The following is a 72,089-nucleotide window of genomic DNA, read 5'->3' on the forward strand; positions in this document are numbered from 1 at the left end:
ACACAAATGCTCGATTCATATTACGATCGCATACTTCTGATTCACAAAATATTTCGGCTGTTAATTTCGTGCGCCCGACTCGTATTCCGATGGTGTTCGAGGCTTTGCACGACAGCAGCCGCAGATTCCAGCTCCGAGTAGTTTGGCGAGCTGTTAGGATAAGACAGCATGGCCTTCGTTGCGTTCTGAGCAGTGGAAAGGCGGATATGCCTTGAGAAATGCTTGATTGATTGAAACTTCTCCTTTATTAAAAGCCCTCACGAGCAGATTCCTCGAGGATTCTGTGCGGGCATAGACGTATATGTTTAAACGATTGTCACTTACGGTAGCTGAGGCGAGTGCTGATTCTATTGTCATCGACTGTCGGACAGCTTGATGGTAGGGCCTTCTGTCATAATTGCTTAAAATATCTGAGATGTACCATACGCATGCATCGCCTCGTGTTTGGCTTATTAAAGAGGTAAAGAAAAAGAATTTCCCAGCTTGAATCATCATGCAAGCACACGCGGTACGTGAGGCGCCGACACGCAATGCCGGATTGTAGCGCCTTTTATTCAAGTGCCAGCCCTCTAAGGCAATCATGCAGCATTACAGATACAATACGTAGCTAAATTTGGACAGCACACCCGCTTGCTTTAGACGAATGCTCAACCAGCTGATATGCGCGCATTCCCTGCCGGCTGCAAAATCCGGCGGCCGGCAGATTACAGTAGAACGGAACGTATCCCGATTCTTTTCTGATTATAGCCACAGGGAGCAGTGCACGAACGTAGAAGTCTGAACGAGCAGCGGGCTGGTTTTGGTGGCCGCCAGCCCATGTGACCATGATGCGCTTTCTTGTCAGGGGCGAGCTTACTGGCAGCCAGCGGGCTGCCCGAGCGCGGTAAACCGAAGATACCCTAGAATTGATGCAGTGTTGCCCATGATGAGTGGGATGTTTTTTGAGTGGTATGAAGAGCTTTTTCAATGCCAGCTAAAATCTTTGTTCTTCATTAACTCTTTAACCACCAACATCGAGCTGTACTCGTCGTGCAAGGTTGTACCAATATCGCCAATGAAGTGCCGCACTCCCCGACGTTACTCCGGTGCGACTCCGTGCTCCGTAACTAGTCTTTTCTGGTATACAAGCAAAGACTAGTTACGGCTGGCAATTGCGTACCCTGTAATTTTCGGCAGTAGAGGCCGGTAGGTGTCCATAAAGAAAACGAATTTCGTGCCTTTAGCGCGTGTTTTAAGCGTGGCAACAGTCAATGGCGTCATACGAGTAATGCGCGGGGACGGCGATGTCACGAGAAACAGAGCTACCTCTTGGAGCAGTGCTGACAGCACAGTTGCGGACGATCTGTAATTTGTTTCCAACAATGAATGATTTCGTTCGCAAGCTGAAGGCGGCTTTAGATGACAAAAACAACGGCGATGACGACGGTAATGACGCGTTTGGTAGTACACCTTAACTATTCATGATGAAATATTGTTTGTAATACGACCAAGCAACGTCTATTGACTTCGCAGTGTGTTACAGCGTGTCAGATGAAACAAATGGAGCACATTTTAGTACCTTGTAACCCATTACTATAGCATGCGCTGAAGAAAATCCGCCCTCAAGAGGGGCTCTTTCTTTTTAATTTTTTTTCCGTTAATTGCCAGGAACCAATGAAGTAACATATTTTCACAATCAGAATTACATGGAAAAACTATGACCACACTTAAAAATTGGGCGATCTTGGTACGCGTTAGGAAATCAATTTCGCGGTTAAAGGGTTAATGAACCTTTCTTTTTCGTAGCGTTGCCTCTTGTGATTGGTCCCATTGCCCGGAGCGTGCTTGGCACGCTCCCGTGCTCGGACCTTAGTGGTTTACGGGATGCGAACAATGCTGAGAGATGAGAGGAAGCTTCAGAAACAAAAATTATTGCATGGTTATTCAGGACCATTTAGGATCATATTACTAAAACGGCAGGCGGGAAACGCTGTTAGGTGTGGTAATTACCGAGCCCAAGCTTTGTAGTTGAATGTAAGGGATAGAAGCAAAAACATTAGCCGCAGAGGGTCTTACTCAGGTTGCAATCTGGTTGGTATACCCTTCTGAGACGTTTAGTATCAATTGTCAACCATATTTCTCAAAGGTCTACTTTATTTTAATATGGAGAAAAGCAAAATTGTCATGTATTTTGCTGCGTTTTAAACTGATCGCTGTATGCTGAAAAACGTGTAATTTGGAGAAATCTGTGAGATTTTTTATTGACATTGACATAAAAGAAGAATCTAGTGCCTGATTATGGCGCTGGCTACTCCTTTGCGCATAATTGAAGAAAAATACTGAACTGGCGACATAGGGCTTAAAGATTCCCGAAGGAGTGAGCAAAGGTGCAGCTTTGGGTTCTCAAATTTTGGCTTATTAGTGATTTGTTAAACGGGCTTTTTTTCGCCCGTTTAAATACACATGAATCCGCTTGCCATTTGTAACCTATACCGTAAAATGCACTCGATCTGACTCCTAGCTTTTTGAAAGCTCCTGAAGAGGAAACAAATGTTGCTATTCTGATCCCACCCAATTACAGAGGTCCGCAGGATCTGCAATTAGCTAACGGCTGCCGCGCCTGCAGTTTCATTATGAAATGCATTGGATCAATTTATCATTGCTGGATATCCGGACAGTAAGATATTAATTCTCAAACCGATTTCATTCTATATGTGCATTTGCCGAACTTCCACATTCGCTGCAGTGATGCCACGCGCCCACTTTCGCTTCGCTTGAGCCAAATTCAAGAAACGGACGCAGATGTGCTGTCGCTTGACGAAGCTAAGAAGGGCGGGAAGCACAAAAGTTGAATCGCTTTCAGGATCCTTACATAATGCCGGTACTGAACCGCGCCGTGAGGGAAGGTATGGTGGAAGTGGAAAAAGTGCAAGGAGATAGAATAACTGTAGAGCAGAACACGGCAGATTAACAGCAACGACATTGGAATTCTTTAGCACGCATTCACATTAACGTAGGAATGTGAACGTGTGCTCGGATTTCGTATTTCACTTGTCTTAACACTCACATACCTGTTGAAATGAAAATGTGAAGCCAAGTTAAATGGGTATTCCATCGAGTAACCCCCCGCCATTCCCTGGTTCCGCACATTCAGCAAGTACGCAAAGCGATGTGCTGGCGGCAGATGACACGCTGCACAATATCACTGCCTGCGGTTCGAGGCTGCTCCTTTCTTCCTAAAGCGACTGACAGCCTTTTCTGCTCATGCTCCATACGCCACATTTTCACAACGGCCTACGGTGCTCAAACGAACGGCGCCAGTGAGAGCCTCAACCATATGTTGACTGGCACGCCGTCCATACAGGTTTCCGACCACAGTGATGACTGGGACGTCAGTTTAATTTTCGACGTTCGCGTCGAATTCTTCACGCCAAGGTACCGCCGGATACACTGCCTTTGTCTACTCTATGGCCGCGATAATTTGCTGCCATTCGTTACCTTCGTGCCTCCTGACACTACAAAAGTAGTTACGCTTTGCTCGAGATCCACTCGTCATCTCTCAGCGCACCTAAAACGCCGTTACGACCTTCACCAAGGTGGCATCCACTACCCTTCTCCGGCTCCCAGCCCGCCTTGCGCGCCTGTGCGAGAAACTTCTGCGTCGTTACGTGGGTACTTAGCGCATCTTGAGGAGACTCAGCACCCTGGCGTACCTTCGAGTCGCAGTCCTCGAGAGCCAAACACACTGGCTTTCCGGATCGCGCCCCCTACACCCCAAGCCTCCTTCCGCAGGACCACTCGCAGAACCCGTGCGCGTCGCCGGTCTTCATTCTTAGCAGGCACCGCAACGGCACGATGCTAACAGAAGACAGGGTGAGACACAACGCTTGTCTGACGACGCCGGCTAAATTCCCTGTTTTTTCATTCAAGGGTTTCTCCCCCTCTTTTTCGTCACCAACTCGCCCACCAGTTCATCTTGTGCACCCGTTGTTAAGCCCTGCCATTAGAGCTCGCCAGTTCAGTACGTCCCTTGACCGTGCTACTCCCGCGGGAAGAGTGTTACAGTACGCAGCCGGGAGAAGACCAGGAATTTGTTCTGGCGCGCTGCTGGCGACGACGTTGCAGCTAGTTCTGGTGCGAGCTGATTTCTTGCGTGTTCCCCACGGAGGGTCGACGCAATTTCTCCTCAGATTTCTCGCCGTAATAATATAATGTTCCTCAACATTTTCGCCAACGGTAGACATGGCAAAGAGTCGCGGCACCAGTCGGTGGTGCGAACACACCAATGACTCTACATGTGTTGTTGGAAGTCAACTCTAACATTTCTCCAAAGCCACTAGCATTTTCATCCCTAAGAAGTAAGTTCAGCAATTAAAAATAATTAAAAGAAAAAAAGGACGAAACGGGGCTTCGCAAACTTGCTTCCATCGTGTTTATTGCCTCTTCAAGGTCTTCCCTTTTTTTAAACAAAAGAGACGCTTATATCGTCTGTATGGTTTGAAACCACCTCGGTGGCCTATAACCGAGCAGTTATGCAATATCCTTGCATTTATGAACTTTTCGAATTGAGCCACAATCACGGGACAGTGAAAAAACCAAATTGAAGTTTTTTTAAATATATTTTTACATCTTCCTAGGCATGAATTTCTTCCCTGTGTGCTTGTAGACGAATGGTTATTCGTCCCAGTTCTTACATTCGTGGCAACTTGGGCCGCTGAATCGTCCGATGCAGGCCGCGTAGGCCATGACATAGGGAATGTACGTCTGATCGTTGACACCGTCGAAGAGGTGCGACCATGGCCCTCGGGCGTAGACGGCCACGTCTTCGCCTCCGTGAGAGGATTTCCGCCGAGGAAAGGACGCTTGCTGTACAAAGTCGATATGCGCTGCAGAAAAGATCAAGTAAGAGTTGGTGATTAAGGATGTGGACACGTTTTCACGTGGGTGACAGACAATAAGGTGTCATGTTTAGTAAATCAGCGAACAATGAGCCAACGTTCTGTTTTTGCTATAAGGGTAAGCTTAAATTAGCTTTTTCCCGGTTGCTATCCGCAAGAAGAGAAACTGTCCGGTGGGCACGCGCTCATGTTTCGAAAGACGTGAATTGTAATGCGAACACTTTCACCACCCAGAGTTGAACAGTTCTGTCCTAGCCCAGCTTTTGCCCACGAACTGCTTATCCAACTAGTCATCGTGCCAGGGTAATCCAAACATAGAGGTATTCCTAGATGAAGACCACGAGATATGGTCGTAATATTAGAGGCACTCGGGTCTGGAAATATTTCTATAGAGTGAGAAAATGTGTTCCTAACTAGTGAGCAAACGTATGCATTCTTGCCAGTTGTAAGACCTCTAAAAGATATAACATAAACCGTCTCGCGCATTGGTGTCAAGAAATATGAAAACACGCCCGGCATACACTTCCATCAGGTAACCCTTCCAAACCATCAGCCAAAGCACTTTGCAGAACAGTAGCTGTAACACTGTAGCTTTCCTTCGAACTATTTAACTGCTTGTCATTTTTGAGCATTCCTAATCATTTGACATTTTAGCCGGAATGAGAAGTAAATATCAGCTATAAGAGGATACTTACAGGTATCTTCTTCAGTCATATTACTCAGTGGTCTCGCCCCTTCCGGTCCTTCGGCGTAGGAAAGTACAGTGTACTCAACTGGAGCGTCGTTTGTGGTATTCCCTGCAAAACCTTTGAAGGAACAAAAGAATAAACTCTGACGCTTGCATTGCAAATACAGCCGAGCGCACTTATAACGGCCACAGTTTAACGAACACTGGTTTATTACGAACAAGTGCTTCGTTACCGTCAAATGATGAATTAGGGTGATGAAATTGCATGTCAGATGCAACGAACAAACGTAGCCACAGAACTCGGTTATAGCGAACGAGGAGACGCTGTAAATTCGACCCCGAAGTGGAAAATACCTACTTCTTAGAGGAGCGGATAGGAAGGAGCTCCTCCAAGCCTCCATGACACCTCCTTCTCTCCATCCTAAGGCACGAATGCGATAAATGAAAGGCGAAACAAAATGATACCGGATGTATGAAATGCTAGCGAAGCGTCTTGCCAGATGTGACCACCAAAAACGCATTCCTTAAAATACGGCGCTAAGCTCTGATAAAAAGTGCAGTAAACTTCGCGTCGCTGTCCTTCCGTTTACGACCATGGACCGCAGCAACCGGTGGCCGCCGTGTGTCGTCGAGCAGACCCGCAAGACGAAGTGCTTCGAAAGCTACAGGCACAACACAAAGGCCTGCACGATGCGCGACTTCACTTTTTCGGCGAGTGCTCCACGAGGCATAACTTAGATGAGAGGTGACTTGCTCGTCCAGGGGCATCAAAAAAATAGGAAGATGCTATTCGTGCTGAATAACCATGCGGCGCACGATTCCTTCTCTGACTGCGGCGGCCACGATTTTCTGGCCGCAAACTCGACGAGCCATACCTGCCACTTGACATCTGCGCAATCCACGTGCTCGATGTGCCACATGTGTAAGCTGATAGCAATTGACTGACCAACTTGGAGTAACTTCCCCAACGTGGTTTGAAATGACTTCATTGTGCGTCAAGAATTGCTTCTGTAAGGCAGAATTTATGATCCCAGGAACAATAGTAGACACTTTCGAACGCCTAGGTTATCGGACGCAATCAAATTTGTTGCAACGAGTCGTCGATGCGCTACTAGCCCGACCTGATGTCGCCTGGGATAACTCCATTGTTGGGGATGATGACGCATACTTTGGAGAGTGATACACTGCAGAAAATATTAGTACGCGAAGTACGAACACGCTCCCATTGACTGGAACCTGACGAACACGATGGCGAGGAGGCCGACCTACCAGAGATGCTTTGGAGGCTTCTGTAGGCGCAGGTCAGCCCAATATTTTAGAAGCACTTTTTTGCTGTCTTTCTCACTTCCTGGATTGGTGCAGGTGCTAATGGATGTTCTTGTTGCTCTGAACCCCTGGGAGCCGCCAAAGCAGCCCGAGCAATCTCGAAGAGGTAGATTATGACAAAGCCGCAGAAGCCGTCCCAACCGAAGATGAAGTGCGAAGCAGCCGTCGTATCCAGAGGCCTTCAACTGAGTACGGACTACTAACGTACCCAACGCACGCGAGTAAAGAAGGGCTCCTCAACGCCAACGTCAACCGTGGCGACGACACCAGCCCCATTATTTTGCATCAGACCCGACTGGCGCTCACGTTCAACGGTTCATAGGGTGAGGATCCCGAAGAATGGCTGGAATAGTTTGACCGCATTGCGGTATTCATCAGTTAAGATGACCTGACTAAATGAGTCACGTTTTCTTCGCCCTGGAAGGGACACCCAGGAATTCGTTCTTAAACCGCGAAGCTTTTCTAGTGACGTGGGAACCATTCAAGCAAAAGTTCCTGAAGGCATTCACAAGCATCGTCAGGAAAGTAAGAGGTCAGCTTCTTCTCCTGTCCTGGATCCAGCACCCGAATAAAACAATGCCTGCATGCGTAGAAGCCATGAAGCGCGTTTTTGGACGTGTCGACCCTGGCATGACGGAATAGATTAAGATATAGCTTTTGATGCGTGGGGCTGAAGAGGCACTTTTCAGTGGTCTCACCTGCAATCCACCGCAGAGCGTCGCTGAATTCAGCGGCACCATTGAGAAAGCCTTGCAAGCACGAGCCCGCCATTTCCCTCTACAGCTCCAAGTGACCACAACCACCCTCTGGGATGGGACAGCATTCGAAGGCAACCTGCGGGATTTAATCCGCGAAATTGTACGGAAAGATTTGCGTCGCTTGTTACCATTTTCCAACCAGCCTCCCGTAGCGACCCTTGACGAAATCGTCCGCGCAGAAGTGTAGCATGCTCTTGGCTCCCCGTCATCGACGCCACCAGCCGAAGCTCCAGCCTTGACCTAAGCCGCTGCAGTACGCAGTCCTCAGCCCCAGCGAGCCTAAGTCCGCCTATGTCCGCCTCTTCCACAGCCACAGCCAGACCTAAGCCGCTGCAGTACGCAGTCCTCATCCCCAGCGAGCCTAAGTCCGCCTAAGTCCTAAGTCCGCCTAAGTCCGCCTCTTCCACGTCCACAGCTTAAGTCCGCCTCTTCGACGTGAACAAGCTGTTCCCGAACGCCACCCCACTTACCCCGCCCACCAAGCCTACGAACGACCCCCAAGCCCCAGGAAATACGACGCCTGGAGGACTTCAGAAAACCGCCCGCTGTGCTTCCATTGTGATGAAGCCGGCCATAATCTTCGTCGCTACAAGTACCGACGTAAGGGCTTCGTGGCTTTGTTGTTGACGCATCATGACCACGTGCACGGGCGTTGACCCTTTCGTCAACGCCCGCAAGAAATCGGCGAGTACCTGCGTCGAGAGGGGTATTCGCCGAACCACCATTCACGCTCACCATCGCCGTCAGCCTCGTGTTGTGCGTCACCACGCCGCAGCTACGCAGCCGAGGTTCGGGAAAGGCCTCCCAGCCCCGTATAGGGGAAACTGAAGGCAGCCGCTTCTGCAGGTGAGGTTGCTCACGAGCGAAACGCCGAAGGCCCTCCAACGACTACGCCGCAGGAAGACACCGACCCGGTAAGCTGAGGCCACATACAATGACATCCGCGAGCACGACACGAACCACCTACAAAGCGACGCCGCTACCCAGAAAAGCTTCGACGACACGCCATACACATGATTCACATACCCAAGGAAGCCGTGACCCGACACCGGGGACGACGTGCAACGCAAGAGCCAGAACATCCGACTTAGTATCAATGGCCGGAAAGTTGCCGCTGTAGTGAACGCAGGAGCCGATAATTTGGGGTGAATGGAACATTCGTTGCGTAGCTGAGGAAAGTCACGACCGCTTGGGACGGCCCATAGATTAGCACCGCTGGGGGCCACGCCATGACGCCATCGGGGCGATGCACCGCGCGAGTGATTATCAGGGACAAACCTATCCTGCGACCTTCGTAGTGTTACAGTAATAATCCCGCGACGTTATATTGGGCATATATTTTCTAAATGAACGTCAGGCAGCCATCAACCTTCGATCCAAGCTCACCAAGATTTCGACGGACGAAGTCATCTCTTCGGTGACAACCATGGAGCAGCATGTTGCCCTGAGTGTATTGGATGAGTAGTGAGCGTACCGCCCCGATCAAGCGTCATGGTACCGTGGGTACCACGGATGCCAAGAACCTTGAAGCTCTCATCAAGGGGAACACGGAGTTACTTCTAGAGCGAGGGATCGGCATTGAAAGATGGATCGGCACATTTCCGCAATGGCCAAGATGAATTGCTGCTAACGAACTTCAGAAAAGAATATCGGCATGTTGGCAAAGGAACGACGATTGCTTTCGACGACCAACTATCCGACGTTCGCGACTCATTCGCCTGCTCCATTCGAGTCCCAGAAGATTCACCGAAGGAAGATCACGAGGACACCTTCGACATAAACCGACCCCTGCCTCATAACAAACAAGACCAGACCCGCAATCTGCTTCGAAGCAACGGCGAGTGCTTCTCGTTATCGCCGAAGGTCCGACAAACGCCGATTGCCAAGCATCGCATTATAACCGACCAGCACGCCCGACGTCTCCAGCAAAGCCCATACCGTGTGTCGCCTCGAGATCAACAAGCCATCGTGGATCAAGTAGAAGAAACGCTTCGCGACGACGTCATATTATGAAGAAGGTTTCCCAAAGCAGAAAGCTGGATTGCAGTCCGCTTTTTTTCCACCGTAATGACGCCTGTCGTCTGTTCTCTACTCCTCTTCTTGAAGCGTTGCGAGAACAGTCATGTCAGACGGCTTGTCATCTTTAAAACTCCTGAGGGGTTAAATTAAACCGGAGCCTTTGACAGCGGTTGTGTACAGTGTTCGTTTATGTGAAAATTCATTATCATAGTCTCATATTTTATGTTACCACGTGCTTGTGATGGCAGGCACGATAATAGAGAGATAGAGAAAGAGTTTCTTTATTTCTACCACAGCCAAAAAGTTACATCATAGAAACATACGAGAAAAAAACGCTGTACAGCAAACTGTGATAAGGAAGGCGAGAAAAAAGCGACGGTTTTGTGCCTTGACAGGCCCCAACTCCCATAGAAACAAAACATCTCCGTCGACAGCGGTATCAAGGAAAAGAGTATCAACAGCAAAACATCACCAAGCAAAAAACACCAACAGAAAATTATGTAGTGGCAGAAAATAAATGCAAAATAAATAAACAGGACATATGATTACAAAATGATACACTGAAAGAAAAACATCATTCGCAGTTGCCTGAAGCCATGACAGCGAACAAATCTTTTTTTTTTTGTAATGTACGTAGTTTTTCTGCAGTGTGGTGCAGTTTATTTAGTGCTTATGGAAGACTGAAACAAATGCCCTGCATGCCGTAATTTGTGCGAGGTGTCGGTAAGGACCAAATTTCTGGATATCGAGTAGGGCGAGACGAAGTGTTTTCTCTTAATTTTGCTCTTTTATGCAGGGTTTTGCACCTTTTATGCATCTCTGATTTGAGAGTTACCAGAACCTTGTACACATAGAGCATACTGACTTGAATTACCTGATATTTTGCGAAAAGTGAATGAGTGTGGGCATGATCAGGCTGATTCGAAACTGCGCGTAGGGCATTCTTCTCCAAATTGACCAGCTTTTGAAGAGCTATTTTTGTGTTGTTTCCCCAGACGCAGCTGTGAGTCAAAAAGTGCGTTATATAGTAAGCGCATGAGATGTGGTGGAAGGAAATGTCGACATTTTCTAAGCATACCTAAAACCCGAGAAAGTTTAGTACGCAGGAAATCAGTATGATGGTCCCACAGCATGAACTCGAGGAAAAAAATTCCAAGTGATTTCACAGTGGAAGAAAATTCGATCACAGAGTCATTTATACGCAGGGCAGTGGAGGTATTACATGATGTGGATTTCGCACGGAAAAGGATCGCTTTGGTTTTTGGCATTGCTGATTAGTAATGAATTTTGAAGCGACCATAACATAAATATAATTTATTGAGTGTCTGACTTGCTCCTTTCACAAGGTCGTCTGCATCGGTTCCAGTTAAAAAAAAAGGCTAGTGTCATCTGCGTACATTACGTATTTGGCTGAGTCATCAATGTTTACAATGTCGTTAATGTAAATAATAAATAGCAGAGGCCCTAAAAAACGGCCTTAGGCACACCACATTTAAGCATCTCTGAGCTCGATAGTTCTTGATTTACACAGAGTAGAATCGATCCCTCAAATAGCTACTTATTAATTCGGCGGCAACGCCGCGAACACCGTAAAAGAAAAGCTTTTCTCGGAGTGTATTATGGTTCAGCATGTCAAACGCCTTCGAAAAATCAAGACAAGAGATAATCAGACAAGAAATAGAAAAAGAGATAATCAGGCTGGTGCACAACTCACTGTTTATTCGGAAAATTTGTGCCAACAAACGCAAAAAAAATTCAACAGCAGCGAGAGCAGTTAGTGCGCTGGGCGGTCGTTCAGATTACTGGTCGCAGTTGGTGAGGCTCAGTTTAACGACAGCATCAGAATTTCGACAAAAGAAGCAGCAACAATTATCTCGAATATCGCTTAAACATCCACGCGTGATCATTATTTTGTTGTGAAAGCAACACTACGCGAGTCGCCGAGCCATTTCGCGGAGCCGAGGAAAGGCCATACTGCGCATGCGCTAGGAGCAGTGGCTGGCGCGCCGCCGCCTTCGCTGCGCCGGTGACTCAGAGGTGCCGCCGCCGCGCTAGCCACTTGCGCATGCGCAGTAGCGGCGCATAGTTAGCGTGCCGGTTCCGCCGCCGCTGCCGCGCGCTCTCCATCGCCTCTCTCTCTCTCCTCGTTGCTTTCGAAATCCTCCACGTTTAAGCAGAGCTAAACGATTGCCAATTTTTTTCCCTTAAAGCTCCGGTCATGTCTCGCTCATTTATTACAGTGATTCAATAAAAGTTAAGTCGCGTACCTCCGGTTATAAACAAAGCACATGTGGAATTTAAAACAAAGGAATAAAAAAATCTCGGTCGCAATATATCTGCGCCGTGGAACACATGTCAGCTCCACTCGTCTGCCTCCCACTTGCCGGCGTATTACTCTTTGCACCATTCGGGCAATCACAGATTTGACACTTATACGCGGTCAGCTTCATTTCGGAACCGCCCCTCTATTGTTTAGCCTTAAACAGTGGAATAGCAAGCGGATGGCTGCTGGGTGCACCAGACCGCGTAAGTTATGTATAGCAACATTTTCAGACAAGAGCGTCCTCAGAACATTTTCCAGGGGGGTGCACCCGATGGCCGGGTATGGGGAGGGGGTAGGTTAGCACCAAAAAGGAACTATTTGTGGTCTAAACTCCGCACATGAAACAAAAATTAGAAGCAGCAAATTAGTGCTAGGCTTGGAGAACAAACATTATAATTTGTTAATGAACAAAGAATTAAACTCAATAAGCGAAATCCGATAACTTGATATCACCTAAGCGTTGTAATCAAGCTGTGTAGTTGTTTTGTACTAGTGCATAAATAAAGTCCGCATTTCCAGAGGAGGCCAACTGCCCCCCCCCCCCCCCCCCCGTCCTTGCCTCCCCTTCCTCACGCCCATGTTTTCAGAGGGAATGTTCAAAGATCCGTAGCTCAGTGCGCAGAGAGGCAAGGGGTTGCCAATCACTTTCTTGGATACTCTTCGTAGCGAAAACGAAGGTGTAAATAAAGCGCTTTCAAGCATGAGCTACATCTGCTTGTTAGACAAAACATAACTCTCATTAACCTAAACAACTCCAATGTAAATCGAATTGACCATTGTCTATGGAAACACATTGTTTACTATGCTGCGATTTTTCACTTCTGTTCCTCACAGGGACCAAAGAAAACTTGGAACTTCGACTTCTTTGCTAAGAGACACTTGCTACTCTACTGCTGCTAGGTAGAAACCGTATAGTAGACGCTGTTTTCAAAAATGACATGTTGTTAGACGTATGAGATGCAATGACAGATAAGAGAGCGGCTTACCGAAGATGTTGGTTCCCCGCGGTGGGTACCCAGCAATAGTCATCGTGTGGGAGTGGTCGGCAGTTACCACGATCAGCGTCTCGTTTTGCGGTAAAATGCTGACGGTTTTGTTAATTGCTTCATCAAACTCGAGGGCCTCCTGTAAAGCAAGCTTGGCGCGGGTAATGTGGTGAGCGGCGTCAATTCGTGCGCCTGCGAGAAATAAATATTGCAAGTGCAGTTCATAAGAAATTTTTACAAAGCTTTTCTGTACAGCCAAAAAGAACAAAGAGGATGAAATTAACAGCGCATGAATTCGTAGGAAGTAGAGAGAAGAGTATGCCGCCGATTCTTTGTGTTAAGGGTGACACAAAAGTTGAAGCTGGAGGGCGGGTTAATATATTTTATTTTCAGTGATGTCCCAGGAGCGCCTTCTTTTTTTAAACGTATGCAGTAAGTGTGTGGATAAGCAAAGAGTGCAACTTCTACGCGAGCAGTACCTGCGCAATCAGAACTGGAAAATGGAAACAGTGCCTTCTGGCACAAAATATTCGTTGTGCGGTCAAGAACATGAAACGCCAGCTGTAAAAACATAGCTGTGAAAAGGCTTTCCGATAAGGGTCGGTGCAACAAAGGGACTTCAGAGAAAAGTATTTCAAGGAGCACAAGAATTGCTGCTGCCGCCCAAGCATTCAGTTGCCAGAAAATTAGGTCTTAAGTGGAACGACGCGATGGCTCTTCCACTCTTGATTTCTCCATACAATACTAATGCATGAGAAAATAGGCCATTTACCTGATCTCGTGACGTCCAAAAAAAGGAAACGTTAGCCTTCGCACTTTTTGACTGCGCGGCCTTTTGACATACTAATCTATCATGGTCGTCATCATCATCGCTATAACTTTTATTGATGTCCGTCAAAAGGACGTCCCTTGCTTCTGCATTCAATTGGAAATCTTTTGCACGCGTTCGACACCACATCGTGCAGATCATGTAGCCGTGTTGTGAAGTCGTACTACTGTTAAACACATCCTGAACGCTAAGGCGGACGGACAAAAAATATGCGAGCTCTAGGTCTAACAGCATAAAAACCATCCCAAGTAAATGCGTTAACTCTTGTGGTAATGTGACCAGTCCCGTGTTGATGCTTCCTGCGTATTCAATGTTAAAGTTTGCTGACGTGTGTTGAGCCGCTACAGCCAACACAGCTGGCACTTACTGACATCTTTTGAGCAATACTGTGGTTCCAGCATCAGCTCCTTTTGCGAAACTTTTCTACAAGACGAGAAGACAGGAGATAACCAGCATGGCCTTAAAATCATCAGGCAAATCTTCGCAACCATTTGAAATGGCCTGTCATTTTGTGATCGAAGCTTTCCTCTCTCGCCACCTTCAACATCTCAGAGCCTGTAGTAAAGTGGTGGCCATTTCATGGGAAGATCATCAATGCTGGAGAACCTTTGGCCACACTTTGTAACTGCAGAGAAGACATCGCAAAATCCCTGTATTTCAAATTATCCTTGCTGATAAAGGTAAAGCTTATTTGAGGCCTTCTGAATCGTCCGGCTTGTGTTTTAACTTTTTCTGCAGTCCCGCCCTTTTCTAACTATATTTATTTCACCACTCGCTGAATAAAAAGTGAGCTGGTACTCAGCATGTTGTCTAGTCTGTTATAGTGTATCCCAGTCCCTTGTGTTGTCCTGCGTTTCTATTTTAAACTCTACCTTGCTTCCAGGGTACATAAATGTGGCTGCTGCCTGTAATGTATAAACTGCCGAGCGGGCTAATTTAGTGGAATCAGTGCTTTTGTCCTTACTTGTCACCTCCCTAATTCTTGTCAGCTTGCTTTTATTTACAATCTCGAATGCTGTCTATTCATCCTTGTGGTGTTTGAAGCTCTAAGGCATTCTTTTTATTGTTATAGCATGTAGCCGAGAACGTGTCGGCAGGACTCATCTAGGCTGTGCGTCGCATAGCTGCGTGCAGTAGTTGGCGTCAGCGTGCTGAACACCGCGGGGAAATTTGCTTGGACAGGCTTTCCTTTTATCTACCCGCTCTCTTCGCTCTTTCTCTCTGTACTTTCTGATCTTTCAGGCGTCAGTTTTCTTCTCCAGATGCATATTTTGAAGGCGTTCTCTGCTGCTTCGGGACAGAAAGAGGGCACTATAAAAGTTGACATTTTAGTTGCTTGAATAAAGCTAAGGGGCAAGCGACGGAGGTATCCAAACGTCTACGCAGCGTAAAAAATTGAGCCCTTCAACGAGTCTCCTAGCTGCCAGGTGCCGGACATTGTTTTAGCCGAAACTAGAGGACATAAGGATTGCTGGTTTCTACGCTACTGCAAGTGCACGCAAGAAAGCAAGTGCGAAGACGTGCGCATAAAAAGGTTGTCCAATTACTTTTATTCGCACGTTTTCATTGCGTTGGAACTGCAATTTCCGTAGCTCGATTTTGCATCCCTATTTTCCTTCATTCTAATAACACATCTACACGTTAGCACATACAGACAGAGATAAACACGCAATTTATACCGCATGCCATTTTCTTTGCACGCCCAAGTCATGTTACCGGAGTCCAACGTTTGAAATCTTTTATGCAGTCTGTGGCATCTCGGAGACAATGGGAAGGTTTTAAGTGGGCCTGGTTGAACCCTGTGTTTCCCGCATCATAGTCTTAACTCGTGCTACGCCAGCACACCGAACATTACTCTTACCACACATCATGCCTATAATTCCTACTTGACACTTGTTTCGGATCTCGCAAGCGGTCTTCAAGGTTATTTGATTTCAACATGTCATTCCTGACCTATACCGCGTTATGGGTGTGGGCGGTAGTAAAGAAAGATACTCTGATCTCGACAACTGCATTCTGCAACGTAAGCTTCGATTGAAGGCGCATTTGCAGTGCTAACCGGGGGAAAAGTTAAGTGTGCACTGCTTTTGCGCTAGAGAACCCAACAGTTAGTTTAAATGATCTGCAGAACTGCCACTAGACACTTCCTGACTGTCAACCGAAACGCCAACAAGCCAGACAGTTTTTTTGCTTCTGGGAATAAGGCAGGCTGTGAGTGCATGAGAGATTACGCTTCTGTTGAGAAACTCTGGATACGGAGACTTGCTCGATGGCGTGCGGTACGATACTGTGTCCTTGTTATAAACGATAAGGTAATACACCGAGAAAAATACACGCCAAAAACTAGCATACAGTGCTCGTCCGGACTTCAGTGAGTGTTTAAAAGCAACATTTTTGCTGCATTTAAGGAAGTATCAATCAGGTCACAAACTTAGACCTTCAGTTCCGTCGCTTACCTTCGGCGAACAAAACGAAGCCTGCAGGATTCCTCGAAAGGATTTCAATAGCAACTGTAACCATTTCTGTGAGATTGGGTTTCGTGGAGTCAGGCTCGCTTCGGTTGATCCAATAAGGCATATGATCATTGTCGAAGAGCCCTGAAAAATCGGCCAAATAAATGGAACTGCTCCGGGTGCGCGCTAAGAGAGCTCTTTTCTCACTCAGATAATACAGATGAGTACTAAGCTGCAGCCTCAACTAGCAGCACGATTATAACACTCGCTGCTTTTCATCAAGCAGCTTCACTATCATTGGTGCTTTCTGCTGCACAATTTCCTCTATTTTGTTTCTTTCAAATAAGACTCAGCCTCATTATCATGTTATAATGGTGACACTTAAGCTAGGGTGTGGTAACAAGCAACTAATGAACTACGAAGGCACTTTTCAAAACTGCAGCTCAGTGGTTAATTGGATCGGTCAGTACATGATATAAAAAGGCAAAGCGCCTGTAGATAGCGCGAGCAAAGAATGAGACACAAAAGCACCACGAACCAGATTCATTGCCGATGGTTGAAAAAATGTAAGGTACCCACGAAGAAGTACTCAAATATGCATGATTTTGGATAGGTGTTCGAAAGTAAGTAACTTTTATGGATGAACCTATTCCTTATCCAAAAGGTGAACCGATGGTAAGATGATGCATTTTTGCCTGTTTTCATCGTATTGAAGGGTTCGCGAATATTGCAGCTTTGCTTCGTTTTCTGTTACCTAATGATCTGACAGCTCTCGAAGCAGCACAGCGTGGCTAGAATTCCGGTAATGAGTGGCAAAGTTGTTATCGTGCTTGGCTTTAAAAGAATAAGGACACTCAATGGAACCTTTTTCTTTTTGTTTGAGAGGCGCTTTCAGCTGCTTCAAGCAAACATCTGCTGATTTGCCCAGATGCAAACCACACAAGTGAAACGGATATGGGGCACACCGCTTTTACGACGATTTACATTTTTTATCGCATGCTCCTAGGAGAATAGCTTTTTAGGTGTGATCTTCGTTCTCAATGTGCCAAAGACGGCCGCGTTTGTTAGGAGATGCAACTATACCACCTCTGTTTTACACTGCAATTGGGATGGTATGATATTTTGATTCTTTATGGGGGATTAACGTCCCAAAGCGACTCAGGCTATAACAGACGCCGTAGTGAAGGGCGCTGAAAATTTCGTTCACCTGGGGTTCTTTATCGAGCGTTCACATCGAACAGTACACGGGCCTCTAGAATTTTCGACTCCATCGGAACTGCCCCGCCGCGGCCGGCGTCGAACTCGCATTTTCGGGTCAGCAGCCGAGTGCCATAACTACTGTGAGCCCGCGCGGCGGCTGCGATTTGAAAGGCGCTGAAAGTACTCTACCACAGGGAGCTTTCTACATGGCATTTTAGTTGCTACTGAATGACCGTTCTGCACAAAGGGAGCCGTTGATCGGCTGCCCTGACGAGTACGAGTGCTCGGAAGCTAGCGCTGTCCAGTATTGCAGAATGAGAACTCAAACTGTGTTCAAATTCACGCTCACTTAAATTCATGCAAGCAGCTTCTGGAGGCATTTTTGCAATGCTGTATACGATACTGTGAAGGGTACCGTCCGCACACAAAGTAGAAAGAAACTGCTATTTTATAGATCAGAAGCATTAGTTCATTGCTCTCCAGACGCTCTGTGATCATGCCCGGTACTTTCATTTCATCGCTAAGCACGTCATGAATTTCTGCTAACAACAACAACAGAAGTGAACAGGAAGTTTTCTCTGCCTGCCTGAATTCCTCGGAATGCTTACCCAAAGTTAAATCATTTGCTTGACAACCAAAGTCAATCCATTAGCTTGGCACCAATTTACCTTCTTCGGGCTCTCCTCACAGAACCCTGGCCAATATTCCGTCTTGGGTGTGTGCCATGCCACCAAGGCAACAACAAGAACAACACCTGCCCTGCGGCCTCGAGGATCTCTGCGGCGTCATTATCAGCTGCGGCCGGCGGTCCCGGTTGTTCCTGCTGCCACCGCTGCCGGTTCCTGCGGCAGGTCGGCAGTTTTTCGGCCGTTTCTTCAGCTTGGTATTGCCCACCCATTGCCCTTCTGTGGTTGGCCACGGCGCCTGCCGTCACCGGGAAAATACTCGGTTTTTCCGGCGTGCGGCGCTGGGAGACTCTGGTGGGCCGTTTCATCGCCCTCCCGCGCGTGGTCGCGGTCCTCACCGGCTCCCTTTTCCGGGGCGATGGCCTTTTTTGGCCGCGTTTTTCACGACGCTGTGTCTCTCGAGTTTGGGCTGTGTCGTAGCCGTAGCAAGACGTAGGGCCGCACCCCCCCCCCCCCCCCCCTCCGTCCTTGGCCTCCGGTGTTCGAATTTTCCAGCGGGTTTTTTTAGAAAGGGGACGACACTCCGTGTGTCGATGGACCTGTACAACCAGGCCTGGGGTGGGGCCTGATATCGGTCACTAGAAACGACAACGCACATTCTCACCAGAGCAGGATTTGGCCACCCTGGTGTAGTACGGAGGGCAATACGCTTGCCTAGAACACGTTCTGGGCGTGTTTCAGGCTGAACACGTGATATCTAGCGATAACATTGGGTTAAAAATTGTCTGTATGTAGGCCTGTGCAGTTAAGCTCACAGAATTTCATCGTGATATTGACGGCAGCGCTCGTGCAGACGGAAGCGCCTCTAAAGAAGAAGAGGAAATGTGTGTGTGAAAGTGAAAGTGATCTGGAAGCGTACGTCTGTTGACCCGCTATTGACCCTCAGCCGCTGATTACCAACGTGACATCTGGTGGAGGTGCTGGGTAGGTCGTTAAAACACCGTACGCCCTTTTCAAGCCGCAATTCAAGCCCCGTGCAAATACTGAAGGTCGACACGCCAGTCCACCAGGGCAGTCGCCGATTACAGGGCTTACCTCCCGAATTTGGACTGCTCCCTGTTTCCCATTGTTCACGGAGGGCAGGTGCTACAACAATGAATCCTGCAGCTAGAGTGTCGCCGCTCCTGCGCCACCACCAGCGAGAGCCACCCCATTTCCACGGTCAACCACACGAGGACGACGAAGACTGGCTGGATCAGTATGACCGGGTGGCCATCTACAATGGTTGTGGCGCTGACTGCAAGATGCGGCATGTTTATTTCGCCCTTGAAGTCTACGCGAGGACCTGATTTCTGAACAATGAATCTGGCCTGGGAACGTGGGATACGTTCAAAACAGAGTTCCTGCAAACCTTCAAGTACAGCACGCTGCGCAGGGAGAAGGCCGACCTGCTTTTAAAATCCAGACATCAACTCCCCAGCGAGAGTGTGACGGTGTATGTTGAGGAAATGAAGAGGCTGTTCCGGCGTGCTGACCCAAACATGTCGGAGGAGAGGAAGGTGAGCTTCCTTATGAAAGGTGTCAAGGAGCAGCTGTTCGCGGGCCTGGTTCGAAGTCCTCCAGTCACTGTAGCGGACTTCGTAAAGGAAGTGAGCACCATCGAAATGTCTTTGGACATGAGGGCCCGGCAGTACGACCGTACAACAGCGTCGATGCTCACGGCCACTGTGGAGGGCGCCACGGTGAATTCGCCAGACTCCTTACGTGAGATGATTCGATGTATCGTGAGGGAGGAACTGGCGAAGCTCTTTCCGGACAAGGAAAAACCTCACCCTAACACACTTGCTGACGTTGTCCGTGAGGAGGTGCAGCAAGCGCTAGGTACTTGTACAGCACTACCTGTTCCCGGCCCTGTGCAGCCTCAGCCCCCGAATCTCAGCTACGCCGCCGTCACACGCCGTTTTATTCTATCCCAGCCGAACCGACGTTACTACACACCTGCCTTCGCCGCTACACGAACTCCACCTGCCCAGCCGAATTCTCCACAGCGGCTAGGACGCCGCAGAACGGATGTCCGGAGAGCGCCAGACAATCAGCCGCTGTGCTACCATTGCGGTGAGGCTGGACATGTTTATCGACGCTGCCCGTACAAGGAGATGGGCCTTCGAGGATTGCCCGTCGGTTGCCATCGTCCGATGTATGGAGAACGACCGCAGGAGATCGCGGACTACATCTCGCAAGCGGACTCCGTACAGCGCCGTTTCTCTCGATCTCCATCACCGCGTCGCTACAGTTCCCCAGGACGAGGTCAGTCTCAGAGTCCCCGTAGGGAAAACTAGATGCAGCAGCCTCTGGAGGTGCGGCTGCTCAACTACAAAGTATACAAGATCCTCAATCGCCACAAGACAGTTCTCAACCAAAGGCGAATTCCGTAGCCGTGCCGACGATTCTTGAGCCCACGTACCTCAAAACTAGCCGATGTCCTGACGCACCCCTCCAAGGCCACGACGCCTTTCCTCGATGCCGAACTCCTTCGACGCACCGCAGCCGAGATCGAATGCCTCGATATCCCCAAAGTAAAACACCATCAACTGCCAACTTGGAGATTTCGGTTGACGGCGCCGATGTAACCGCGCTGGTGGATACTGGTGCCGATTATTCAGTACTTAGTGGACAATTCGCTGCGGCACTAAAAAAAGGTCACAACCGCTTGGGATGGCCCACAGATGCATACTGCAGGGGGACATTTAATTACACCTACGGGAACGTGCACGTCGAGGGTAACCGTGCAAGGCCAAACATTCTTGGCAACGTTCGTAGTGTTATCCGAGTGCTCCCGGGACGTCATACTCGGTATGGACTTTCTGACCGAAAACGGTGCAGTTATTGACCTGCAATCGCAGTCCGTCAAGTTCTCGACCGAGAAGGCCATATCCGTGAATAATGTTCTCCCAGCGGCGCTGCACATTCTGGACGAACACGTGACCGTGCGCTTCCAGATCACTTTCACTTCTTCTTCTTCACCTCTTTATACTTTCAAACACACATTTCCTCTTCTTCTTGAGAGGCGCTTCCGTCTGCACGAGCGCTGGCGTCATGAAAATGTTCCGCCACTCCGACAGTCACCTTATCGAGTGTCTAGCAAAGAACGTGAGGCTATTAGCACAGAGGTGAAAGAAACGCTCGCGAACGACGTTATTCGCCCTTCTAGGAGCCCGTGGGTGGCACCTGCAGTGCTTGTGAAGAAGAAGGACGCCACCTTACGATTCTGCGTTGACTACCGTCGGTTAAACAACATCACTAAAAAGGATGTGTATCCGCTGCCCAGAATTGACGACGCCTTGGATCGCTTATGCAACACCAGATATTTTTCTTCCATGGATTTGAAGTCTGGATATTGGCAAATTGAGGTAGACGAAAGAGACCGCGAAAAGACGGCATTCATCACTCCAGACGGGTTGTACGAGTTTCAGGTGATGCCATTTGGCCTTTGCTCGGCACCAGCAACTTTCCAAAGGCTCATGGACACCGTCCTTGCGGATTTGAAGTGGCAAACTTGTCTGGTCTACCTGGACGACGTCATCGTTTTTGCCCCGTCTTTCGAGGAGCACCTTCGTCGCCTCGACGAGGTCTTGCAGGCCATAACGTCATCAGGCCTTACTCTCAAAGCCGAAAATGTTATTTTGCATATGAAGAGCTCAAGTTTTTAGGCCATGTCGTCAACCAAGAAGGGGTTCTTCCGGATCCTGAAAAAACATCCGCCATTGCCAATTTTCCACCGCCGCGTGACCAAAGGGAAGTTCGTCGCTTCCTCGGGCTATGCGCGTATTACCGTCGCTTCGTGGAGAATTTCTCTAAACTTGCTTCACCCCTTACTGATCTGACGCGCATGTACCGTTCAAGTGGGAACCTCCGCAGCAGAAGGCGTTTCAAGAGCTTCAACGCCGCCTGCAGTCACCCCCCGTGCTGGCGCACTTTGATGAGCTTGCTGACACACGGGTCCACACCGATGCGAGCAACGTTGGTTTGGGTGCTGTCCTTCTTAAAGTTCAGCGGGACCAAGAACGTGTCATCGCCTATGCCAGCCGCGCACTCTCCAAGACAGAGGCCAACTACTCTGCCTCTGAAAGAGAGTGCCTCGCCATCGTGTGGGCAGTTTCCAAGTTCAGACCATACCTTTATGGCCGATCCTTCAAAGTAGTGACCGATCATCACGCCCTATGCTGGCTGACCAATCTCAAGGATCCTTCCGGCCGCCTAGCTAGATGGGGCCTTCGACTTCAAGAGTTCGATATCACCGTCATTTACAAATCCGGTCACGCACATGCAGACGCCGACTGTTTATCTCGTGCTCCAGTGCAACCAACTCCGGGTGACGCTGCTGACGACGAAGAAATATTCCTGAGTGCCGTCCATACCAACGATTTCGCCGAGCATCAACGCGCCGACCCCCATCTTCGCGACGTCATTCGTTATCTTGAAGGAGCCAGCAGCACAGTTCCTAAAGCCTTCAGGCGCGCTTTGTCGTCTCTCTGCATACGTAACGGTGTTCTCTTTAAGAAGAACTTCGCTGCAAACACTAGGCCGTACTTGCTGGTCGTCCCCGTGTCCCTACACAATGCAATTCTTCACACCTGCCATGGCGAACCAGCTTCCGGCCACCTTGGAATTACTAGAACACAAGCCAGAATTCAAGAGAAGTACTACTGGCCGCGCCTGGGTCATGACGTTGCACACTACGTCCGCACTTGCCGGGATTGCCAGCGCCGTAAGGTCCCGCCCGTGAAGCCAGCCGGATTCCTCAAGCCCATTGAGCCGCCTTCGCAAGCATTTCAACAAGTCGGCATGGACTTGCTGGGACCTTTCCCTACATCAGGCTCCGGGAAAAGGTGGATAATCGTAGCCACTTATTATATCACGCGTTATGCAGCGACAGCATCCCTTCCGAGTAGCACCGCCCTCGACGTAGCCCAGTTCTTTGTGCATCAAATCGTCTTACGTCACGGAGCTCCACAAGTTTTGATTACGGACAGAGGGGCTGCCTTCTCCTCTGAGCTCTTGCACCATATTCTAGTTTTTAGTCACACCAGTCACCGTAGGGCGACTTCATATCATCCTCAAACTAACGGACTGACGGAACGTCTAAACAAAACGCTTAGAGACATGCTTTCCATGTACGTGGACGTGGAACATAAAACCTGGGACGGCGTCCTGCCCTATGTCACGTTCGCGTATAATACAGCCGTACAAGAAACCACCAGCATGACGCCCTTTAGCCTCGTTTATGGCCGTCAGGTGACGACAACACTCGATGCCATGCTGCCCCATGACGACGACCACCCAATGACGACGTTGCATCCTTCTTACAACGCGCCGAAGCTGCCCGCCAACTCGCACGGCTTCGCATTCAAGACCAACAGGGCCAGGACGCGCAACGCTACAACCTACGGAGGCGGCTTGTTGAATACCTCCCGGGTGATCTTGTCTGGGTTTGGTCCCCAATCCGACGACGCGGCCTAAGTGAAAAGCTCTTGCGCCGCTATTTCCGTCCTTACCGAATTGTGCGACGCCTTGGAGCCCTGAATTATGAAGTCGTCCCTCACGAGCCTCAACAATCTCGCCGCCACCCCCGCCCCGAGGTGGTCCACGTCGTTCGCCTGAAGCCCTACTACGAAAGGGCGCACTAACTCTTCTCGAGACCACTCCTGCGTTCGTGGCGGCATCGGCTCGATGCCTTCGGAGGAGGGGGGCTAATGACGCCAGCGCTCGTGCAGACGGAAGCGCCTCTCAAGAAGAAGAGGAAATGTGTGTGTGAAAGTGAAAGTGATCTGGAAGCGCACGTCTGTTGACCCGCTATTGACCCTCAGCCGCTGATTACCAACGTGACAATATTTTGCCTTCCCCATTTCAGCGGCTTTAGGAGCTGCACAACACAATGTTCGGCCGTTCTAGACACGTGTTTTGCCCTCTGTACTTGGCCACAACCTTCTATGAACAACCCAATTAACCCTCGGCCCTTAGTCCCCACTGGCTGCGGAGCTACTAACAAGGCGGCGGTCAGACTTCCAACGCATCGAAGAGTGCTAAGAATCATTGACTCCGGACAGGCCGCCATTGGAAACTGAAGCTAGCAACGTTTTACGCAAGAACCTTATCGAGTGAGGCTAGTTTAGCAGTGCTGTTGGAGGAACTAGCGGGTATTAAATGGGATGTCATCGCGCTTAGTGAGGCTAGAAGGACAGATGAGGCGTATACAGTACTAAAGGGCGGGCACGTACTGTGCTATCATCATGGATTAGCAGACAGACGAGAACTAGGCGTGGGATTTCTCATCAGTCAGAATATAACTGGCAACATAGAGGAGTTTTACAGTATTAACGAGAAGGTGGCAGCTATCGTAGTTAGGCTTAATTTGAGGTACAAGCTGAAGGTGGTGTTCATGATTTTGTTCACAGCGCAACAAGAACGGGAAAGACGAAAGAGTGACACAAACAAGCGCTTGTTTGTGTCACTCTGTCGTCTTTCCCGTTCTTGTTGCGCTGCGAACAAAATCATGAATACTTACCAACTCACCCAAATTTCCGCCTTGCTGAAGGTGGTACACGCCTAAGCGTCTACATCTAGTCATGATGACCAGGTCGTAGAAACCTTCTATGAAGACGTGGAATCTGCGATGACCAAAGTAAAATAACAGTACACTGTACTGATGGGCGACTTCAATGCGAAGATAGGCAAGAAGCAAACTGTCTACCAGGCGGTAGGTGACTATGGCATACGTTCTAGGAATAGCAGACGAGAGCTATTAGTAATGTTCGCGGAGAGGAATAATTTACGGATCATGAATATCTTCTTCCGCAAACGAGCTAACAGGAAGTGGACGTGGAAGAGCCCCAATAGTGAGACTAAAAAAGAAGCAGACTTCATACTGTACGGTCACCCTGGCACCGTAGATGATGGGCAGGTCCTCGGCAAGGTCCGTTGTAGCGACCACAGAATGGTAAGGTTTCTTATTAGCTTAGCTTTGCAAAGGACGCGGAGGAAATTAGTGAAGCGGAAGTCTATTAACAAATTAGCATTGACGGGAAAAGTCGAAGAATTCAGGATTTTGCTGCAGAAATGATTTTTCCCTTTAAATGAAGATGACGGCCGTAATGTTCAAACAATGAATGATCGTCTCACAGATATCATTATGGAGTGCGCCGTAGAAGTAGGCGGTAGGATGGTTCGACAGGATGCCGGGAAGCTATCTCAGGAGACTAAGGATCTAATTAAGAAACGCCAACGCATGAGGACGTCTAACTCCACAGACAGAACAGAACTAGTAGAGCTTTGTGGGTTTTTTGCGCAAAAGACACGGCACAAGGAAACGAGGTAGACAGGAAAGCGCTTGTCCTGTCTACCTCGTTTCTTTGTGTCGTGTCTTTTGCGCAAAAAACCCACAATGCTTAGGCACCAACTAGCCTGCAAAAACATACTCGCTAGTATAGCTGTCGAAGTTAAGAAAGAAGCGCAAGGTAGCCGACAGCAGGAAGTTTAACATGGAGAAAATCGAGCATGCTCTGAAGACCGGAGGTAGCCGAAAAGCAGGGAAGAGAAAACTACGCATAGGTAGAAACGATATGTGTGCGATAAGAGACTAAGAGGTCAATGTCAGTAACAATATGGATAAGACTGTTAAAGTAGCCGAAGAGTTTTTCACAAATACATGGTCTGTTCTGAAAGTAGTAGGACTGGTTTTTTCCTGGGCGAACGGGCGGACGAGAGGTGGTCTGCGCGTGCAGGATCGTTGAAGGGGGATATTGGAAATGCTGTGGAAAATCGGCAGTCGGCTCTCGGCCGTTAAAAAGAGGAGGTCGCTTGTACTGTGAACCCCTGTCGAAACGTCTCGTCACGCAGAATCGTCGAGCATTTACTGGATCAGCGATACGCGATCAAATTTTGAGTAAATCTTGGTAAAACGGGCAAAGAGACTTACAACAAGATTAAGGACGCCTACGGTGACGCTTCCATGGGTAGATCAGGTGTTTTTGATAGGCACAAGCTTTTCCGAGAAGGTAAAGAAAGAGTGGAGGAAGACGACCGCTTCAGACGCCCTTCGACCAGCAAGACCAACGAAAATGTGTAGCGAGGAAAACATTTACTTAACAGTGATCTATCAGAATGATTGCTGATGACTTGAGCATTCCTCAAACCCAAGTTTTTGGGATCGTGACAGAAAACTTACCCATGAGGAAAGCGTGCTCAAAGTTGGTGCCGGGAGTGTTGTCAGAGGAGGAAAAGGCTAACCGGTAGGATCTTCTTCGTCATCTGAATGAGGACCCCGTTTTTTTGTCCCGCAGAAGGCGCGCAACGCTGTCTCAGACCCCTACAGCCTCGACTTGGCCCTGCCAGACTTTTTTCTATTCCCGAGAATAAAATCGACGTTCGAGGGGAAACATCACGGATCGGTAGAGGTGGTTCAACAGGCCGTGACGAGGGAGCTAAACAGCATTCCGGTCCAGGCGTTCCTGGAGGCGTACGAAAATTGTAAAACTCATTAGCAGCAGTGAGTAGGTGCGGAAGGGTGCTACCTTGAAAAATTGTAATCGTATGTACTATTCTCTTCAATAAATTGTGTTTTAAAAAATGAGTCCTACTACTTTCAGAACAGACCATGTATATACAGTAGCGATTGTAATCAGAACGTTACTGAGAGTGACACTGCAGCACAGCAGTGGGACATCCCGCCAGTAACGAAGTGGGAAGCATAAAAAGCCTTAGGAGCAATGCAAAGTCAGAAAGCAGCTGGTGAGGATCAGATAACAGCAGATTCGTCGAAGGGCGCAGGAAAGATTGTGCTGGAAAAACTAACCAGCCTCTATATGCAATGCCTTGTGACCTCGAGCTTACCTAGAGCTTGTAAAAACGCTAATATTCTCTTACTTCATAAGAAAGGAGACTTAATGACTTGAAGAATTACAGACTGATCAGCTTATTGTCTGTTGCCTACAAGACATTTACAATGATAGTCGGTAATAGGGTCAGCAAAACCTTAGTCTTCAATCAACCAAATGACCGGGCAGGCTTTTGTAAAGGATACTAGACAATAGACCCTATGCACGCAATCAGTCAGGTGATAGAGAAATACGCAGACTATAACCAGCCCCTCTATATAGCGTTCATTAATTACGAGAACGCATTCGACTCTGTAGAAACCTCAGCGGTCATGCGGGTATTGCGGAATCAGGGTTTAGAAGAGTGTTATGTGAAAATATTGGATGATATTTATAACTATTACACAGCTACCACAGTTCTGCATGAAGTCAGCAATAAAATTCTAATAAGGAAAGGTGCCAGGCAGGGAGGCACGATCTCGCCTATGCTACAGGAGGTATTCTGGGACCTGAAATCGGAACAGTTGGGGATAGCAGTTAATGGGGAATACCTAATTAATCTGCGATTCGCTGATGACATTGCCTTGCTAAGTCACTCAGCACATGAACTGCAAAGCATGATCTAAGAGACAGGCAGAGCAGAACGGTGGGGCTCAAAATTAACATACAGAAAGCCAAAGTAATATTCAACAGTCTAGCAAGAGAACAGCGAGGGGCTGGAAGTAGTAAAACAATGTCTGTTTAGGGCAGGTAGTGACCGCTGATCCGAATCATGAGAGGGAAATAACTAGAAGAATAAGAATGGGATGGAGCGCATATGGCAGGTTCTCTCAGACCATGAATGGCAGTTTACCAATCTCCCTCAACAGAAATGTATACAACAGCTGTATCATACCGGTGCTCACCTATGGGGCAGAAACGTGGAGGCTAAGAAAGAGGACTCAGCTTAACTTTAAAAAAAAATGCAGAGAGCTATGGAAAAAAATTATGGGTGTAATGTTAAGAGATCGGAAGCGGGCGGTTTGGGTGAGAACATATGCGGGTTAATGACACCCTAGTCGAAATCAAGACGAAGAAGTGGGCTTGGGCAGGGCATGTAATGGGAAGGCAAGATAACCGCTGGTCCTCTAGGGTAACGGAGTGGATTCCAAGAGAATGCAAGCGTAGCAGAGAGGGGCAGAACGTTAGGTGGGCGGGTGAGATTAAGAAATTTGCGGGAATACGGTGGGCGCAACCTTCCGAAGACAGGGTTAATTGAACTGACATGGGAGAGGCCTTTGCCCTACACTGGGCGTAGTCAGGCTGATGATGATGATGATGATGTATCTGGCGAAGCGTTCGGAATACAGCGCCGTCATGCTTCTTAATGGGAAGGTGAAATGGCTTTTTGAGAATTTGAGGTTATTCACCAATTCTAATTTATGGAGATTCTAGGTAAAGGAAGAAAAGTGGTTTTGCGCTAGCATTTCAAATGGTCCTGTAATCACCAATTAAAATCATGACGATGTTAGGCTTCTCCTTACTGCGCTGGAAGAGGGCGGGAAACACGTGGTGACGACATTCTTGCTGAAATTTCAGATGTCCACATCCTTCGTCTAAATGCAGCCATGCGCTTCCGATACCTCCAAACCATGGTTAGTTGGACGGCCTCACAGAAAACGGCACGTACACACCATGGGGGAGAGGCCAAGACACAGGCGATGACCTGCTGGAAAGAGGAGCCTTTATAGAGGAAGAAAAAGAGTAGCAATAGTGTATATGCTGACAGATTGGACGACACAGCGACAGGGTACCTGTTAACTGGGAGATAAAAGACGGGAAGATTGCTTTATCGAATGCACCATCATCATCTTCATCAGCCTGACTACGCCCAGTGCAGGGCAAAGGCCTCTCCCAAGTAACTCCAATTGTGTCCTTCGCCAGTGGCGGCCACTGTATTCACGCAAATTTCTTAATTTCATCCGACCACCCAACTTTCTGCCACCCCCTGCTACGCTTGCCTTCTTTTGGAATCCACTCCGCTACCCTTAAGTGTCAGCGGATATCTTGCCATCGCATTACATGCTCTGTACAAGACCACATCTTCCTCTTGATTTCGACTAGGATGTCATTGACCCGCGTCTGTTCTCTCACCAACTCCACCTGCTTCCTATTTATAACGCTATACCTATCATTTTTCTTTCCATAGCTCGCTGCGTTGACCTTAACTTATGTTCAGCACTCTTTGTTAGCCTCCACGTTTCCGTCCCATAGGTGAGTACCGGTAAGATACAGTTCTTGGCACTTTTCTCTTGCGGGATATTGATAAACTGCCATCCATGATCTGAGAGAACCTGCCATATGCGCTTTACTCCATTCTTATTCTTCTAGTTATTTCCATCTCTTGATCTGGATCAGCTGTCACTACCTGCCCTAAACAGACATATCCTCTTACTCCTTCAAGCACCTCGCCACCAAATGCGAACTGCTGTTCCGTGGGTAGTATGCTGAATATTACTTTTGTTTTCTGCATGTTAATTTTTCGCCCCACTAAAACCCCCAATTTTTGCTCTGCCTGCCTAACTCATTAATCAAGCTTTGCAGTTCACGTCCTGAGTGACTTAGCAAGGCAATGTCATCAGCGAATCGCAGATTACTTAGGTATTCTCCATGAACTGTTATACCGAAATGTTCCCATTTCAGGGCCTGAAATACCTCCTGTAAACAGGCCGTGAATAGCATAGGCGAGATCGTGTCTCCCTGCCGGACACCTTTCCTTATCGTAATTTTATTGCTGACTTTATGCAGAACTTGGTAGCTGTGCAATAGTTATAAATAGCTTCCAATATTTTCACATAACACTCTTCTACACACTGACTCTCCGCAATGCCTGTATGACTGCTGATGTTTTACAGAGTCGAATGCTTTCTCGTAATTAATGAACGCTTTATAAAGAGGCTGGTTATAGTCTGCGCATTTCTCTATCACCTGACTGATTGCGTGAATATTGCCTATTGCCTAGAATCCTTTACGAAAGCCTGCCCGATCATCTGGTTGATTGAAGTCTAAGGTTTTCCTGACCCTATTACCGAATACCATAGTAAATTCCTTGTAGGCAACAGACAATAAGCTGGTCATCTGTAATTCTTCATGTCCTTGACGCCTCCTTTCTTATGAAGTAAGATAATGTTAGCGTTTTTCCAAGCTCTAGGCACGCTCGAAGTGAAAAGGCATTGCGTATACAGGGTGGCTAGATTTTCGAGTACAGTCTCTCCTGCGTTCTTCGCCAAATCTGCTGTTATCTGATCCTCACGAGCTGCTTTCTGCCTTTGCATTGCTCCTATGGATTTTTTTACTTCCTCATTCGTTACTGGCATTCCTCCTTCATTACTCTGATTGCAATCGCTACTGTATAAATTTCTGTAAACCTCTTCGGCTACTTTAACTATCTTATCCACATTGTTAATGACTAGAGGCCGGATTTTTAGGCAATAAAAAGCACGTTTTAGGCGCCATAAACAGGCGGCTAAAATTGCATTGTAGGCACCTAACGGAGAAAAATAGGCGCTATAAACTTTATCAAAAGTGCTCACAGTTCCGAACTTCAGCGCGCAATATCTGCTGTAAAATAAAACGAAAACACAGCAGGAATGATTTGGGACCTTAAGCAAGGTGCGAACATTAGAAGCCGTTTTTTTAAGGCTGTCGCGCAACTTTTCGTACAATACACATGCTTCAGCAGAGTAAAAGGGACGGTAACCAACCCTTTCAATACACTTTGGTATACCTCGAAACAAGCAATTCATTTGTGTACAAAAGTAGAAACAATGAACACCTTAACAGGAGGCCATGTATTTAGAAATTGATAGAAACATTGTCAATTCAAAGCATTTGACAAATGAGTTCAGCCTTCGCTCACACAGGAATTCAACTTATTTATTGCAGGCATATACGATGCTTCAACTTCAATAAATATGTTGTCATTTGTGTAAACAGTGTTTTATCGTTTGGGGCTTCACGTGTCTGGAGCTACGCGGCTATCAAATGGTACTTGCCATTAGGAGGGTCTGGAAACCATAGATACGAGATGCTAGAAAATGTTACAGTGCTGCTTAATGCGGAATATGCCGAAAAGAATCATAGTTCTGCACGGGCCTACGTACGTACATCCACGAGGATGCATGGTAAAATAAACATCATCCATGTAGAAATCTCTGTTAAAGCTATGGAAGCAGTAGCAGACAAGCACCATCTCCAGATTGATGGACTCAAATTTATGCCTGTTATCAGCAAGAACAAGCTTCTATGCTGAAAAGGAACGCTAAACATCAACGGATGTTACAGGAGCGTGCTTGTACTTAGGAACATTTGATGGCTTTACACTGTTCGGTATCAGAGTGTTCACCGGTAAGTACTCCTAAAATTTGCTTGAAGACTGAGAACCCCTCGTTTTTGTGCAGGACGGACTGTAACTTTGCGCGGATTTTCTCAGCAACTCCTCCGTAAGGAAGAGCAGCGATTCGTTGCTGCACATTCTCAATTAGTCCAATGTTGGTAGTGAGCATTACACCTCACATTACGTATTTTTTGATAGTGCTCGCAAGAAAAGAGAAGTTAGCGCACAAGTACGCGAGGTCTCCTTGGAGGTTCTCCTGAGAGAGGGTAGCTTGAGCCCTCCTGACTAGAGCAGTCACATCACCTGAGAAACGGTTTAAGACGGTCTTCAGGTCAGAAAGGTGGTTGTTGCAGTGTTCAACGGCTTCCAGCCACGCTTCCCAACGTGTGACGATAGGCTCCGGCGGGAGAGGCACTTCCGGCCACTTCTCTTTAAACGAGCACACACGAGAAGCGCTTTCAAAAACACACCCTTGACTGAAGCAATAAGTTCATTAACGTCCTTGGAGTGCTTTCTGAGTTCTTCACAAATACGGTGCTGCCCATGCGCTAGACAGGTGACATGGACCATGTGCGGGTAGAACGGCTTCAGCAGAAATGCGGCCTTGTGCATATAGATTGCTGCATCCGGGTAAATAAGCAAAACCTTGCTGTCTTCCACATCATTTGGGTGGAGCACTTTTAAGGATTGGTTAACAAAATAAGCTATGGTTTCCCCATTGGTCCTTTCCAAAGGCTTAGAGCATACAAGGAATGGCCTTGTCACCTCATCGGATTCAAGCTTTCCTGCTAAGAAGTGACCAATAAACCGTCCCTTCACATCCGTTGTTTCATCTACGGAGATCCAAATACAGGAGTCGCCGATCTCATCTCGTATCTTTCCAAGGGTTTCTTCATACAGAGGTCTGTATGAAGAAACCCAGGCGTAATCAGTTAAACTGTTTCCAGCAGGTTTATGGAACGTTTTACAGTTGGTTTCAATTGGAACCAACTGGGAATTATTTGGAAGACCCTATAACTTCGTATACTTTCCAAAATGTGGGGCCATCTGGTCAACTAACACTTTAACAGCCAAAGTTATCAACAAGTTGCCACGATAAAATGGCAGAAAATAGGAAAAAGGTTGCTTCGATATTTTCTGCTGGCGTGGCTGGTATTGTGTATGCAGCCGGCGTAGGTGCAGTGTTCACCACAGCCAACTGACGAGGTCATCTAATGTTGCCACGTGTGTGTTCTACTCAAAACCGAAATGGATTCGAAAGCAAACAGAATCTGAAAGCAAAACCGCAGCGTAGTTCAGGCCCCTTTTCTGTAAAATTGAGCATTTTTAGGCACTGACGTCGGAAATAGGCATTTGTAGGCACTGACACCCAAAATAAGCATTTATAGGCACTATAAAAAGAGTATTAAACATATTGTCAACACCTAATTCGTGCTCATATGTAAAAATGGTGCGCCTACGAAGCGTTGAAAAAAATAGGCATTTGCCTAAAATCCGGTCTCTATTAATGACATTCACCTCTTTGTCTCTTATCGCACACACCTGGTTCGAACCTATGCCTATTTTTCTCTTCACTGCTTTTAGGCTACCACCGCTCTTAAGAGCATACTCGATTTTCTCCATGTTAAACGTCCTGATGTCGGTTACCTTCCGCTTATTTATTAACCTCGACTGCTCTACTAGTTCTACTCTGCCTATGGAGTTAGACGTCTGCATGCTTTGGCGGTTCTTAATCAGATCTTTAGTGTCCTAAGACTGTGTCGCGGTATCCTGTCGAACCATCCTACCGGTATCCTGTCGAACCATCCTACCGCCTACGTCTGCGGCCCACTTCGTAATGATATCTTTGAGATGATCGTTCATTGTTTCAACATTGCGGTCGTCATCTTACATTCGAGCAGAAAATCTGTTCAGCAGCAAAATCCTGAATTCCTCCAGTTTCCTTCTTAATGCTAACTCGTTATTAAAGGCATTCGTTTTCTCTCTTGAAAGAGCCGCTTCTTCGCTGGAAACTTAGCGCCACCGTATGTGACGTCATCCTTGAGCCTTGCGGCGTTTTGTCTGTTGCTGTGCGCCGCAGAGGAGCTTGAAAGGTAACGTCGCTTTAGTCAACAATTCCGCCACGATTTGAAACGCTAGCGCAAGCAGATTTAGCGCGCTTTACTCGAAAGTTTCGAGCATTTGGCTTGTTGAAACTCATCGTTTTCTGATCTATTTAAGTAAAAACAATAACAATAATACGTGCCCCTTCTATCTATTCACATTTCGAGTCATAAGTTGGCTGATTTATCATAGATTCTGAAGAATTTGTAACAGACAGAAAGGCGAGGAGGAACGAATAAACACACGCATGCAGCGCTGTTTTATGTTTTAGCCTACTTTTTTTATGTTACTCTAAACGCTCAACTTTCACCAACTTACCCAGTTTTGTGCCTAGAGCCTCATTTCTGAAGTCGAGTTCTCGAAAATCACGAATTCGCTTATTTGTGTGTCGTTCTCCACCGCTTTGTGAAGAAACACCCAAGTGCTGCATTGCACGTGCAATCCACCTCTGCGCATAACGTATGCGGCCAGGCGGATACAAAATCAGATGGCAATTGCCACCGCCAGGCAGCGAATTATCTAAAATATAAAAATGAATTCTTCAGCTGGTGCGCCTAGCGTGAACGTTTCTTTTGGAAATATAGAGATGGTCGCATTTCTAGACTGCTCCATTTGGTAGAATTCTTCTAGAGTACGCATGTATCGAAATATTCGCCCCTCATAGTTTATACCGATTTTGTGTAATTACGCGTCGTTGCCGACGCATAACTCCTCCCTAGTGTCATGCAGCTGCTGCATCGGGCGTTCTGCAATTTCGATGGCCAGATATCTAATACCCTCCCCGGAAAAAATTTAGGGCATTTGAATTAATGTGAATAAAAGTAGGAGAGAAACAGTTAACAGCCAACCGGTCGATCCACGCCGTTGGCGAAAGAAACGCCTCGTCACGCCGCGAGGATCATCGCGCTGATTGTCACCGCCTTGCTTGCGCGATGACGCTGATCGAGCTGAAAATTTGGACTCGAATATTTCGGAACTTACCCTAGCTAGGAATATTCTACCAAGTGGAATTCTGTAGGAATACATCTGCCTCTTGGGAACCCATGACTTTCGCACTTCCTTGCCCCCTGCTTCCTCACCTTCCTTTTACCCTTTATCCAGACCCTCCCCCCGTCGCAATCCTATTCTCGTTTTTTTTTGGTTTCCCGTATTTCGTTCTACCGTGCTTCTCAATTGCTGTCTCCTGGGTTTTTGCAAGTCAGCCGAACCAGTCACGCGATGCCACCTACCGCAGCTAGCCCTGCGTGGACACTCAGTCTTTGAAGCCCACGTTAGCCATTTCTGCAGTCCCCCATGGGATCCCTTTCTGTTGAGCTGGCCATTTCTCTATCGCAGTTTTGCAGGTCATGCAGTTAACTCACTTTAGCAGCCATCCTTCGTTGCCAAGATATCTACAAGTTCCCGCTCCCCTTACCATCACCCTTCAAACTTCGAACCCTCCTTCCTCTAAGCGGGGTTTCGCTCGTCGCAGCGAAGCTCTGTTTAAATCGCGCCAATGGTCAACAATTTGGCCAGGGAACGACAAGTCAAGTCTTCTTGTCGAAAGGATGACTAGCACCCTGAGGCTTCCCTCTCCTTTGTTCATTTTGTGTTGTCGAGTCACCTAACTACTTGTCCACTTTCCACCGTTCCTTAAAAATAGTCAACAATTCAAACAACCAACTGTACCCTTCTCAACTCTGGGATGGTCTCCTGAAATGCCGGCTGTGTTTACCGGCAAATCACACAATTACATAAAGGACGAATTTGTTAGGAAAATAGCGTAGGATTACCTAGTAAATACTCTGTGGAGGATGTGTTCACAGCAAGAAGCTCAGATCTGTTCCAAACATAATGAGCATTGGATCCATTCTTCAGTTCTTTCCACTTGTTGATTAAGTTCTGGCCGTCGCTTCTTTCACCGCTTTGGCATTCTTCATCAAGTTCAGTTTTGTTGAAGAAGTCTTTTCGTCCTCCTCCCAGAATCACCTGCAGGTAGAACAAGAATTAATCTCTAAAATGTCAAATTTTGGTCTGTACAGTATTATTAAGCATGAAATGCTTTTAGCTCCCGTTGTCGGCAGTGTGGTGACGTCACGCCGAGACCGAGAGCCATCATCCGGGCACTGAAATCCACTCATCCGGGCACTGAATTCCAGTCATCCTGGCACTGAAATCCACTCATCCGGGTACTGAATTCCAGTCATCCGGGCACTGAAATCCACTCATCCGGGCACTGAATTCCAGTCATCCGGGCACTGAATTCCAGTCATCCGGGCACTGAAATCCACTCATCCGGGCACTGAATTCCAGTCATCCGGGCTCTGAAACGAGAACATCCGGGCACCGTACGAGACTTAACGAGATTTAACGAGACTCTCTAAGCCCTCCTACGCGACCGGCATGCAAGCGCCGGTTGGTCTCCAAACGAGACAAAAAATAACTGCTGCCAGTGCCTTCTCAATGTTTATCAAGATATCAGTGGAGCTGTGGGTTTGATAACGCACGGAATTATAATTTCCGATTTCTAATAACGCGTGCAAAAAGCACATAAATGCCACGTTACACTTCGTTGTCATACGTGATCTCTTAGGGGCTTGGCGCATCGAAGCAAAGGCGCACAGGGGCCCGGGGGAGAAGCGCTGCGTTCAAAGGGCAAGGCATCGCGCCGAACGGGTGGTGGCGTTCATCCCTTCCTTTACGGTGCGGTTCGGGTGTCCACCGAGATGGCAGAGAATTACTGCGCCATTTCCTTTCCTCAAAAAACCTTGCGTTCAAATGGCAAGGCATCGCGCTGAACGGGTGGTGGCGTTCCTCCCTTCCTGTACGGTGCGGTTCGGGTGTCCACCGAGATGACATTAGGCCCGTAAACATTTCATGCTTACTCTACTCTCGTTTACGGGAGAGGCAGAATTTTTTCTTCTAAAAAAGCCCCAAGGAACATCGTTTTATCCATGCCCAACATTTTCGGACGAAAATTTGAAAAATTCAGATACACTATTTTGGAAATTTAGAATATAAAGGTCGAATCTTCCGATATGTACAAAATCTTTCTTTTAAGATGTTTCCATCGATCTCTTCGAACAGTTAACACTGCCATAGAAAACCAGTTGGGAGCTCTATTGACAAAAGCAAGAACGCTTGTAGAAAAGATACAAGACTGCCGTCGGGTGCTCTGCAGATATATTGATTGCTATAGTTAAATCTTACATTATACGAAAAAAATTGCGTTTAAAAATGCGTTTGTAACAGTATAGTTCTGTATGTGCGCATATTTTCCGAAGCAAAAGAGCCTTTTCTTGTGTCATACAGCGTCAATATAGAGATCCATATCCGTAGCAAGGTCCTAACACTTAAATGGGGCGTAAATCAAGAGCATTAACACATCATCATCATCACCAGCCTGACTACACCCAGTGCAGGTCAAAGGCCTCTCTCATGTCTCTCTAATTAACCCTGTCTTTTGCCAGCTGCGGCCACCGTATCCCCTCAAACATCTTAATCTCATCCGCCCACCTAACTTTCTGCCGCCCCCTGCTACGCTTGCCTTCTCTTGGAATCCACTGCATTACCCTAGAGGACAAGCAGTTTGCTTACATGCCCTGCCCAAGCCCATTTCTTCCTCTTGATTTCGACTAGGATGTCATCAATCCACGTTTGTTCCCTCACCCACTCTGCCCGCTTCCGGTCTCTTAACGTTAAGCCTATCATTTTTCTTTCCATAGCTCGCTGCGTCGTCCTTAGACTAAGCTTAGCTCCCATTGTTACCCTCCACGTTTTTGCCCCATAGGTGAGTACCGGTAAGATAAAGCTATTGTATTCTCTTCTCTTGAAGGATATTGGTAAACTGCCATTCATGATCTGAGAGAACCTGTCATAGGCACTTCAACCCATTCTTCTAGCAATTTCCCTCTCATGATGCGGATAAGCGGTCACTACCTGCCCTAAATAGACATATTCTCTTACTACTTCCAGCACCTCGCCACCAATTGCGAACTGTTGTTCTCTTGATAGACTGTTGAATATTACTGTGGTTTTCTGCATGTTAATTTTCAGCCCCACCGTCCTGCTCTGCCTGTCTGACTCATTGAGCATGTTTTCCAGTTCGTGTCCCGAGTGTCTTAGCAAGGCAATGTCATCAGCGAATTATCCCCAACTGTTACCATTCCAGGCCCCGGAATACCTCCTGTAAACAGGCAGTGAACAGCATTGGCGAGATCGTGTCTCCCTACCTAACATTTATTGCAATTTTACTGCTATCTATAGAGAGAACTATGGTAGCGGTGCAATCGTTATAAATACCTTGCTATACTTTCAAATAACACTCTTCTACACCCTGATTCCACAATGCCTGCATGACAGCTAAGGTTTCCACTGAGTCAAATGCTTTCTCGTAATCAATGAAGGCTATATATAGGGGTTGCTTAACTTCTGCGCATTTCTCTATCACCTGATTGTTAGTGTGAATATGGTTTATTGTCGAGTATCCCTTACGAAAGCCTGCCTGATGATTTGGTTGATTGAAGTCTAAGGTTTTCCTGACCCTATTAGCGATTACGTTAGTAAATACCTTGTAGGCAGCGTACAGTAAGCTGATCGGTCTGTGATTCTTGAAGTCCTTGACGTGTCCTTTCTTACGAATTAAGATATTGCTACCGTTTTTTCAAGCTATTGGTACGCTAGAGGTCAAAAGGCATTGCGTATTCAAGGTGGCTAATTTTTATATCCCAATCTCTCCTCCGTCCTTCAACAAATAGGTTGTTACTTGATCCTCACCAGCTGCTTTCCCCCTTTGCATTGTTCCTAAGGATTTCTTTACTTCCTCCTTCGTTACTGGTAGGGTGTCCTATAGCTGTGATCTACTGCCTTTCTAAATAACGTTCTGAGTGCATTCGGTACTGTATAGATTTGTGAAGAACTCTTTGGCTACTTTAACTATCTCATCCATATTGCTAAGACATTGCCCTCTTTCTCTTACCTATGCCTAGTCTTCTCTTTACTGCTTTTTGTCTAACTCCGCTCATTAGAGCAAGCTGGATTTTCTCCGTGTTAAACTTTGTGATGTCGGCTACCTTGCGTTTATTTATTAACTTCGACAGCTCTGCGAGTTCCCGTCTGTCTGTGGAGTTAGACGTTTTCATGGTTTATCGCTTTTTGATCAGATCTTTAGTCTCCTCAGATAGCTTGCCGATATCCTATGAAACCGTCCTACCGCCTACTTCTATGGCGCACTCCGTAACGATAGCTGTGAGATTATCGTTTATTGTTTCAAGATCTGTGTGGTCTTCTTCAGCTAAAACGTAAAATCTGTTCTGCAGCGACATTCTGAATTCCTCTACCTTCCCTCTTAATGTTAACTCGTTAATAGCCTTCCGCTTCACTAGTTTCCTCTGTTCCCTCTTCAAATCTGAGCTAAGACCGTACCATTCTGTGGTCTCTACAACGGACCTTTCCGAGGACCTCCACATCCTCTACGAGCCAGAGTGAGCGCATACTGTGAAGTCTATTTCATCTTTACTCTCCGCATTAACATTACCACAATGAAATAATATTTAAATGAATAGTAATGTGTAAAATACGCTGATGTTCCCGGTAGTGACTGGAATGGCAGGAGGACAAAATCCGGGGAACATTAACGGCTCTCAAGCCAGAGAGGCGAAATAAACAGCAGCTTAGTTTCATGCTAAATCTTAAGTGAACTAACTGCATATGGTCACCGCGGTAGCTTGCTTTCTGATTGCATTAAGGCATATTCGATGTGGGACAGTAGTACTAGAGTACTTGAGCGTGCTGAGCACGGCGACGCGTGTACTATTTGGATACCTCTACTTTTCAGATTGAAGGCAGAAAGTGAACATAGCTTTTTTAGCACAATGGTAACATGTGTAATGCCTTTAAGCTTTTTAAATATACTCTTTTTAACATTAAAGAGGCGTTTTGGTGTAAATGAAGAGGCAGTTTAGGTGAGGTGCCTTTCTTAGCGATCTCCATTATAAATGCTGACTCCGGTTGGTGTCATGGGATGTCTCTTCTGAGGAACGCCGCCTCATCCAATGCTTCTCTTGTCTTACTTGCTTGTGTCTTTGCCTGCACCGGTGGTTCACTGGCTCTGGTGTTCAGCTGATGATCGCATGGTCGTGGGATGGAATCCCGGCCACAGCGTCCGCATTAACATGGAGGCGAAGTGCAAAAACTTTCCTGTGCTGTTTGATGTCAGTGCACTTAAAAAGTTTCTGCTTGCTCTTAATTAATTCGGAGCCATTCACTATGGCGTTCTTCATAGCCCATGCGTCGCTTCGAGACGTTAAGCCCGATATTCCAGCATTCTTGTGCCCTTCAACTGTTCACGCGTAGCTGCTGTTTTTATGACAGGTAATTGTGAAAGCAATGCAGCAATAATGAATGCCAGTAGCATGTTTTATCAATTTCCTGCACTATCAGAGATCCAGACAGAGGGCGTCTGGATTTGTGTACGTACCACATGAAATATTAACTATTTCATGTGGTACGTACACAAATGTGTAAATAGCAAACCCGCAGTTTCTTCTGAGAATTTGCTAAAACTTGAAACGATTTCTTTGTTTTTAGTACTTCGGCGCACAAAATTACTGCAAACAGAGTGATTTCTTTTTTTTTTGTCGGCTAGCAGACGCACAAAATGACATCTCTGAAAACAGGGAGCTAGTAGCCCGTCCATGATCATTTCAGTGCGTGCAAGTTTTGCCAAAAGAAACGCCATTTTTCTCTCTGGGTTCCAAGCGTAATGTGCTCCTTCCACACACATTTAATTCCAGGGTGCCTCTGGTGTGTATTTGAGAAGTCTTGCTGTTTCGATGAGGAAGCTTCGAGCCAGCGCCAGGCTTTGGATAAGACCCTCTTCTTGGAGGCAACAAACAGTTGGTGCTTCGCATTGCAATACTAATTTGCTATTTTCAGTTCCGGACATAAAACAAATGTTTCGAATAAGAATAACGAACAGCACCTGAAAAGGTTCACCTGTCATGGTTTGACAGATTGTGACCATTAAATTAGATCCTACCACCGACTTATAATCTGCACCCACTCCTGATTCGGGGCTGCCCACGCGTAAATTCCCAGAAGAGTGTTTGTGAATTTCATGAAAGGTGCCGACCTTTTGCTTGTTAAAAATTGGTTTGTCTGGCTTATGGGCTTTAACGTCCCAAAGCATCTCAGGCTATGAGAAACGCCGCAGTGAAGGGCTCTGAAAATTCCGACCACCTCGAGTTCTTTAACGTGCACTACATCGCTGAGCACACGAGCCTCTAGAATTTCGCCTCCATCGAAATTCCACCGCCGCGGCCAGGACCGAACCCACGTCTTGCGGGTCTACAATCGAGCACCGCAACCACTGAGCCACCACGGCGGCAGTTAAAATGGGTCTCTCTGCTTCGTTTTACAGTACTATCAATGCAACAAGGCTACGATACTTGCTTTCCTGGGCTTGACAGGTTACTTTATACATCTCCACTTCAATGAACCGGATATTTTTACTTCAAGTTCTCCTTTTGTGCTAAAAGAATGTTTACTTGATGGAAGAAAAAATGAGCTGCTTCTACAAAAAAACCGAGTCCGCAATACGAGTCCACGAGGTAATAATGAGCACCTGGTAATGCATGATCAAACCACAAACTCACAAAGTCCTCTGGAGAGTTACTGATCCTGGGACAAAGTATTCGCAATTTTCCCTAATCCACGCCGCAAGCTGGCCCAAGAAAGACCGGCGCGGCAGAACCACGTCGTTTGCTCCATTGCGAGAGTGGTTTTCCGTCACATTCAGACGTTGTTGTGAGAGTTATGCTTTAACAGTGCATCTTAAAAGCGGTGGTGCATGCTTGTTTGCATGTGTGATAGCGTCAAGTGAATGACGCGCCACTTCTGCATCACGTGAATTGATGCGGCAGCAGTTGAGCAACCGCGTGCCACGAAAGCCTGTCGAAAGAATAAGCGCCGATTTCTTGTTCTGCACAACCTACGGCTGTTTCTTTGAGTAAGGTCGTTCGGCGGCCGCGGGCTGCTCTAGCATGTCGAGTACATAGAAGGGCCACAAACGAGTCTTTTCGTGAGTTATGCAGCGCCAGTACAGAGCTGGCGTGCAAACAGGAAGTTTGTACATTGTACCGGAACGCTTCCTGGACCATGGTACCGCAGTCATTATCGGTCACATATCAGAAATTCTGAACAGATAATTTACCTGTACTTTAAGAGACTATACATATACGATGCGCTATTGGCAACATACCTGACCACTCACAAGGGGCATATTTCAAGCGCGAACAGTTTGATGCATGCCGACCTTTGTAATGGCAGCTCTTATTGGGGCAGGTATAGCGATATGGTGCTTTTGTTATTAACGAAGGGATGCCGAGGGTAGTAAAATGATTTATTCCAAACACGGCTTCTTTTCGATTCCTTTTGCGCTTAGTTATTTTCCATGCACTCAACTACTGCAATCAGTCAGTTGAACAGGCAGATGGTAGGCATCGAATAGAATCACGTAAAGAGATTTTTAACACAGTGTACTTTAATTTATTACATGCTTTATACCCAGTGCTGCGAAGAAACGGAGGTGACAAGGCCTGGTTAATCGCTCTGAGAAAACAGTGCGCAGGAAAAGGCGACCGCATTGCTCCCTCTTTCCACTTTAAACGCGTTTATAAATCTGTGTTCATAATTAAAGTAGCAACTAATTCATGCAGGTCGAAAAAACACAGAAGATCGAACTTTAACGGTTAATACCGAAGAGGCCGTGAATGGCAAGCTTTCTGTTTTGCTCCACCAGCAGCATGACATTCACTAGGTTTTGATTCCATAGCGCCACGTGCAAAGAATGGCGCTTCCAATTTTTTCACTTCTCCGTTGTACGACGGCCTTTACCATGGATGTCGTTTCTTTCAAATCTTCTTCAGAGCACGCCTCGGCCTCTTATCGCTCCGCTTGCAATATGGACGTTTTCAAAAGCCAGGTAGCGATTTCTTCCTTCCAGAAACAAAAGACTGCTTCACTCACATAAGGCTGCCGACAACAACAAAGAAGCGTGAGTTTATGGCTCAATTTTAAAACAAGTGTGATGATTCCACCTCGGTTGACTCCAGAGGCAGTCCTCCGTAGCGCTGCCATACAGAACGAATTGAGGCGTCCGCTCTAGATCGCGAAAATCGCCAATAGCCTTTCCTGCGTATTCGGCGAAAGAGTTAGCTACCAGCCCTGCAGTTCATATTCCTCCTATTCAATTTATTCAGCGCAAAGCCTGTATCATCCAAAATAAGTTCTGGAATACCTATAATGCTGCGTCTATTTTGTTAATAATTGTATTTATCAAGGTACTGGCAATGCCCACAGCCGCATGTAGAAGCATTATATTGCTAGCTACTGGTTTCCCGAAAAAGAAAAATAAAGCCATGAGTAGAGTTACCCTCATTTCGGAGCCAGGGCGGTCGTAGATAAGCTGCTGCGCGATGTCCGAGGCATTGCACCCTTCGGGAACGGACGCCTGCCACCTGCGATAGCCAGTGTGCGCGTAGGTCCCCGCTGGGGAGGCATCGGTGACCCTGGCAGTGGTCACAATGCCTGTCCACATGCCGGCATCCTGGGCCCACTTCATGATGCTGTCTACGTACGCTTTGGTATCGTTGTGGCATTGCTTCGCCTGTTACCATGGGAAATCGAAAAGCACAGGGCTTTTTTTAATACGTGATCAAAAATTTGTAAACATGATTTGCGCACATTGCGCACAAAGGAACGATGTCAAATGGAGGTGAGAGTTTTTTCGTGTTAGTTCTGTAGGAAACTACGCTAAGAAATCTTGTGTTAAAATGAGTTAATAAATAAATATTTATTATCAATACTAAATAAAAGTTAAGAAATGCTCAGTTTCCTCGGAGTAGATACTATCCCTTTTTTGCCGACTTCCCACCTCCCTCCGCATGAGGTCCTCTTGTTCTGAATAACGGCGCAGCTTAGTTGCCTGAATATGTGCTACCAACAAACTCGAAGGGACACTTAAGCTTCGCCTTAAGGGCATGATACGATAGTATTAGTGGGTCGCGTCAGCGGCCAGGGCAACTCTTTGCTCACCACTTCGCATACACGGACCCTGTTCTCTCATCACCACATAAAGCTTAGCCTACCCTTAGGAGTGCAGTCCAATTAGATTAGAGTTCTCTGCAGCGCTTGTAGTCCTTCTCTGTCGCCTAGACTCAGCCTCCATCACCCTACATGTGGAAGTGACCATTCTTACCGATACATTCATAGATCGCAGGGAGTCCTCATGCCACTCTTAGCGCCGTCGTGCGGCGATCAGGCGATGCGCCACTGTTCCGGCAGGTGGCGGTTTCAAACAAAGCCACCGCCCAAACAGCCCATGTAATTGTCCCAGAATTCAAAATGGCTGGTTTTACTCTGGTCCTCTATAGGACCGTCCGTTGCGAATACCTTTCCAGTATTGGGCCGATTAGTTGTGCTGGTGTGGTTCCGGAGCTTGTGAGAACCAGATTACTCTTCCCAAGCAAGCTCTCGCAACCAGTCATTAATTTAACTGCCACCTACCACGGTGGGCAGGTTGTGATCATGTCCCAAGGTCACGTGACCTAGGTGGCAGGTAGGACCCCTACTTTTCCGCTCATAACGTCAAAGATTGCAGAATTTCTGCGGAACGCGAGGGTTTACACTGGAGATAGCCTCTTCACTACTCTGTTTGTCCAAACGCGTAATCGCCAAACCTGGCCTGGCTTGACTTTCCCCCTGTCATCGATTAAGTTATAAACCAGCAGAATAGGGATTTTGATGCAAAACATTATTTATTCAATGTGTATGCAAATTTCCGTATCCTCCTGGCATGGCATTTTATGGCTACAGAGAACCAAAGCGTTGTCAAAGGCGCTTAGAATATTCATAACATCACTACGGCATCTATAGTTTATCGCAGTAATATTTATTCCGTGTTTCTGCACAGTATGGTGCAAAAAGATTACATACTGCTGAATGACGTTTGCCTGAAACATCCGTAATTCATTGCCTTTGCGATAAAAGGTTCCTCGTAATATAAGGCGCACTGTTGAGAAGGCATGTAGAAAAATACGAGAGGAATAGCAACAAGAACTCAATGTATGCACGTTATGGCAATGCAGCATCGATCTTAAACAAGTCATAGTACCTTACAAACGTTATTTCCTGCTCACTAAACACAAACAATAAGCCTTGCGCCTTCGTGAAAGGCATGACAGCGCAAAATGGCAACACGGGCGAGTCCTGTCCCCTTACTCGTCCGTGCTGCCGTTTTGCGCCCTCATATCTTTCACGAATACGCACCAACAAGCCCAGCTTCATGTACTTAATAAGCCTTGCCTTTGGATGATGATAGCCTTAGTTGGCTATGTGCCAGAAAACACAACACACAACATGTATCCTATGGCTACACAGTGGGTCTGTTTGAGCTAAGGGCTTGTGTTGTGACCAAGTCCGTAGGAGTTCGTTAATACAGGTAAAACAATGACGAGCCGCGACATTGATAACTCGTGTCGTTGCCGATTAGCATGCGCCGTTTGCCGGTTCCCACACTCTCCTGTGCTTGGAACGACGTGCACGCAACTGAAATACAAAAGAACATAACAGAAAGGAATGCTCCGCCCCTAGCGTTGTGGTATTTGCCAGTGTTGTCATTGCTACCTGTTGTGTTTGTCCGTATTAGTTCTGTTTCAGATTGCTTCCATATCAGCAGCCATCAAGCACAAATTAAGCATATCGTCGTTAGCACTATTAACGTCCTAAAATGAATGTAGTGCTCTGTAAACGCTGTTCGTTGTCCCTCTGGCAAAGGAAGAAGTTCTGCCACCTGTGTGGAATCTTTGTCCCCGCACTGTTCGCTCACCTCGCTCAATCGACGGCTGGTCCGTTACCTCTTTTACCGTGGCAGTAGTCCGCGGTGACATGTTGCCTTTGCAGGGCCACATGATATTCTTCCGGAATCGCTTGTAGTGTTCCATGGTGCAGCTCTCCCCAAACCCTGCCCGTGAGCCAGACTTTTTTTTCGCTTGTCGAAATCGCGTGTCCAAGATAAGCCAGACTCTGTGATTTTCATAATAAGAAAGTCCATAGCGTAGCCTAGAAGTGCGAAACGACGTATTTCTAGCGACAGAAATAGTGACCGCCATCACAAGCCAACGAATAAAGGCACCATGCGCGGCTTTTATTTATTATTACGCATGTTGTGTTATTTCTGAAACGTACCTTCACACTTGAGTCAACGCCGATCGTTCTAAAGTTGGCCTTGACACCACACAGGTAGGCTGTAGCTGAGTTGGCTGAGTCGGAGGTCTGCGCATCGAGGCCGTATGTCTTCGACAATGAAACGTGCGGGAACCTCTCCCAGGACAGCACCGACTCCTCACCACTGACATTCTTCTTGAACTGCCCTTTGAAGATCCTTGCAGCCGTCACTGTGCTGATGCCCATGCCGTCTCCGAGGAAGAGCACAACTCCCTTAGCGCGATTGGTGTTCGGCCTTACTCTTAGCTTCTCCTCAATCTGTGATAGTCCTAGGTCGCTCCAGTACCCCCTTTCGGCTGCGTTAAAAAGTGCGATGACTTGTAACATCATATTCGCAAAAGGATTTTCTTGACGTAGTGTTGCACTCACGAATGGCAAAGCAAGGTTTCCAGCCTATTTTATTACGAATATCGCACCCACCCTCGCAGTATGCCAGGTTAATATACCGCCCTTTAATATTCCGAACATATCAATGGACACTACAGTCGCGCGGCAAGGCATCAAGAGCGCACTTGTGCAAGTCTGCTGCGAACAATACAAGAATCGCAAAATAAGCTGCAGAGCTTCACACAACGCCGATTCATTGTTTCTGCCGTTACAGAATCCGCTTAAGGGCTCCCTGAACAAAACAGGCCAAAAGGTAGCAAAGATTGCTCTTAGCCAGCAGTTTTAATGTCAAAATAGTTCGTACCATACTTCACGACACTATGGTCACGAGCAAGATAGTTCGTGCTCTTCCACGAACAATCTCTGCACTCTCTTCAGTTCTCCATTTGATGGGGAAGTCTTTCAAATTTTAAATAAACGAGGCACAAAGCTGCGACGTTTTAACCGCATGCGGCCCCTCTAAAATATGCATGTTTTGCTATCGGACACGCACGAATTTAGCCAGCTGCTCTCAAAACAGCGTAAGCGATATATTACATTCCTGACAAAAGACAGCATATGTTTAAGTTTGAACAATTTCGCCTTTTCCGTGAATGATGAAATAGCATTATTCAGAAACCCCGTTATCTAATGGGTTCTATCGTTCGATCAATGACACATTGCAATTTCTCTGTGAGTAATCACGAACAGTTTAGCATAAATTTGAAGGGAAGTTGAACAATCGCTTGCCGCATTTTCTACAATGTGTTTCCTGTTCAACACACAAAGTAACGTAGCTTGAACTGTCCCACGCTCCCTGTAGATATCACTTGTAAGAACGGAAAATTTTGTCGGAAACAATTTTTTTTCTTTCACTTTGCTTCTGCTTATGAAATATTATTTTCCTCGTTCTTTTTTCACAAAAAGCGCTCAGCATGATCTCACTGATACTTCGTTGCCTAGGCTACCGATTTCTTGTGGCTCTTCGCTCCCGCCCATCCAGTGGTTCTTCGTGCACCTCAATTTCTGTCTGGATGCAAAACTACTTGCCTTCTTTATCCTGGTCGGGCACGGGAAACACGGCGCAGGCGTTCCCTATAAGTGCAGCGAGGAGAAAGACGACGATGTACTCCATTGTGTGCCTTCAAAATACTTCTACTTCTGTCTGCAGGAGAAGTCCTACTGAGAATACAGTGGCAGTTCCACCGCCACAAGTTATAGCCCAGAGCCTAACAGCGTATCTGCTTGCAGCTATCACTAAAAACAGAACTGGGCATGTGAGAGAGTGAAATGCTCCCGCCTAACAATTGGTATTTTGTCTTCTGAGATATCCGCCTGCTCTTTTATGCTCGCCTGATGTGTCATATTTATTTATTTATTTTACATGCTGAACGCTACTTAAAATAATGTACAGTTGTCAGGATGTTTTCACTTTCGATGCGAATGCGGCATAAAGCCTGGAATTTCCAAACAGCTGCCTCTGCCACGTTTCTTTCAGCCCCCGATGGCGCTTAAGCATGTGAGCACTGTATGCGACGGTGATGACATTTTAGGTTTCAAGCCAGCTTTTCACAAAGGATCCGATGTCGCCTCGCTGGATTGCCAAAAAGGTGCACTATTTCAGCGGTGCCCTTTTTTAAACATCGTGTAAAGTCTAAGGTAAAACACCCTCTATAATTTTGAGCTTTATAGATGTTACAATCATATGTTGTTTGTAATTTGTGTTGCTTTGTTTCAGAGCCATGATTCAGATTAGTCATCGCATGTTTACACGAGCAGTAATGCTCTTTAATATGCTGGTATTCTTTTTCTGTGAAATGAACTGCGGCGGGTCTGCGTGTGAGGCACGGACCGCCGCGGCGAGGGAGGAGACATGGGAAGGGATGGGCCGTGAGGTGGGAAGGCGGATAAGAGGGGAGAGTTTAAGGGTGGATAGACGTGCGCGACCCGAACGGCCGCGGTAGAGACGGGGGAGCTGTGCTGTACGATGGGCCTCCGCCAATTCTGTAAGGGAGCTGTGGACGCCCATGGACTGCACCAGCCGTCGAGGTGGATATGAGAGGGGATAATGCCGACTTACACGCCTGGCGAATGACGGTGTCGACTTTGTTCTCCTCCATGCGAGAAAAGAAGAGATAAGGAAGTGAATAGATGAGGTTGCTTAAAACGAAGGCGTGGCCAAGCGGCGGAGGTCATGTTCGCGCATGCCGTGGTGGCGATTGGCAATGAGGCGTATGAGGCGGATGGTCTGGAGTACAGTGTTTGTGAGTCTAGGGATGAGGGTGGTGTGCTTGCCACTAGACTGAAGAAATAGTCCTAGGATGCGGGGGTAGAAACAACAGGAATGGGTGTACCGTCCAGGTAGACGTTGAAAGGAGAAGGCGGCATGGGGGCCACTCCCCGAAGTAGAAGGAGACAAAGCTGCGATTTGCACGGGGAGCAGCTCAACCCGATAGCCCGAGCATTAGTCACCACCGCGTCCACGCCCGCCTGAATTGTGGCCTTCACATCGCCAAGATTGCCAGTAGTCGTCCAGAGGGTGATGTCGTCTGCGTAGAAAGCGTGAGATAGAGCTTTCCGGTGCTCTGTGCACTATTGCAGCACATGGGCACCTTTTTGCATTTCGCCTCCATCGAAACGCTGCCGCCGCGGTCGGGTTCGAGCTTGCGTACACCGGCTCAGTAGATTAGCGCCTTAACCTCTGAGCCACCGCAGCGGGTTCGGTAGGTTTCCGGCAGTGTTTTTGGCGCCACTAATGCTGAGCGGTGAACGAGCGAGCAAGCTGGCGGCACCCTTCGGCGTACATATGGTCTGCGGAAAGGGGAGTAGTTTCAGAGTATTCAGGGCCATAGCGGAAAATGGTGTCCATATTAGGCTTAGGCTTGCGGCCATAAAGGGAAGGGCTTGGTCCCAGTTTGAGTCAGCAGGGTCAACTTACATGGCAAGCATGTCGCTGATAGTGCGATTGAAACACCCTGTAATGCCGTTAGTTGGAGCACTCGGTAATGCGCGTGAAACACTCGGCAATGCGCGCAACGTCTGCAATAAAACCTAGCACTTAGGGACATGTACAAGAGGCAGTCCTCAGTATTGTCTACCTCTCCCCTTGTCTGTTATGAGTGTGAGCCACGCGACCGCACACTATGAACTGCAGGCGCTGTGTGGCGAAAGAGGAAATGATAACACCTCTTGCTAGCTGCACCAGCGTCATGAAAGCGGTTGGAAAGGAGAATAAAACAGGAAGTCGGGGCGTAACGTTCACTCTTAACTATAAATCAAAGTGACCTGTGAGATAAGAAGTTACATAAGTGAGGAAGACCACGAGATAAAACCAATAAAAGCCTGTGAGAAGGAAGTGTCCAGAATATTGTCGCGAGTGGAAGAAAAAGACGAGAAGCGACTGCCGCGCGCCGGCAACAACGTTGCTGCTGGTGGACATGCCTGTTTTTCTGTGCCCCTGTCTTCACCTGTTCTCGCCGCCGGTCTGTACGTCAAACCGTGACATTTTGTGGAAGTGTTGGATACACACCTCATGCAGCGCACGCCGCCTCGTAGTTCGAGCCCCGTGCTATGTCCTGGCCGTCGAGTTTTTTTGGAGGAGCCCTCGGCAGAAACTGAGACTCGCGCTAGCCGACGTCAACAAGGCCAAGCGCTGGAATTCGGACTCTTTGCCGAGGGATCGCAGACATCTAGGACAGCCAACGTCACCATGGCGTCCCAGTCACAACAAACCGACCCCGCGATTGCATCGAGGATCGACTACGTGCCTGTCACTCCAAGATCTGTCGTCCCATTCCGTGGCGATGGCCTTGACGATGTTGAAGACGGGGTCCAGCACTATGAAAGAGTAGCTCGACATAACGGGTGGACTCCCGACCAATGCTTGCAGAACCTGTACTTCTCCCTGGAAGCCATAGCGAATTATTGGTTTGAGAACCATGAGGCTTCGTTAACATCATGGGAGACGTGCAAGAGCGAACTGGTACGCACGTACGTGAACCAGCACCCGCGACAGCAAGCTGAAGATCTGCTCCACGCTCGCATCCAGGGACCCACCGAAAGCGTCAGAAGCTTCGTCGAAGACTTGCTGCGTCTGAGTGCCCGCACCGACCTGCGGGCTACTGAGGAGAAAAAAGCTGCGGGTGTTGATGAGGGGTGTCCCGCAATGGAGGCCTCATCCGCAATCCTCCGACCACAGTAGCTGGAGTCGTCGCTGAAGAGACCAACATCGAGTACGCATTGGCGACAAGAACCAGTCACTTTCAGCGACCGAGCGCCCTTCCTGTCGTCTCAAATCTTGCCTCCTCTGGCGTGGGCGGAGTTGGCCTCGCCGATGTTCACGAAAAAATCCGCGACGTCATCCGCGAGGAGCTGAAAAAGCTCTTCCCTGCTCCTGAGCAGCCCGCATCTGTCTCTATCGCGTCGGCCGTTCGCGAAGAACTGCGACACACGCTGGCGCCAGAATACGCCCCAATTGTATTATCTCTCTTAGTGTATTATCGTTTTACGTTTCACCAACAAAATGCTTGAGACATCCAACTATATCACATCTGTGCAAGTGTGCAATTGAAACCATAGACTCTGATCGGAAAAATTGTATGCTGAGCGAAGGCAAGAAATATGCGTAACCGAGGACTATTTGTTAGAGCTAGCAAGCAATAGCAAGCTTTGGGCTCTTGTAATGGTGAGGTTATCCTCCTTTGACATTTTTTTCTCGGCACAGCTGTTCGCCCGAGTTACAGACACCTTCCATGCCTCTACAACTAAACGATACAGCAACCACTTCACGGAAGCTTCTGATCAGTCATAACTTTTGGGGGATCAAGGGAATACCTAAAGGCCGAAATTCAGGAATAAGCAGCCTCTTCAGCGGCTTCAAAATAATCTGCATTTTAACGCGAGAGCGTTGAGGGCCGTGTTTCGAAGAAGAGCCGGTGTCGTCGTCGGCAGCCGTGAGCGAAAAATCCTAGATGCATTAATAAAAAATGGCTGAGGCATAGCTTAGGTTAAGCCTAGTCTGATGCGAAGCATATTGTCGCCGAGTTGCATATCGAGCACGCCGCTTGGCTAGACGTTCTTCACGCTCTTCATCAGTCTCTGTAGCACGCCGCAACTTTTGCTTCTCATTCCAACGAGCAGCCCTGTCTCCAGGAGGCATCTCTATCCCGTGTACGCCTAGCAGAGGCAGGCGCACCCCCTTGTATACCGCCGCTCCAGCATCACGTGTTCACTACAGCGCACCTAGCGGCAGAAGCAGGAAACAGATTGGTCGCGACGCCTCGCGCGACGGCGCGAGCTGGGGCCCCGTTTCACCTATGTCGTTACGTCACGCATCACGTGGTCCTCCTTGGTCGCGACGCCTCGCGCGACGGCGCGAGCTGGGCCCCCGTTTCTCATCTGCTGTGACGTCACGCACCACGTGGTCATCCTTGGTCACGACGCTTCGCGCGACGGCGCGAGTTGGGCCCCCGTTTGTCATCTGCTGTGACGTCACGCATCACGTGGTATGACATGGAGGTCACGAAAGGTCAATGGTAACGACACCGCCGCGCTCGAGGAGCTGCGTTGGGCTATTTTAGTATGCTTCGCATAATAAAACCTAATAGGGAATTGGTCGAGTTGGGGAAACGAACCAGATCCTCAGGAGTGCGAGACGAGTGCGCTAACCACTCCGCCACGCCAACTCGAGGATTGCGAGAGAACAAAGGCGCATCTAGTGAATACGGTGTTTTCTTAGGAGGGTGCTTTAGAGGACTGTACTGTTGTGTACATTAGTAATTACTAGCATGGAAATGACAAAAGTCGCAATTAAGAGAGTAGCAAAGTACGCTTCCGCTACCTTTTCTCTTCGCTTGGTGCGCACATAGCGCCATCAGGCGGCGCCCACTACAACCTCCTCCTCCCAAAGTACGCACTGCCCCAACAGCTAGCGCGCGGCCTCAAGACCTCCATTGCAAAATTTTTAGAGTATCGCATTCCTTTCCCGCGTGCCGCCGGCGCGCCGACTGGCTGAAGTGGGTCACGTGACTTCGCACTGCCGTATTTCTTCCAAGCGTGCGGGCGAATTACATGGCTTCTGCGGGAGTTCCTTTTTTTCACCGTGTTCGTGGACGCGAAAATGCGAGAAATTCCAAGGCATCATGCCTGACTGCTGTGCCTTTGGGTTCAGCAACAGGACTGAGACAAGAAAAGCGCTTTTCTGCATTCCTGCAGGAAAAAATGATCGGCAACGTCGGTAAATAGGTCGGGAAAACACTGTGCCATCAAACAATATCCGCTTGTGCGAAGTAGGCTTGTTCAATTGTGTTACACATTATGTTTGTTTAGCCGCAAAACAAGAAAAAATGCGCAACGTGCGCAAAATTGAAACTGTTGTTAACATTTCAGCGCAGTATGCCGCAAGACCGCGGGAACAGGACGCATACATTTTGTTTGCGGTATTTTGCGAAACCCACAAATTACGAGAACTTGTAACCAGCCGGTAACAGATCCATCTGTATTCAGTTATATAACATTAAACACAGTGCGCACGCGCGTGTTTGCATGTGCGCGCGAGTGTGCGACCGCTCTTGGCTTTTTATTGCGAATGTGAATATAACTGAAATTTACCTGCACATTTTATGGATTTTTAGGTTGATCGGGGTTCAAACACCCGAAGCGACATATCTCAAATATTTGTTTTGTAACAGGCTTTACTGGCAAAAGGCGCTTGTCCGGGATGATCAGGCGGAGCAGCAAAATCGCATGTCCAGGCTCGAACAGTCAGCGCTCTCGTCTCGCGCTGGGCGTTGGCGCTCCCACTGCGGGCGCTGATCATCTTCTTCTTTACAGTCAGCCCCCCAGGGAAGAAAGAGCCATCCTGGCGATTTAAGGGGACGTCAAGACGGAGGGGTCGTAGTGTGGCTTCAAGCGAGACACATGGACTGTCTCGCGCCCACGTCGTCGGTGATCTGGCGAAGGCGTTACAGGCTCGATGATGTAGGTAACCGGGGAAGTACGCTCCAAGACGTGGTAGGGCCCATGGTACTTCGGAAGCAGCTTGGAAGAGAGGCCAGCTGAGGCAGGAGGAACACAGAGCCAAACAAGGGATTGTGGTGGAAAACTCATCGTCATGCGTGCTCTCGAAGCGGTATTTCTGGCGGCCCTGGTCGGCGGATGTGAACGCCCGAGCGAGTTGCCGGCACTCTTCATCGTGGCGAGAGGCTGCGGAAACAGTTGTGGATTCCGAGGAAGCGGACCGGTAAGGAAGAATGGTGTCAAGCGGGGACGAAGGTTCACGCCCGTAGAGGAGGAAAAATGACGAAAAATCAGTAGTACTCTGAATGGCAGTGTTGTATGCGGAAGTAACAAAGGGTAGCATGGCGTCCCAGTTGGAATGGTCCGCAGCCATGTACATTGACAGCATGTCACCTAACGTACGATTAAAGCGTTCGGTCAGCCCGTTAGCCTGCGGGTGGGAAACAGTCGTGGTGCGATGGGTAACGTTGCATTGCTGTAGAAGCGATGAAACGACTTCAGACAGAAAGACATGTCGACGGTCGCTCAGAAGTTCACGTGGCGCTCCGTGGCGAAGTATGAAGCGGTGCAGGAGGAAGGCTCCAACATCCCGCGCGTAGCAGAGGGAAGGGCAGTGGTTTTGGCGTACCGTGTCAGATGATCTTCCGCGACAATGATCCAGCGGTGTCCTGCAGCCGTGTATGGAAGCGGTCCGTGCAGGTCAGTGCCAACCCGGTCGAAAGGCCTGGATGGGCAAGGTAGAGGCTGCATGGGGCCGGTCGGATGCTGGCGACTGGGCTTGCGGCGTTGACAGTCTGAGCAAGAACGGACGAATTTGAGGACGTAGGTGAACATACCGCGCCACTAATAACGGAGGCGAAGGCGTGTATAAGTTTTGAAGGCACCGGCGTGAGCGGCTGCTGGGTCATTGTGAAAGGCGGCGTATACTTCGGAACGTATGTGTCCCGGGATCACAAGGAGCCATTTGCCGCCGTCAGAAGTATAATTGCGGCGGTACAAGAACCCATCGCGAATCTTGAAGTGGGGAGCTTGACGGCGCAGTGCTCGTGGGACCGAGGTGACGGAAGGGTTCGAAAGCAAGTGTAAAATAGAACCGATCCATGGGTCCTTGAGCTGCTCGGTGGCCATGGTGGTCATCGATAAGGAAGCGCAGTCGACGCGGGGAGGGCAAGCAGGTTCAGTGGTCAGAGGTGAGCGTGACAAAGCGTCGGCGTCTTGATGCTTTCGGCCAGACCGATATACCACATGAATGTCATACTCTTGAAGGCGTAAGGCTCACCGAACGAGGCGTCCATTGGGGTCCTTCAGGGTGGACAGCCAAAACAATGAATGATGGTCTGTAACGACGTCGCAAGGTCGGCCGTACAAGTAGGGCCGAAATTTTCCTATCGGCCAAACGATTGCCAAACACTCTTGTTCAGTCACAGAGTAGTTCAACTCCGACTTCGTGAGTGAGCGACTCGCGTATGCAACAATATACTCAGCAATGCCCGGTTTACGTTCCGCAAGGACGGCGCCAATACCAACGTCACTGGCATCGGTGTGGATTTCAGTGGGCGCATTGGGGTCGACGTGGCGTAATATGAGCGGAGAGGTAACCAGGCGGCTCAAGGTTCTGAATGCCTCGTCACAGGCAGGATTCCAGCCGCTGAGGTCGTTGCTGGCGCGAGAAAGCGTAGTCAGAGGCGCGATGATTGAAGCGAAATTACGAATGAAACGCCGAAAGTACGAGAATAGACCGATGAAACTGCGAGGTTCCTTTATCTTGGAGGGCTTAGGGAATTCAGACACAGCGCAAAGTTTTGCTGGATCGGGAAGCACATCATCCTTAGATACAATGTGGCCTAAAATTGTCAACTGTCGGGCCGCAAAGCGACATTTCTTCAAATTCAGTTGTAGCCCAGCCTCAGTGAGACATTTCAACACATGTCCCAGGCGTGCGAGATGAGTCTAGAAGTCTTTAGCGAAAACAACAATGTCGTCGAGATAGCACAAACATGTTTTCCATTTGAGGCCGCGTAGTATAGTGTCCATCATTCGATCAAATGTTGCGGGGGCATTACATAATCCGAACGGCATTACGGTGAATTCATACAGCCCGTCTGGCGTCACAAAGGCTGTTTTGGCGCGGTCATCGTCAGACATCGGGACTTGCCAGTATCCGGTGCGCAGATCTAGAGATGAAAAGAATTCAGCGTCCTGCAGACAGTCAAGGGCGTCATCTATTCGGGGCAGAAGATAGACATCTTTGCGAGTGATTTTGTTGAGGCGGCGGTAGTCCATGCAAAAGCGGATAGCGCCGTGTTTCTTGGTGACAAGAACTGCGGGGGAGGCCCAAGGACTGTGGGAGGGTTGTATGACTCCACGCTGCAGCAGGTCGTTCACCTGTTCGTCAATGACATGACGTTCGGCCGGAGACACACGGTACGGTCGTTGGCGCAACGGCGAGTGGGAGCCGGTGTCGATCCGGTGGGTCACGGCCGACGTACGGCCCAAACGGTGGGTAGCAAAGTCAAAGGAAGAACGAAACTGGGCAAACAGGGCAAGAAGCTGGGTATTTTGCGCTGGCGTAAAGGTATCGTCGATAGAGCTGGCGAAGGCGTCCATGAGAGCCGGATCAGTAGGAGCGGCGCAAGGAGCAAGTGAATCCATTGGAACACCGCCGGACTCGTCCTCGGAATAGTCGCAGACGAGTAGAGTAGCAAATGGCTGTACAAAGCCCAGGCATTCGCCACGATGCAAAGAAAAAGGGCACATAAAGAGGTTTGTGACGGGCATTGAACTGCAGCCAGCTGCGCCTGTAAGCACGGCGGAGGGCAGGCGGAGACCGTTGCGAGCAACAAAGGTGTCGGACGGGCTGAAGACGACAGATGCGCCGGAGGCAGAGGCGCAGGGTACAGAGGTTACCACTGAAGAACACGGCGGTATCGCGACGTCGTCGACCACAGTTAATTTCGTCCACGTTGCTGGGGTCTGGCCAATCTGACCACCGTGGAAGGGAAAAAACTCGACCTCGGCACGAGTGCAGTCAATGACGGCGTGATGTTGGGAAAGAAAGTCCCACCCTAAGATGACGTCATGAGAGCACGATGAAAAAATAATGAACTTAATGATGTACAGCGCGTCCTCAATAGTGACCCTGGCAGTACAGGCGGCTAACGGATTAATCAGGCGCAAATTAGCCGCTCGCAGCAAAGTCCAAATAGCGGCGTTGTCACTTTGCGCAACTTGCTGCACAGTTTCTCTCTCAGTACGGATACAGCAGCGCCAATATCAACCAGGGCAAAAGCGTCGGTGCCCTCTACAGAAACTTGAATGACATTACACAGAGATAGGCGAGGTCTTGAACTGTTCGTAAAACACGCAGCTCTTGCCTCCGGAACTGCGGGGATTAGTTTTCTGGGGGCGGAGTAGGACGACGGCGCATCTCAGAAACCGAGCGACGACGGGGAGATGGGGAACGGTGGCGAACAGTCGGCCGGCCATCGGAAGTGGGGACTGTCTCTGGAGGGGAGGGAGGCTGAAAGTGCTGGGGAGGGGCGTAGGTGTAGGCGCGAGTGTCGGCGGTATCAGGAGGGGGCAGTTAGCGCCGACGGCAGTGACGCATCACGTGACCCGGAATGCCGCAGGCGTAGCAGATGGGAAGGTTGTCAGGCGTCCGCCAAGGGTTGAAGTGATGGGGTGGCGGTCGAGCAGTAGGAAACGGGGTCGGCCGCGGTGAAGGTCGAGGCGGCACAAACGCCGGAGGGCGAGGTTGCCTGACGGCCTCGGTATACGTAAGAGGGGCAGTAACGGGAGGTGGGGGACAACCAGGTGGCAGGGCCTCAGACACTTGCTCCCGGATTTCTTGCTGAAGTATGGGTGCAAGATGACATGGTGAACTTGCAACGGACGGAAGGAGCGACCTCCTCACGAACAAATTGCTTGATTTGAAGCAAAACGGTGCTGTCTTCAGTGCATACAAGGCCAGCGAGCGTGTCGGGCCGCGCAGAGGGTGACTGAGTGGAAACGCGCAGGCGGCGCAGCTAGTCGTAGGCTTGGCACAGGTCGAATATACGAGGTCTGTTAGAAAAGTATCCGACTTTATTTTTTTTTTTGCGAACACCTGATGGATATGAAACAAGCTCGCTTACAGAAGCCGACCTTGAACCCTCGTGCGCATGCACGAATTTTTTCCCACCTGCCGATAGCGTCAGTCGCTGGGAAGCAGCGTTTGAGTGAGGCAGTGCGCAGTGCCCTCGTCGGTTTTTTGTTGCAAGGAAAATGGCGGAGCGAGAGGAGCATCGCTACTACCTTAAATTTTGCCAGCAAATTGGCGATAGCCAAGTGGAAACCATTCGAAATGTTCAGAGGGCTTTCGGTGATGATGGTATGAGCAGCAGACAGATTAAGCAGTGGTGCAACTGGTTTAAAGACGGCCGCACATCCGCGGAGAGAGAGCCATGCTCCGGTCGGCCATCAACATGCCGAAATGACCAGGTAATTGCCGAAGTGAACGCTGTGGTGATGCGGGACTGTTGTGTGACTATCCGAGAAATTGCGGGAGAGGTGGACATCAGCAATATTTCTGCACATTCCATTATCACCGAAGATTTGGCCATGGAGAGAGTTGCGGCGAAATTCGTGCCGAAGCTGCTGACGGTGGAGAAAAAGCAGCTTCGTGATGAAGTCTCACAGGAGATGCTGGATTCCACAAACAGTTACTCTGACTTCACCGACGCCGTAATCACTAGTGATGAGTCTTGGGTGTACGGGTACGACCGGGAAACCAAATCCCAGTCGTCACAGAGGACGCATTCCACGTCACCAAGACCAAAGAAGGCCCGCCAAGTGCGCAGCAATGTCAAAGTGATGCTGACTGCTTTTTTGACTCCCTCTGTGTTGCACACCACGAGTACGCATCCCACAGGGTCAAAGAATGAGTAAAGAGTACAACAGGGATGTCCTCCATCGCCTACGTGGTGCTGTGCGACGCAAGAGACCGGAATTGAGGTCAACAAGAAATTGGCGCATCCCTCGCGGCATTGCTCCTGCACATTATTCGCATTTGATTCAGACTTTTCTGGCGAAAAACCGGACTCCTGTAGTTCAACAGGCTCCTTACTCTCCTGATATGTCCCCCTACGACTTCTGGCTGTTTCCTAAACTCAATAGGCCATTGAAAGGAGCGCGATTTCAGAAAAGAAAGGACATTATGGCTGCAACGACAGCAGAGCTAAATTCCATTCCGAAAAGGGCCTTTTCGGAATACTTCCAGCAATGGTAGCACCGCTGGGAGATGTATGTAGAGTCCCAAAGAGACTACTTTGAAGGTTATTAGGTTTCTAACGCTCCAGTTATGCCAGTTTTTTTTCTTCAGCCAAAGGTCGGATACTTTTCTAACAGACCTCGTATAGCTGATCGAGGTGGGATTCTTAGCCACAAGCATGTGAAAGGCGTCCTCTTCGATGCCCTTGAGTACATGCTTGATTTTGTCTTCCTCCGTCATCGACGCGTTGACACGCTTGCAGAGGTCAATGGTGTCTTCGATATAGGTCGTGAACGTTTCGCCGGTCTGCTGGGTGCGAACGCGAAGACGCTGCTCGGCGCGAAGGTTGCGGACGGCCGGGCGGCCGAAGATGTCGGTGAAATTGGCTTTGAACGCGGACCAGGTGGTAAAATCCGCTTCGTGGTTCTTATACCAGAGGCTGGCTACTCTGGTGAATAAAATATTACACTGGTTAGCTTCATGGGGTCGTCCCTCCGGTTATGGGCGCTCACCCATTCGCAAGAGGAGAGCCAATCCTCGACGTCGTTGTCGTCCATGCCGCTGAAGATGGTAGCATCGCGCTGGCGGAGCGCACCAGGACAAACAACGGGCGTCGGTGAAGTGCCGACGCGGGCTGGGTCAGGGTGGTGTCAGATGGCATGGTGGTAGCGAGCGTACGGTTGCGTAGCTCCAGAATGCGACTCCGCGACCTCCACCAAGATGTAACGGGCTTTACTGGCAAAAGGCGCTTGTCCGGAACGACCAGGTGGAGCAGCAAAATCGCATGTCCAGGCTCGAACAGTAAGCGCTCTCGTCTGGCGCTGGGAGTTGCCGCTCCCATTGCGGTGCGGGCGCTGATCATCGTCTTCTTTACAATTTCAGTTAACTGTTCCTAGCAGTTCCTAGCAGAAGAGTGGTCGATGCCGTTTTTGACAAGAATAACTGGCCAACTAGTTTTGTTTTATGTTCGCGAGTATGCATGCTTTGGAAACACCTGACTTCATTTGTAAATTATGGACCCCAAGTGTTAGCGATGTCTTTTGCATTAATGCCGTCTACTTATTTTTGTTCATGAAAGCAGGAACGTTTCTCGGCGAGTGGTGTTGAGAATCCCAGGGTCGATATTAAAAAGAAACTGCGATCGAGTGCAGTTCCAAGCATCTTTGCACTTCTAAAACCAAAGACTCCACGGAAGGCACCTTATCCAAGCCCCTACTGTTTACCGGCAGGCCACATGGCCTTTTTTGCTTTTCACAGCCAGTCCCTTGTAAACGCCATTCAAGGTAGAAGACGAATCGATCGAAACGAGGATGTGTGAGCGTAGGCACCTTGCAATTTTTGCGGCTTCACGAACCCACTTTCTGACTTTCTGCTCACCACACACTAACTGCTGGTACTGTTCTGAACAAAAATTACGAATTCTTCCAGTTTTGCTGAACTTAAAACTTGTTCCAAGCCCACGGCGGCGTCACTTGCTATTCCGACGGCGCCGGTCCGGCGGCCTGGAAAGAAAATGGCGGCTGACGGCTTTTGTTGCCAGCAGAACTGGCACCTTTGCGGTGCTCTAAAATTTTCCAGTGACTAGCGCCTCCTAGCGCCTTCCGCTTTTCTTGTTCGGGTGCAGTGGAGCCGTGCGGGGACGCAGGAATCACGCGGACAGCGGCGAACAACGCAGCGCACATCTAAGGCGCGTTCACCACGAAGCTTGCGGCTTGCTGCCCGTTCGTTCGACGCGGAAGATATTGGCGTTCGTGGCATCGGGTTTGTTGAGAGGCCTCCTAGAGACTCCGCGCGATTTGTCTAACGGGCAAGGCGTCGCGCCGAACGGGCAATGGCGTTCCGCGGACTCCCTGGCAGGCTGCGACCCGCTGTCCAGTTCCACTCTTAAAAGCAAAGCTTAAGCGTCCTCCAACTTTTTTCTCTCTAGCTGCATAACACGCGATGGGTCTCCTATGCACCTCTTTCTTTCGTTTTTCTGTCCACATCTCCACTTGGCTGCGAAGAAAAACTTCAGTGTTTCTCCAAACAGCACCCAAATAATTTTCTCCTGAAAACGATACTCCGATATGGGTGCTACGGATACATCGTTACCGCCGTATTCTGCTTTTAGCCGCCTGCTTGCACCTCGTTTACAAGTGTATTGCGTTGGCAGCTGTTCTATTTGCGAGCCTTGCTCGCGTGAAGTGATTCCTAGTAAGGACGTGGAGCGCTGCAAACGAAGAAATGATAACTTGTCACCGTCTTCTCGGTTGATAGATTTGTTACCGAGTTCGCCAAGGGAAATGTCGCGTGCGGCTTTTGGTGATGAAGAACTTGATATATGATAGAAGTGCTCTGGAACATTTTGGCTGGCATTGAGTTCAAAGCATGTTTTTCCTGCCGGCGCTTATACATCTGAGTCTTTCATATTCGAAGAATTAGATGCTTCGTAATCACGGTGGGCGCCAGTAGCGAATGAGTCGTGCAGAGATGGTAGACCAGATGACGCTGAAGATCTTTTTAAAGGCTATTGTTGCGAACTGCTTTCGGATGCCGGAGTCGTTCAGATAAAAAAAAAGTACCTGCTCTGCTCTCCACTTGATTTTAGACACACTCTTAAATGTGCTTGAAAAACTCACAACATTGGGTTTTATGGAGTTAACTTCCCAAACGACCTAGGCTATAAGGGCGCCGTAGCGGAGGGCTCCGAATAATTTCTTTAACGTGCGCTGACACTGAGCAGTACACCGGACTGAAGGGTTTCGCTTTCATTTAAATGCGACAGCCATATCCGGGATCAAACCCGCGTCTTTATGGTCTGCAGTCAAGTACCATTATTGATCCACCGCGGCGGCTCACAGTATTTGAATACAGTGTTCAAGAAAGAACGAACCCACTGAGAGAGCACTGGCTCCTCAACTGTCATAAGAACGGGAACGCTTTGTAGAGTAAGCGAAAAACAGATTATGGGCAACACTTCGCATCGTTTCCTAGAATTCTCTATCTTGACAGTAGATGATTGAGCTGGCTGGCGACCAAGGAAAAGTCAAAAGGCGTTTGAAGCTTCGTAGTGTGAGATGCACACCGACGTAAACTGAACAATTTCTTCAAGAATCTCTTTCTTCAAGACTCTCTGTTGCAGGTCTTTTGCGTATGATGTTATTTTGCTGTCTGCAGAAAACTTTCAGTTGGTCTATTGTTGTTCGAGTGATAAAAAGTGAACGCTTGGGAAACGGTGTGCTATTCTATTTACGTCGTGAGTTCGGACGATATATACCGGGAGCCATAATTCCTTATAATAGCCTACAGCCCACCGTGCGAGCGAACAATTTACGCCACCTTGCGGTGGTTTCTTGTGCACACCCGCACACCACAGCGTACACCTTTTGCGATTTTAAACAGCGTCAGCAGAAAGCAGCACGCGATTGCGGAATGGGCCTGGAAAGTCAATATTGTCACAAATAGGATTGCAACCAAACGGGCTAGGCACAGGCAGCCGCGAGAGCACGGGAGTCCCTCACTTCTTCGTCCTCTCCTTTAGGTGCCGCCCGAGGACACCTGGCGGCAATATGTACACGGGACCATTCTCGTGTAGGCTACGAATATGCATTCAGTGGTGCATTTCACGGCATACTGCCCCACTGTTGGCATAGCATGCAGTGTGCGACTTGGTTTTCAGAGTCTTTTTCCAAGAATTTCCGCCATATATAGCTTCGAGAGTGTCCGTGGCTCCGCACAGTTCTTCGGCTTCCTTTGTGCAGTCCTGCAAGATCAGGTGTCGGAGACGCAGCTGCGCACCAGTGCCCATTTTATACATCAGGGAAGCTTCGGTAGGCCTTGAGCTCTCTGTGTCTCTGAAAATTGTACTTCCGCACTTTGTTGTCAGCGTGCAAAGGTCGCTCATTTATGCTTAAGCATGAGAAGGCTGAGAAACCGATCACGACTTGTGCGGATCACCGATCACGAGCTGCGCGGATCACCGATCACGAGCTGTGCGGATCACCGATCGCAAGCTTTGCTTCTGAGGGGTAGAAGAGGTAAACAAGAGTTTGAAATTTCTCACTTGAACTGTCCTCCAACTGGATAGTTCCAAACGGCAACCACAGAAAGCAGTCGGCGCCCACGTTCTCGGCTGATCTTCTGTGCATAATGTCGTACTTGTAAGAGGAGGCCTAAGAATTGCTTCTGAAGGCTTACGGCCTATGAGTGAAGTTAGGCGGCAGCGATAGGCATGGATGTGCACTTGCTCAATGCGATTTATGGGGGCAAAAAATTTGTTTTTGTACTCGCTATATAGTTTTCTTCTGCGTTTCACAACATTTTGAATCGTCCGTCGACGCGAACATTGAAGGTTTGGTTTTCTGTGAAAGCATGAATGGAGAGGAGAAAGTGGCGAGAAAAACCGAAGGTTCTAAAGGGGTGGAGTGTGCAAAAATTTAGATGTGATATTCCTTCGTAATATCTGTTGCTATCAGTGTACAAACAAGATGACTCTGATAAGAATAGTGAAGTATGCGAGCAGCAAAGGCAGAAAGTTCGACTCACCTCCCACCCCCCAAATCCGTTTTGAGACACCGGATTACAGCTTTGATATTCCAACCACCACGATGGCGTGCAGCGAGAATGCGTTCCCAGAGCGTGTATGTCGTGGACGATAGGGAAATGGGGCGGGGCCGACAGAGATACTGGAGACTGACCTGACCTGGTATGGGGACAACTATGGAACGCTTCCAAACTTTCGGCATAATACCACAACGCCAAAGTTCGTTAGATACATCGAGCAGGACCAGAAATGTTGTCCCTTCGAGGCTGCGGAACAAGAATTAGGTATCCCTTCATGGCCAGGTGCAGTGTTGTGAGGCGTTCGATTTAGTTCAACAGCTTTGCCATGGTGAGGGCCTTGGAGGTACCATCAGGGCGCTCATAAAATTGCCCGTCGGGAGAAGCTATATCTATACAGTCGTGATTAAGTAAAACTTGTTGAGCCGGCTGTTGGGCAGAAGTACCCGCGTTCATATGTAGAGTCAGACGAATGGTCTCTGTGCAATCTGTAATTTGAATGAAATGCCCCATGGTGTGAAACACTAGCCATAGGTGTCTGCTACCCTGCGTAGAGACCAGGCAGTCATACTAAGCCACCCCGTGCTGCGTCCCAAACCGTCTCATGTAGCGTGGCATATACGTGCGCTAGCGTGGTGAAAAGTATGAAGTGCAGAGAGGACATTGGGGTTACTAGTCTGCCTGACGACGGAGTGCACACAGACAGACTTTGGAGGTGCATTTCTGAGTTTGGAGTATGAATCACGGGGCTAGAGGGTACTTCGTGCATACATTCACACAGCGCGGCAACGAACACACCACAAAACGCTGACTTCAGGTAAGTTTATTGTAGCGCGCATGCCATGCAAATTAAAACACGGAGTGTCACGTTACCTCGGGCAGCGCCAAAGACCTCCACGTTAACGCTCCCTTTGTAGATACGAGGCAAAAAAGCTATAGCTACTGTGTGAGATGTAAGGTTTCAGTGAAAAAAACAAAGAAAACTTTCTGATGCCTCTATTAGGCGCTGAAAACTGGCACCCTGTCTGATAGGGTATACTAGCTACTGTAGTCTCTCTAGCAGCACTGTACTCCGCTAAAATGGCCTAAAGAGTTAAACGCCTCTTTCGGCAAAGAGTCCAACGGCGAGCGCACTCTCTCTTCGACCACAAGGAGTTGGAGGATGGTTATTTTTTTTTCGCTTTTGCACTGCAGCGGAGCCACATAGTGACCTTTGACTCGCATCTGACGCAAACTAGATCCGGATATAACGATCCGGTTGCCCGCCGCGGTGGCTCATTCGTAAGGTGCTTGTCTACGGAGCCGGAGTACCCGGGTTCGAACCCGACCGGGGCGGCCGCGTTTCGATGGAGGCGTTTCGATGGAGAGGCGCCCGTGTGCTGTTGTTGTTGTGACTGAGAGAAGGATGAAAAGAAAATTGCACGGACCTGCCTACTGGCTCGAGCTAAGCCACCACCGCTGCCACGTGCATATAGAGGAGAGTTAAAAGATCAGAGGAAAGAGAACAAGGAAAGAAAAGACGCGCGTCGCAGCAACAACTGCGTCCGCCGGAGCGGACGCTGCTTAAAAAAAATTCGCTGTGGCTTAGCTTGGTTAAGCCCAGTAATTGCGAAAGCAATATCCGTACCTACGCCATGGCTCAGCTGGTAGTGTAGCTGGTGGTGGTGCTTGTGGTTAGACTTGTGGCAATGCATCTGTTATACAATCCAATCCAATCCAATGTAATCTAATCTAATCTAATCTATTCTAATCCAATCCAATCCAGTCCAGTACAATCCAATCCAGTCAGGCCGCCGTTAATGTGCACCGCCGTTGCACACAGACGGCGCGAGACCGCGAAGCAATCTTAAGCCGCTGGTGGTTGGCACAGCTGCTGCTTTCTTGCTACGTGAGTCGAGCCTAATCTCTTCAGCGTAACGCCACAATCGCGCTCCTAGCGGAGAGCGCAGGAGTTAGGCGCCGGTGGTGGCACCGCCGTGGCTTGCGACGGCGCGAGTCGGTCGCCCTTCTCTTCGGCGTGACGTCACAAAGCACCTGTTGCGCTCCTAGCAGAGAGCGCAGGAGTTAGGCGGCGGTGGTGGCCCCGCCGCGGCTTGCGATGGCGCGAGTCGGTCGCCCTTCTCTTCGGAGTGATGTCACACATGACGTCACACAGAGGTCAACTAAAGGTCAATGGTGGCACCGCCGCGCCACGGCAAAGGCTGAAAGTGCAAGTAGTAAAGCTTTCGCTTTAAACAAATCTCTGCCTCTCCCGTAACCGAGAGTAGAGTAAGCATGAAATGTTTACGGGCATAACACATTGGTTGTAGGTGGTACTAGTCAAAATCTTGAAATGGGTCTAGTGTTCAACACACCAAACCACGCCACACATACTGTGCACTGGTTCATGTGGACGCAATCGTTTCCTGTGACTGTCTGGGGAATCTCTTCCGCCCTGCCTCGTCAGCTGTATCCGGTTTCTGTTTGCCTTTCATCTTTGTAATCGTTGTTTCCATTCCAGGGTTATTTCTACCACTTTGCCTAAGTGACACTGGTGACGTCACCACTAGATTACGTCACGCATAATTGATGACGAATAATGGCAAAGTACTACTTAGTGACTAATTACTGATTTATGACTAAATACGAATTAACTGCTAATTAATGACGCTTGAGCTTCGCCTTTAGGAGTGGAACGCGACAGCGTGTTCTAGCGCTGCCAGGCAGTCCATTGAATGCCACCACCCGTTCGGCGCGATGCCTTGCCCTTTGAACGCGACGCTTTTTGAGGAAAGGAAATCACGCAGTAATTCTCTGTCATCTCGGTGGACACCCGAACCGCACTGTAAAGGAAGGGAGGAACGCCACCAACCGTTCGGCGCGATGCCTTGACCTTTGAACGCAACGCTTTTTGAGGTAAGGAAATGGCGCAGTAATTCTCTGTCATCTCGGGGGGGGGGGGGGGGGGGGGGGGGGGGGGGGGCACTAAATCGCTGGACGCGAAAGTAATAGTGGGACTTCACCACACTAAAGCTTTCGATTATGTAAAACACGAGGCGGTACTAGAAAACCTGGTTCTTTTAAACGCCGGGGAGCGCACATACAACTACACTGCCAATTTCCTTTCGGGCAGGATAGCGCGCATCCACTTTGGTGAAAGTCAGTCTGAAGACATACACTTGGGCAGCATAGGCACCCCTCAGGGTTCGGTACTTTCCCCTCTTCTCTTCAACGTGGCCATGATACGGCTAGCCGCTGAGTATGGTAAGAACACGATGACCGTCGCGGTCGTCAATAATAAATAACTCCTCAAAATAAGTGCCTCCATACTCTCGGGTAACCCAGAGACTGCAGAGGAAGCTGCCATAGCACTGGCTTGTGTAGGCACAAAAGCGAGGTACATCATCAGTTCCAAAGTTCCCATACTAAATTTCAGTAGGGGCCGTGTCTCCCCTCTAACGAATACAATTCTAAGCTGTCATGTAATAGACCGGAAAATTACCCTAGTCTGGACACCAGCACATGCATCCCTGCCTGGTAATGAGACGGCCCACGAGTTCGCCTGAGGCTTTTCCTTCCGGGCGGACCCGAGCGAGGTGGTCTTTACAGACAAGGATCGCATGGTGACTTACAGAGAAATTAGACAACACTATCGTTTGCAACGAGCTAGACTTCATTCAGCGGATAGATCCTTGCCCAGATACCAAGCCATCAACTGACGCCGGTTACAAACTTACACCTTTCCAAACCCGGCCCTCTGGAGTCTTATGTACCCAGGGCAATTTTCAGACAAATGCGCAAACTGCGAACTTAGGGCCACCTTGGACCACATACTATGGGAATGTCCTCATGTTCCCCGGGAGGGACGAGGTATAAACACAGAAGATCAATGGGAGACCTTACTACTGAACTCCGAACCGGCGACTCAGTTACAACTCGTCCGACTGGCCGAAGCCGCCGCCGAGAGTCAAGACCTTTCGGCCGTCATCTAGGCGGGTAGCCCTCTGGCTACCCTCTTTCTGTTGGACATTAAAAGTTTTCCTATCCTATCCTATCTGTCATCTCGGTGGACACCCGAACCGCACCGTACAGGAAGGGAAGAACACCACCACCCGCTCGGCGCGAAGCTATCGGCGCTTGTATGCCGGTCCTGTAGGAGGGCTTAGAGAGTCTCGTTAAATCTCGTACGGTGCCCGGATGTTCTCGTTTCAGTTCCCGGATGAGTGGAATTCAGTGCCCGGATATTGGCTCTCGGTCTCGGCGTGACGTCACCACGCTGCCGACAACGGGAGCTAAAAGCATTTCATGCTTAAAACCAGTTATCTCACGATCCGGTGGGCAGGTTGTGATGACGCCACCAGGTCACGTGACCTAGCTGGACCACCCGCCTCCTAGGTTGCCCTGGGCATTTTTCGCGCATGGTGAGCGACGCCGACGCCGGATTTTCAACGACACGAGCTCCCTAACGCTATCACGTTACAAAAAAATGCGCTCTCCCGCGGCTACCGTTTACTATGCTTCAAGACGAACTGCCTTGCCGAAACATTTTAACATACATCAGATTTCAGATAAAAAGCCAGCACACGGAGGGAAAATGCGGTGTTTTTTTCTCTCATTCGAAGAATTTCTGAGCACATTGACATATGAGAGCACTCTGCGCTTTGCAGAACAAGCATGTGTCCTTCGCGTCAGCTTTGAGGCAACTTCGAAACTATGCCCAGCTGGAGCACTTACAATCTTCTCACAATGGGTGTACTTCATTTTTCTTCAGCGAAGCAGAGGGGGCCTCTATACAGTTCCTTCCAAACATTCGCTAAGCTCTAAGAATCTCTCACTTTAACGCGACGTTGTTAAGGGCCCCGTGTCGCATAGAATCCGGCGTCGTCGGCGGTGGCGTTGGCCGTGAGCGAAAAATCCCAGAAGCATTATTAAATAAAACCGAGTAGGAAATTGGTTGAGTTGGGTATTCGAACCAGGTCTTCTGGAGTGGGAGACGAGCAGGCGAACCACTCCGCCACGCCCGCTCGATGGTTCAGAGTGAACAAAGGCGCGTCTAGTGAATACGGCGTTGTCTTAGAAGGGTGCTTTAGAGACATGTACTGTGGTGTATATTAGTAATTATGAGAATGAAAATTACATAAGTCGCTGTGAAAGAAAGTACGTTTCCGCTACTTCCCCTCTCTGCTTGGCGCGCACGTAGCGCCATCAGGCGGCACGCACTAAAACCACTCCCCCCTCCTCCTCCTCGCAATCTACGCCACTGCCCCAACAGATAGCGCGCGACGGCAGCGCCTCCCGCTCGTCTTCTTCAGGCGCAGGGGGGCCGTGCTGGGACGCACGAATCACGCGGTGAGCGGCGAAAAACGCACCGCACATCCAAGGCGCGTTCACCACGAAGCTTGCGGCTTCCTGTCCGTTCGTTCCACGCGGAAGCTTTGCTGGCGCTCGTGGCATGAGGTTTGTCGAGGACGATATCCCGATGATCTATGACTGCAACTTGAATCCCGCGCGTTTCGGCAAGGCGCCTGGCAGCGCTTCTATGTGGTTTGACGTTCTGCGCGTCCATTTCACCCTACATAGCATCAGCATCAGTTTCATGCGGCGTCGATGGCGTTGGGCATAAGCAAAAACTTCAGGAGGGATTAATAAGTAAAAAATAGTAGCAAGTTGGTCTCGACTACTGCGCCAGCCGCTGTATCAGGTCTCCCAGGGATCTCTCAATGTATAAATGACCTTCTGCATATATGGGAATTAACCCATTAAGCTATCGCGTCATACCCTCAAGTTGGAGCTGGAGTGGCCCCTGAAATTTTTGAGCACGTTCTATCATTCGGACTGGATAGTGGGTCCCTCGAATCTGTCCTCACAATATAGCGCGAGCAGGGGGATGGCAGAGCGCACGGTGCTTGCAATAGCCGTCACTAGAGTTTGCTGCCGAAATGAGCCCAACCCCCCGGAGAGAAACCGAGAAAAAAGGCCCACGTTTTTCATCCTTAGCAACGCATTGGAAGCTGTTACCTAATGTGCTTTCAAATTCTAGTTATATGGTGCGTTTACTTTTGGTAGTTTTTAAAGGAAAGATCTGAGGGCGAACTTACAGTTGCAGCTGAACATCACTACCAATTATTGAAGCGAAAAGCTTCGCTAGGCTTGTCAACACCGGGTCTGGCGTAGGTGGTGAAAATATTTGAATGAAATTGTTTAGGAGGTTGTAGCTGCGGGTGGAGCTCTCAGTCCGTAACCCCATTGGCGTAGGCTGCTGTCCGCGCTCTTTTGATAAGTTCTTTTTGACTCGTTTCGTCCGAGCTGGTCAGAGCTGCCTCCCACCTCTCCTGCGTTGGCTGGTTAATGACAGTGACGGCCTGATTTCGTTGGCAGGCCCATACCATACGGTACAGGTCCGCCTTTTCAGCGCAGAATTTGCAGTTTGAGTATGACTCCGGGTCTATTGCGTGTAGTCTTCGTGGGTTCTTGTAAGTGTTGCTCTGTAGCTTTCGGAGGTGTAGTTCCTCCCCTTTGTCCCGTGTCTTAGACTGCGGAGGGTATACCCGACGGGATAAACTTAAGTGCTGAAGTATGTCGTTGTAAGTTAGTAGCGGGGTAGGAGGGTCCACAGCATCCGCAATGGGTGCCCGGGGGAGAAATGCTCGGGCTGAGGCATGTGCGCTCTCGTTCCCTGGGATGCCCTGGTGACCTGGTACCCATATTAAGTGTTTGTGTGTTAGTTGGTAGCCACGGGTGTAGCTGTCTTGCAGGATTTTAGCTGCTAGTGGTGCGGTCCTGCCCCTGAGGTAATTGCGATACGCTGTTTGTGAATCTGTAAGAATATATTCCGAGCTAATGTGTGTTGCAGCTAAAGCAATCGCCACTTTTTCCGCAGCCAGTATGTCCTGGCTAGCCAGTACTAGTCCGTCCATTGTTTTGTTTTGGTGCACTACCGCGACGGCCGTCATTCCCTGCTCGGGACGCGCAGCATCAACATAGAACATGCCCTCGCGCTCGCCGGAGTGCCTTTCCATACTTCGGCTTGTGCTTGTCGTCTTGACTGGTGAAAATCGGGGTTCATATTCCTGGGTGGTGGAGCTGCCTTGAATTGTCCTCTCCATGAGGCTGGAATGTCGTTTTTAGAGTCTAGCTGTCGAGGGCAATTGATGTTTAAATCAGTGAGGACTTGTCGGCCATCCGACTAGTGGAGAGCCGTACTACCTGCGCCGTGAGGTGTGCTTCTATTAGCTCATCTATCGTGTTGTGCACTCCCAGTCGTAAGAGCCGGTCCGTCGATGTCGCAAGAGGGAGGCCCAGTGCCTTCTTGTAGGCTGTTCTGATTATGACGTCTAGGTTCCTGATGTCACGCTTCTTGAGGCGGAGGTAGGGTGCTGCGTAGACGACGCGACTTACGACGAAAGCTGCACCAGTCGCAGGGTATCTTCTTCTCGCATCCCTGATTTGCGCGTTGTTATCCTGGCGATCATCCTGGCGACTTGCTAGCTCACGAGCCGTAGTTTCTGGAGGGTGAGGGGGTTGTTGCCGTTATTATTTATGCACAGAGCTAGTATCTTGAGGGTCTGAACTTTATTGATGGACGAGTTGTCAATGCGGATGTTGATTGTATCCTGATTATTGCGTTGACGGAAGAATATGAGTTCAGATGTTTCGGGTGAGCAGGTTAGTCCACACGCCAGTACATAATTTTGAACTATTGTTGCCGCTGTTTGTAGTCGTTCTTCAATCATTCCCATACTTCCCGTGGTTGTCCAGATGGTTATATCATCAGCGTACAGGGCGTGGCGTATGCCCTGTACCTGACTGAGGAGGGGTGGGAGATTTAGGAGTACGATGTTGACGAGAAGTGGGGATAGTACTGCCCCTTGCGGAGTGCCTCTCGTGCCCATCTTCACTTGCGTTGTTTGTTTTATGCCGGTGCTGACGTTTACGGTTCTGTCCGTAAGGAAATCGCAGATGTATGATTAAACTCGCTGGCCACAGTTCGTGCTGTGGAGGTTGTTTAGTATCGTCGAGTGCTTGACGTTGTCAAACGCTCCTTTGAGGTCGAGAGTTAGAAGCGCTCGGTCACTCTTTCTGCGTGCCTGATCAATGACTTCGCGTTTGAGTTGCAGAAGCACATCATGGGTGGACAAGTGTGCCCTGAATCCAAACACCGTGTGTGGCAGTAGCTCATTGTCCTCAAGATAATTGGAGAGATGCCGCGGACGGCCTTTTCCATGCGTTTGCCTGCGCAGGACGTGAGGGATATGGGGCGCAGGTTTTCGATGCTCATTTTCTTGCCGGGTTTGGGGATAAAGTATATATTGGCTGTTTTCCATGCTTGTGGAATGGTGCCAGTACGCCAATATTCGTGTATGTAATCCGTGAGTTGCTGCAGAGCCTCCGTGCCTAGGTTTGCCAAAAGTCCGACCGGAATTTTGCCTTGCCCCGGGGCTATGCCTCGGCGCGTATCTGCTAGTGCTGCAATGATTTCCTCTAGAGTGAAGTCTCTATCTAGGTCTTCGTTCGGTTCCCCACGGCACTCCTTGCTGTAGGGTTGTGGGTCTCTCGCGGTGCAGACAGAGCGACGCATGAGTTCACCCACGAGTTCGCGATCCGTGCCTTGAAAGCTGTGTAGGGCTCGATGCAAATTTCTGTGTTGTTCACTCTTCCCTTTTGGAGGGTCAATTAGGCATCGCAGAAGGTTCCATGTAGCCTTGGTGTCTAGGCGGCTTTTGAGGGATTCGCACTTCGTTAGCCAATTGGTGCGAGCGAGGTCCCATGCGTATTGGTCTGCTTGAATAGTTAGCTTGGCTATTCGAAGTCGTAATTTCCGATTGTGTCTGTTTTTTTCCACCGTTTTATAAGACTGCGTCTTGCTTCTCAATGGTGTAGGAGGTGGTTGTCAACAGCTGGGTGGTCCTCCGTGGTGGCGAGGGACTTTGTGAGCTTTTCTTTAAGGTCGAGAATGGAAGCCGCCCAATCTTCGTAGATGGTTATTTGTTCCGATGTAGCTAGTTTGGTGTCCTTCCTGAATGTCTCCCAGTCTGTAATTCTATTTTGCTGTGCTCGTGGTTTGCTGTGCTTGCTGCTTTCGAAGGTGGTGTGCAGCACGTTGTGATCGCTGCCTAGGGTATCTCCCGTATTGAGCCACTCATAGTTGCGGGCATTGCGGACGAGCGTGAGGTCGGGGGAAGTACCCCGCGTTATGCAGGTGCCGACTCGCGTCGGGTGCGGCGGGTCCGTGAGTAGGGT

General features: G+C 48.7%; 1 protein-coding gene across 1 annotated transcript; it reads right to left on the reverse strand.

Annotated features, from left to right (window-relative positions):
- Positions 1–4,653: 4,653 nt before the first annotated feature.
- On the reverse strand, positions 4,654–47,201 carry LOC149344020 (alkaline phosphatase, tissue-nonspecific isozyme-like). The gene is made up of 8 exons (XM_089547127.1): positions 47,117–47,201; positions 45,662–45,996; positions 42,849–43,082; positions 35,209–35,404; positions 16,263–16,403; positions 12,978–13,169; positions 5,573–5,683; positions 4,654–4,865 (listed from the first exon to the last, which is right to left on the reverse strand). Exons 1-8 carry the CDS (start codon positions 47,199–47,201, stop codon positions 4,654–4,656), a joined length of 1,506 nt encoding a protein of 501 aa, XP_089403253.1.
- Between the last annotated feature and the right edge of the window lie 24,888 nt (positions 47,202–72,089).

Source organism: Amblyomma mixtum, chromosome 5 (assembly GCF_055824585.1).
Source record: "Amblyomma mixtum isolate Tamu chromosome 5, ASM5582458v1, whole genome shotgun sequence".
NCBI classification, from domain to species: Eukaryota; Metazoa; Arthropoda; class Arachnida; order Ixodida; family Ixodidae; genus Amblyomma; species Amblyomma mixtum.

Bases quoted from the DNA above. Each gene is read 5' to 3' on its own strand.
- LOC149344020 (XM_089547127.1), bottom strand. From the start codon at position 47,201: ATGGAGTACATCGTCGTCTTTCTCCTCGCTGCACTTATAGGGAACGCC. The intron at 43,083-45,661 runs GTACGTTTCAGA...CCATGGTAACAG, and splicing joins GCGTTGACTCAAGTGTGAAG to GCGAAGCAATGCCACAACGA. The intron at 16,404-35,208 runs GTAATCCTACGC...CCGATTTTTCAG, and splicing joins CTCCACAGAGTATTTACTAG to GGCTCTTCGACAATGATCAT.